This window comes from Terrapene carolina, unplaced genomic scaffold, assembly GCF_002925995.2.
Source record: "Terrapene carolina triunguis isolate 2854851 unplaced genomic scaffold, T_m_triunguis-2.0 Scaffold212, whole genome shotgun sequence".
NCBI classification, from domain to species: Eukaryota; Metazoa; Chordata; order Testudines; family Emydidae; genus Terrapene; species Terrapene triunguis.
Genome location: NW_020664563.1, coordinates 9109502 through 9175614, shown reverse-complemented (window position 1 = coordinate 9175614; position 66113 = coordinate 9109502). Strand labels below are relative to the sequence as shown.

At 44.4% G+C, this 66113-nt stretch overlaps 3 protein-coding genes across 4 annotated transcripts in view; 1 reads left to right on the top strand and 2 right to left on the bottom strand.

Moving 5' to 3' along the window:
- Positions 1-5529: 5529 nt before the first annotated feature.
- On the top strand, positions 5530-11475 carry LOC113407565 (28S ribosomal protein S14, mitochondrial-like). Its single transcript, XM_026656215.1, has 3 exons — positions 5530-5606; positions 7131-7289; positions 10917-11475. The coding sequence occupies exons 1-3, from the start codon at positions 5544-5546 to the stop codon at positions 11097-11099; spliced, it is 405 nt and encodes a 134-aa protein (XP_026512000.1). The 5' UTR covers positions 5530-5543; the 3' UTR covers positions 11100-11475.
- A 3474-nt stretch (positions 11476-14949) lies between these two features.
- On the bottom strand, positions 14950-41771 carry LOC113407537 (calcyclin-binding protein-like). Of its 2 annotated transcripts, XM_026656154.1 has the most exons (7): positions 41670-41740; positions 39370-39458; positions 28548-28743; positions 25779-25875; positions 21335-21434; positions 18686-18780; positions 14950-15283 (listed from the first exon to the last, which is right to left on the bottom strand). In XM_026656154.1, the coding sequence occupies exons 2-7, from the start codon at positions 39433-39435 to the stop codon at positions 15124-15126; spliced, it is 714 nt and encodes a 237-aa protein (XP_026511939.1). In that variant the 5' UTR covers positions 39436-39458; positions 41670-41740; the 3' UTR covers positions 14950-15123. The 2 variants fall into 2 exon arrangements, with proteins under 2 accessions (XP_026511939.1, XP_026511940.1); XM_026656155.1 differs by lacking the exon at positions 39370-39458 and having other exon boundaries at positions 41670-41771.
- Positions 41772-51726: 9955 nt separating this feature from the next.
- The window catches only part of LOC113407525 (rab GTPase-activating protein 1-like), a 536766-nt gene continuing 522379 nt past the window's right edge, over positions 51727-66113 (bottom strand). Inside the window, 6 exon segments of the mRNA XM_026656123.1 lie at positions 51727-51996; positions 54500-54697; positions 56851-56922; positions 57693-57776; positions 59098-59202; positions 62028-62138. Coding sequence (XP_026511908.1) covers positions 51841-51996; positions 54500-54697; positions 56851-56922; positions 57693-57776; positions 59098-59202; positions 62028-62138 — 726 coding nt within the window. The 3' untranslated portion in view covers positions 51727-51840.

Below are 66113 nucleotides of genomic sequence, written 5' to 3'. Positions count from 1 at the left end.
TTTTTTTGCTGCTTGGGGCAGCAAAAAAGCTAGAGCCGGCCCTGTACCAATGTAAAATTTCTAAAGATAGCCACAACACTTGACCCAAGGTTTAAGAATTTGAAGTGCCTTCCAAAATCTGACAGGGATGAGGTTTTCAGAAGTCTTAAAAGAGCAACACTGATGTGGAAACTACAGAACCTGAACCACCAAAAAAAATTTTAAAAAAATCAACCTTCTGCTGGTGGTATCTGACTCAGCGTCGGTCACACTGCTTTGGATCATTATCAAGCAGAACTGGTCATCAGCACGGACGCATGTCCTCTGGAATGGTGGTTAAGCATCAAGGGATATATGCAGTAATGAGCTCCCAAAATCCTAAGAACTGGTTCCCTACCGGGTCCTTGGCAGCACTTCGGCGGCAGTGGGGCCTTCACTCGCTCCGGGTTTTCGGCGGCAGGTCCTTCACCCGGAGCGAGTGAAGGACCTGCCGCCGAAGACCCGGTAGGGAACTGTGCGGTGAGTACAAGCCCCACATGCCTGTCTGCCCCCGCCACCCACCCATCCGACCCCACCCACGTCCTGCCCCCGACTGCCCCCTTCAGAACCCGCAACCTATCAACCCCCCCTCGTCCCCTGACCACCCCCTCCCAAGAACCCCCACCCTAACTGCCCCCCAGGACCCCACCCCCTACACAACTCGCTCCATTCCCTGTCCCCTGACTGCACCAACCCCATCCACCACCACCCTGACAGACCTCCGGGACTCCCACACCTACCCAACCCACCGTTTCCTGTCCCTTGACCGCCCCTCCATAACCTCCGCCCCCTCCAACCATTCTCTACCCCTTATCCAACCCCTCCTCCCAGCCCTGGCTGGCCCCCTTACCGTGCTGCTGTGTAAGGATGCCGCGCAGCCGCTGCAGCCCCACCCCCTTACCCAGAGGTGAAAATAAGCTGGTATGCCCCCGTACGGCGTACCGGCAAGAGCCAGTGCACCGTATGGGGTGACCTGGCTTCCCCAGGGGGCAATTTAAAGGGTCTGGGGCTCCCAGCAAGGGCTGGAGCCCCAGGCCCTTTAAATTGCCACCAGAGCCCCACTGCTGGAGCCCTGGGGTAGCGGCAGCGGGGCTCTGGGGGCTATTTACAAAGTCTGGGGCTCCTGCATCTTCTACCACCCCAGCCCTTTAAATAGCTGCTGGAGCCCTGCCGCCACTACTCCAGGGCTCCGGTGGCTATTTAAAGGGCCGGGGCGGTAGAAGCAGGGGAGCCCCAGCCCTTTAAATAGCCCCCAGAGCCCTGAGGTAGCGGGGGCTGCAGGGGCTATTTAAAGGGCCGGAGCTCCAGCTGCCTTTGCCGCCCCGGTCCTTTAAATAGCTGCGGGAGCCCCGCTGCTTCCCCAGGGCTCCCGCGGCTATTTAAAGGACCGGGGCGGTAGAATCAGGGGAGCCCCGGGCCCTTTAAATAGCCCCCAGAGCCTGGGGTAGCGGGGCTCTCCAGGGGCTATTTAAAGGGCTCCAGCTGCCTCTGCTGCCCCGGTCCTTTAAATAGCCGCTGGAGCCCCACCGCTTCCCCCAGGGCTCCGGCGGCTCTGTGAGAGGGAGGGGGTGAAGCGGGGGAGGGGCCGGGGGAGCCTTGGCCTCCCCCGCTGGGAGCTCAGGCGGTCTGGATGTGGCCTGCAGACTGGAGTTTGCCCACCCACCGGCCTCTTTAGGAACCGGTTCTACACCGGCTTCTAAATTTAGCAACTGGTTCTTGCGAACCGGTGCGAACCAGCTCCAGCTCACCACTGGATATATGAATCTTTAGCTCATCTGGCATGTAAATATCTTGCAACACCAGGTACAACAGTGCCATGCAAACGCCTGTTCTCACTTTCAGGTGACATTGTAAACAAGAAGCAGGCAGCATTATCTTCTGCAAATGTAAACAAATTTGTTTGAGCGATTGGCTGAACAAGAAGTAGGACTGAGTGGACTTGTAGGCTCTAAAGTTTTACATTGTTTTATTTTTGAATGCAGGGTTTTTTTTGTACATAATTCTACATTTGTAAGTTCAACTTTCATGATAAAGAGATTGCACTACAGTACTTGTATTAAGTGAACTGACAAATACTATTTCTTTTGTTTTTTACAGTGCAAATATTCGTAATAAAAATAAATATAAAGTGAGCACTGTACACTTTGTATTCTATGTTGTAATAGAAATCAATATATTTGAAAATGTAGAAAACATCCCAAAATATTTAAATAAATGGTATTCTATGATTGTTTAAAAAAATTTTTAATCGCTTGACAGCCCTACTTTATACCTTTAATGTGGAATCAATCTCCTTATATATCCCCCTCCCCAGGATCATACTCATCATACACAGCACCTCCCACACTCACCTCTGTCCATTTTCCATCTGGACTCATTAGCTCCCCCTGCAGCTGCTCAAGGATAAAAGCAGGTCAAAGAACGAAAAACAATGCACAATTATTGATTTTTTTTTAAACAAAATCTCTTTGGCTATGTCTGTGTCCCTTTTTGCATTTGCATTTCATAAATATTCTAGCAAATGAGCTCACTGGCCAGCAGGTTTTCAGAAACAGAATTCAAGCAAATACTCGAATATCTATGAAAAGCAAATTTTTCATTCTTTCTGCAAGCACCAGAAACTTAATTTTAAGCATTCCACTCAGCCAGTCAGGGACCAGAAACACACCACATAACTTAGGTGCTCAGATGCACATAGCTTGAGTTTTTAGTATCAGATACTCACAACAAACTGCTAATAAATGAGTTACAGACCAAGAGCCTGGCGATCCTGTATTTTCAGAGCTTTGTGCTCCTCAGGTACTGGGGGATTCCCTCAGTGTAGGGGAATCTTCATTTGATGTAAGAACAGCTGTAGTGTCTCCTATACCAGACCTCAAATACTCTCTTAGGTCAGCTTTCTCACTGCTTTGTTCTGCAAGCAGTGCAAAGGGACCAGCGCCTGGGCCAGGATTTAGCCCAGAGTCTTACATCTCTGGGTTGCTGGTCCTAAGCCATCTCAGGTGAGTAGTGACTGAAAATTGCTACCATATTATGGCACTTTGGTAGCCTATGTGATGCGAGTTAGTGGTCTCAGTCCAGTGACTAGAGGACAGACGTCCACATGACAGAAACCATCCACCACAAGTAGCACTGAGGTTGGCAGGGAGACCAAGGATATAATAGGCTGTGGAGACTGAACTACCCTCTCGACTATAAAATCAGTCCCTTCAGGACATGGACAAGGTTGATGTTCTTTGGCAGTGGTCAGAGTTCATTGTGCTACTGATTCTGCTGTGCATAAAGAGACTTCAATCCCCAGGACTCAAACTGCAAGAAACTGTGCTTCCGTTGTAACACGTTAGAACCCCTCTGCCTCTGCTCAGACTGTCACATGGACAAAAGGCAGCACGTCAGGCCTGTGAAAGGAGATAATTTCAAAGGCAAGACTTTTTGGATGCTCCAGCCAGTAGATATGAATTGTTAATTTCATCAAGAGGTTGAGTTCAAAGTGAAGAGCCCGACATAAATTCCACCTGAAGTCACAACTCTGTTTACTGCAGCAAAAGTTATTTTAACGCACCTTGATTGAGATTCCACACAGTGCAAAAGGGCAGTTACTCTTTTGAGGCAATATCGTACAGGAAGAAACACACCGCACATGCAGAATTTCCCAGTCATTTTTCATTGGTGAGAGGATCATGATTGTTCTTTTGTCTGTAAACCACATGTACTTAATCAAAATTTGTAAGTTGAGGTGGTGTGAAATCTTGCCACTGTAAATTAGCTACTAAAAACCAAGAACAAGACCTATGAATAGCCAGGCACATGAAGACGCAGCTTGAGAGACAGAGAGAGATGAGAAAAAGGGACTGATAGATAAACCAAATGTGTAGTAATTATGGACATGCAGCACAGACATACTTAAATGGAAAGTGACCACGTTGTGTGGTGTATTGCTGAATCACATTGCATCATATTTTCCTGTTGGAACTCCATCCCCATCATTTTTACAAGCTCTTCCCTCCCAACATCAGATCCTTGTGGTCTGCACAAAGGCTTAGCCTGAGGTTTTGCAAAGGCTACCAGTTTAATCTAATGAGGGAGGTATTTATTCAGACTGACATCAGCACGGGGATGAAGTTCCTACACAGTGTAACCATTGAAAATGATTTGGGTTTCCCCCCTTTCTCCCCCCCACAAAAGCACTTTAAAGTGGAGTTTCACTATAAAAGGAAAGGCATATACAGCAAAAGATCCACCCCCTTTACTCCAAGAGTGGTGGCAAGAGTTCTCATCAGCCCTGCAGTGGTGGGGGGTTGCCAGCAGCCTCAGTAATGATGGACTCTGAAAGTAGTATCTTCACTCACATTGGGAAGTAGCTATAGCAAGTCTAACCCAGCTGTTCTTTGCTCCCTGTGTATAGAAGCAGCTGCAACAAGATCAGGAACTAGGGATTCCTCTCCCTTCCCCAGCACAGTGCCGACTTTCCTCCACTTTGGCCTTGTCTATATTGGAATTTGCCCCAATTCCAGATGCACAACCTTGTGTGCATCTTTATGTTCTCTACAAAGAGCCAAGGAACATCAGGCCATCCGTGTCTAAAAGCTTGTGTATGGTGTACATGGCAATACTGCTGCCCATGGGTGTGGGGAAGTCTCAGCATATGGAGGAGGTAAAGCAGGAGTGACCCCATAATGATGCAGTGGAGGTCTGAGCAGAGCATGGGGGAGCCTGGCATGCTATATAGCTAGCTAGATTAGCCAGAGGAGCCCAGCTGCTCACATAGGTCTAATGGTTAATTTTTCACAGACACCTCCGGGCCTCATCTCTTTAGTTGAGCCCATTGTGTGGGGCGTCACCGACGGGGCAGGGCCTGTTTCCCCCTTTGTTCATAACAGCACAGAGCATGGTGGCAGAGACTGACACACTCGAAGGGTGCCACTTGGGGCTGTGAACTCCAGGCTTCATGGGGAGTCAGTTCAGGATCTCCCACTCCTGGCCAGGAGCTTTCACCTCCTGTGGATTTCACTCTGTCACACAGGTCACCAGCTTCATCCTGGGGGCCTGAAATAGGAGCAGTGCCAGGAGTTGGGCTGCAGAAGGGAAATGAACAATGTGTCCTATCATCCAAACCCATGGCTCTGCCTGGTTCCACCAAACCTCTCGCTCCCCACAAACTCCCTTAAATCCCCCTCCCCCAAGCCCATCCTCCCTCCAAAGCCTCCTCCATCCCTCATCCCTAAACCTCCCTTCCTCCACCAACCCTCCCAAAGCCTTTCCTTCCCCAAACCATCCCTCCCCCAAATTCCTCTTCCTCCCCCAAATCCCCCTTCCTCCCCCAACAACCCATCCCCCCAAACTCTCCTTTGTCCCCCAAAGCCTTTCCTTCCCCAAACCATCCCTCCCCCAAACTCCTCTTCCTCCCCCAACCACCCCTCCTACAAACCCCGCCCCCCCCCCCCTCCCCCCCCCCCCCCCCCCCGCCCGCCCCGGCCCCTCCCAGCTCCCCCGCCCCCCTCCGCCCGGCGGGTGGCTGTAAGCGCATGCGCCACGCGGGGAAGATGGCGGCCTCCATGCTGGGCTGGGCGCTGCGGGCTGCTCGGCAGGTCAGGCCCGTCGGGCGGCAGCGCCCGGCTCGGGGACTCCCCGGGGCTCGCGCTGGGGCTGGTAACTTCCCTGGGCCGGGCCCCCGGTCACTGTCCCGCCACCGACTGGCCGCTGAGCCTGGGCCGCCGGCGCCCCCGAGCCCAGCCTCTGTGCCCGCCCCTGGCCCCGATCCGTGCTCCTGGGTGCCCCCTGCCCATCCCCCATTGGCCCCCTCAGTCCCTACCCAGTGCCCCCGCTCCCTGCCGCCCTCCCCAGGCAGCCTTTGTACCCTTGCCTGGTGCCCTCTCTCTGCGGCGCTGCCTAGCGGCCCATGCCCCTGCCCTGGGTCGGTCTATGTCTAATGTCCAGCTATCAGTGTAGCGCGCCGGGAGTCCCGCTGGGTTCGCCCTTAGGTGAATTGCGGATTCCTGTATTCAGGTTGGTTAATTTAGGCGGGAAGGATTGGTGGCTTGTCTGGAGAAGCATTTTACCGAGTGTGCCACTTGGCTTTAGAGAGCGGCAGTGTTGTCTAGGACAGTGGCTCTCGACCTTTCCAGACTACTGCAGGTGAAGTACCAGCAGCAGGAGAAGAGATTCAGCTGCAGAAAAAATCCTGTTTTCATGGATAGATCCCTAGTGATATTAAAAAAAAAAAAAAAAAAAAACAAACCAGGAAAAAAAAAAAAAAAAAAAAAAAAAAAAAAAAAAAACCACAAGGGAAGAGAGTTTAGCAGCTAGAACTAGAAAAGGCCCTTTAGGATATTTGATATGTGTGTCTCACTCACATGATATATCCTCTATTGAGACTTTATAGGCCATTCAACTGATATCACACTTGATCCTAGCACCAAAAAAAAAAAAAACCCTGAAAAAAACCAACTAGATGTTGTTCTGCGGGTTCTAGGAAGTGCTAACAGCCCTTTTATTTATGATGATGATTTGTATTCCAGTAATGTCTACAGGCCTTAACCAAGATCAAAGTCCCCTTGGGCTATGTGCTAGTAGGGCATTTTATTAAGACTAGGGACTGTGCAGGGATGTATGATCCTTTTAAATCTTGACAGTCTTAAAAGACTCCATTGTATGCTGTGTAAGAAACACACCTGTGCAGGGATGTATGATCCTGCAGGCCTTGTCTATGCTACAGAATTGTGTGTCTGAACATAGCTGTCAACAACCATGTTAACACTTGAAACTACATACAGTTTGCCCTGGTCTACGCTGACTGTTAAACATGACAGATTGCAGTTGTCAACAATTGTGTCCTTAGACATGATAGAATTTCATGACCTAGGCCAGGCCAACAAGAGAGCTAGCTGGTGTGATTAATCCTGTAGCTAAGCAAAATTCTCTGGATGGGTGAAGAGGGTGACTGTGCCAGTATTGTCAGGCCTGAAGACCAGAGGAGTCAGAGAAGGCAGTGATTGAATCCAAATGAGGTAGAGGCTAGAAAGAGTAAATTGGAATAAGCAATATTTGGAATTGGGTGAGTGATAAAATACTGGAAGCTGCAGATTTAACCTTTATATTTTCCCCTTTTTCAGATATTCCCCTTGCCCTGTAGAGGGCAAGTGCGGGGTTACTACGTGGACTGGAGGATGCTGCGTGATGTAAAGAGACGGAAGATGGCTTATGAATATGCAGATGAGAGGTTGCGAATCAACGCTCTCCGAAAAAACAACATCCTGCCTAAAGAGCTGCAGGTAAAGTAAAGTCCATCTGTACTTTCCTGCAGGACCATAACTCTTTAGGGAGAAGGTATGTGCACCCACATTGCTGCAGCAGCAGCAGCAGCATTCTCGGAGCATCACAAGCTACTTTGTATGAATCTAACAATGTCAGGCTTCAGATTCTGGGGGGGTCAGTCTAGAATACCTGCATCCATTTTGTTCACAAGCTCACTTCACATCATGTAGCTATCTACTTAGTATTGATATTCAGCTCCAGAGCCTTGTCCCTTTTGGGTCATTCTCAACAGGAATAAAATCTCTTGGGTGGAACTCCTTTGCCACTGCTAAAATCAGAAGTCAGAGGGTATTAGAACAGGAAATGGTTATGTCCTGCAGGGGTACAGTGAACAGCTTTATTGTTCCTATGGATGTTCCTGCAGTCTTGTTTTTCCTTCTGTAACTGTCACTAATGGATGAGTTTGAAGGCAATTTCCCTTTTAGGTATGGGAGGTTCACTATCTAGTTCAGTGGTGCAGATACTTTTCCAGTCACGCCCCCACTTACCATTAATGGAATCTGTCCCTGCCTCCCTCCTCCATTACTGCACAGCCAAGGCTTCCTCAGCTGTAGGCTGCTTATACCTTGCAGACATGCTGCACTGCTAGGGCAGGGCCAATACCTGCCCCCTCGGGTTTTCAACCTGGGGGTGGAGCCAGCACTCTGTGCAGAGGATGCCGGGAGCAGAAATTGGCACGGCACAGCACACTGACCCACAGGCTAGGTGGCCCACTGAGGGTGACTTGGGGGTGGAGGTGCTCCCTCCCTGCCCCCAAGGGGGCTGGCACAAGCTGTCTGGCATTGTCACTCAGTCCTGCACATTCCTCCATGCCCCCCCTGGGGGGGGGGGGTGTGCCCCACAGTTTTGCTCACCAGAGGTCTAGTTCCTAAAGAAACCCTGTACATCCAGGCTGATTTCTGCTCCCACACTACTTTAAAATCTTGGGGCATGATCCTGCAAAGACTTACCCATATGCTTAATCTCAAATATGTAAGTAGTCCTATTGATTTCAACACTATTGTGCACTATTAAAATTAGACTTTTACAAGTTTTTCCAGGATCAGGACCTTTAGATATAATTTCTGGATTTTTATTGTCTGGTTACCACTATCTCAACCAACCCATCTGAAAACCCTAATACAGCCAGCAGGTGTCACCAGGGCTATAGAAATTGCTAGGGGGGGATGGAAGGAGAAAGGCAAGTGCTGCTGATCTGACTCTTAAGTTAAAACATTCTGCTGGAAGTAGCTTTTTCCCCTAGCTGAGCCATCAGTTTCCTTATTTCCCAGTGCCAGTATTTACAACTGGAGATGCTAACTCAAACGAATGAGGGACTGAGAGAACAAGAAGCAAGACTTCCCCTCAGAACTCTGTCTTCAGCAGTTGTTTGTCTGGAAGCTTTACTTATATTCTAAAATAAAGCTAGCAATTTTCTTTATAGACTTACCAGGGAATAATGCACCCGAGCTGCTGCTGTGAGGGGTGATCACGGGAATAAGTTAGGATTCTGCTCTGACTGGCTTGTTAAAGGGGTGCAGAAAGGGTTGATTTGTAGTAGAGAACCTTCTGACCTCTCTGGATGAGTGAGTGCTCTAGTATTTTCTGGGTGGTTGCTCACAACTAGCATATAAACTCATTTCCTCATAGAAATTATTCAGACCAAAGGAACAATTGATACCTCATGGGGAACAGTCTCATTGTGTCCTGTTTTCAGTCTCTCTCCATTTTCTGTGGCGTTTCCTTCACAGGGATAGCTTTATTTACCCTTTTGAGTGAGATATAGCATGAATGGTACTAACTGCTATGAGCTTGGCCTTAACACGCCATATTCACCTACCAACATTAAGGTAGCATCAGCCTGCGGTGGACATTTTGTATAAAAACAAGGATTGCTGTTGGTTTATTTGCTTATGCTATTCCCCAGCTGGTGGTGGTGGTGGTGATCTTTCAGAGTCACAGCTAGCTCCTGTAGTAGTGAATGTGACTTCAGATGGGGAAATGAACTGTTCAGTATAAAATCACCTTGTCATTCTAGTGCCCCTACTAGTCTTCAGAAGTAGGGAAGAAGAGCATGGAAAACAAAATCTATGCTGTTGCTTTCCACAGCGTGATACTTGGGCTCTAAAGAAACACTTAAGCAACAGACTCCAGATACGTGCCTTTCAGAAACTGTTCCTCTTTGAGTAGCATCAGAAAGGCATCAGTTAATTCTGAGCAACTCCACTGTACAAATCAGACTTGTCTATCTGTTGTAGCTGTGATATGGAAAATATAACAACTTCTTACAGCCTCCAAAAGCTGGTGCTACAAACTCCCTATTGAAAAATGGCAGTTTACATTTAAGTTGCTAATTTAAAGGACACCATTTTCTAAAATAGTGCAAAAAAAAAAATTATCTATGACAAATTGTGGCTTGAAATGTATTTCCTTAAAGACTTGTTTCCCTCCCTACCTACCTTCACTCCCCAATGTGGTTGCACTAGCTTGCTCTTCTAGGGTTGTTTGAAAGTATTAGGCTTTGTACATAAAGCCATGAAGCATCTGGTTGGAAGATAAAACATACAGTTACACTGACTTCACAAAGGTAAGAAACAAGTAGGTCATCTGTGCAGTTTCTTGACCTTTTGAGATCACATGACCTTTTTAGCAGAAGGAAGTTTTGCAGGGGTACTGCAAGCCTCAGGGAAACAGTAATTGAATGCAACACCATTTACCTGGTCCAACATTAGATCCTGCCACTGCCTCAGTTTCCCTGTTTTGGGTTTCCCAATGTGACTATACCCAGATTCTTCTGAATCAAACACATCTTCTTGGAGTTTGGGATATAAAAACATTACAGTTCAATTGTCAACTTACTTCAAAACAAGCCTCTCCCTGACTACCAGTTTCCCAGCCCCTTGCTGGGCTCAACAGTTCTTTGTCAAAACCCAACTCCTGCTGCTTTTTTCAAGCCTCTTCTTCTTACAGCTTCCTGCCTCTCCAGGCAGGCTGTTCTAGCCAGGTCCTTCCTTCTGGCTGGAGTTGAGACATCTTCCCCAGTCTCTTCTGACACTAGGTGTCGTCCCCCCCCCCCGAATTATCCTGCTCACAGTAGGTCTCTCTCCCCCAACTGAGCAGACTCCTTTATCTGCCTGGAAGCCTCTCAGCTGGGGAGGTAGCTAACATGAAACAGGTGGGGCTGAGCCCAACTCCCTTAAAGGGCCATCTCACCCTCTAACAGAGACACTATTGACAAGTTGTAATTGTCCAACTGGACTGTTCAGTGACTTGTGTGAAATGCATGAGGACACTTTTCAGTTCCTAATGGAGCAGGGTCCTCATCCAGCAAGTAGAACCATTAAATCCCATGGGAAGTCTGAAGAGAGAGAACCTAGAAGAGCCTGGAGAGCAAACTGCCCTCTCATTAGTGGAGAGGTGATGGCTCCAGGGTAGGAAGGAGGCATATGCTGGTACCTCTGCTGTGGGTAAGGGAGCCTTCAGGCCTATCCATCACTACCTCCTTCACTAAACTGCCTTAGAAAACCTAACCCTGGGCAAAATACAGCAGAGCAACTTCAGTGTGTGTGTGTTTGTGTGTGTAATTGCCCTTCCTTTGGCTCCAGGAAATAGCTGATAAAGAGATTGCTGCCCTGCCACGTGACAGCTGCCCTGTGAGGATCCGGAATAGATGTGTCCTTACATCCCGTCCACGAGGCGTGAAGCGGCGCTGGAGGCTTAGTCGAATTGTTTTCCGCCACCTGGCTGACCACAGTCAGATGTCTGGGATACAGAGAGCTATGTGGTAAATCACCACCAGGACTTGTTTTCTCAGTCAAAAAGAGGCAGACTGGGCCCAGTTCATGCACTCCTGTAACTGAAAAAGCAAGACTGTCCTTTTGTTTAAAGTCCAGCATAAACGTACGAGAAACAAATAGGGGGAGGGGATAGGGAGGTATGCAAACAGCAGTCATTGCAGTTCTGTCACTGGGATACCACTGTGAGGGGACTATTGCAAATCTGATGGCAAAGAGATATGGGTAGGGGCGAGTAGGAATGCACCAAGCCAGGCTGTGCTAGAGGCAGTTTTATTTTGCCATGAAGAGTTGCTACCCTGTTATAAAACCAAGCTGGGATTTGTAATTAAAAGGAACTTCTAAATTAAAAACACATTACAGTACAAGACTTGTTCAGTGATTCCTGTTCACTCTTTACATTCAGTGACCTCTTTTGCACAGTTATCTGGTCAAAAGTGTCACTAAAAACAAGGAATCACACAATGTAGCAGGGAAGTATGCTGCAGTGAATATGAAGACAAGCTCCAACTACTGCGGCCAAATAGCTGAAAGTATGCCCACCCTCAGTTTAGGTATTTAGACACTATACCTGTTCAGTTTATCTATATTTTATGGGCAGTTCAGGCATGGCAGTGGACAAACATCCCATCCAGCTGAAGGGTACTGAGGTTCCTCTCCTTCGTGCACAGGGAGCCTGGTGCAGTAGTTCAAGAGTAGGCCAGGGTAGATGACCTGGATCCTAGACCTTGCTCTCCTACCGACCCCCTGAATCATGTCACTGAACTAACATCTCCGGGCATTAGTTTTTCCTTCATCTGCAAAATAGGAACAAGAGCATCATGTCCCCTGGGAGTTAGGTGAGCTAACACCAAATGCTACCTCTGCTTTGGGGCACAGGGGTGGAAGAGCAGAGAGCTGCCTCCTGCAATCAGAGCTATAATGCTGCAATGTGTACTCAACCTCCCTCTCCTGCTGCAGTAGCCTGTGGGAAAGGAATGTGGCACTGGGAGCGCTGCACTAGGGAGCTAGTCACAGACTGTGGCTTCCCTCTCTTCACACTGCAAAGGAATATCCTGCTGTAGGCAGTGTGTGCAGAGGCCGTCCTCACTGCTATGGTGAAGCAGCACAGGTATTGAATTTGGCAATAGCCTGTTACCAGATTTGCCCGTTACTTTGGGGTATGCTCATTTATTAGGGTTACTCTTCAGGGTTGGGAAGGGGTTTGTACTTCTATCAATGTAATGCTTGTGTCACTTGTGTTCTTATATGGAGCTCTACTTCTCCCTTCTACAAATTCTCTCCCAATGGAGCTATCCTGCAGGACCTAGGTTCCCCAGGGCTGGGTTCTTCCAACCCCAGAATCAGACGAACACACACACACATTAACAGAGCGTGTCTGAGAGGACCAGGTTAATCAGCACTCCCAAGCTGACCCCTTATATGTCCCTGGACTCAGTAGGCTGGTCGAGCAACATTTCCAACCTGTCACCCTCATAGGCCCTTGGACTCAGCGGGCTGGGTCGAATAGCACCTCCAAGCTGTCACCCGCATATGCCATGGGCACTGCACTGGAATGGAGTGTGCCTGAGCAGGCTGGGTCGAGCAGCACGTTCAATCTGCCACCCTTATATGCCCCTGGACTCAGCAAACTTGGTTGAGCAGCATTTCCAAGCTGCCACCCTCGTATGTCCCAGGTTCAGCATGTCCCTAGCCCCACTTCCATGTTACAGTTGTTCTGGTAGTAACCCACTTGATGAGCAGACCCCACAGGATTTTTGGGCGCTGCAGGGCTCTTTAGCTTAGGTATGAGTAGCGTTGCTGCAGGGCAAATGAGGAAGCCAACAGCTTAACCATGAAAGTTATTTATTGCCAGGTAATAACCATAGGGGAGCCAAACAAATAAAACAGTTATATTAAATCTAACTTAAATTTGATTATAAACATCAGGTTTAGAAAACTGTAACTGATCACCCAGGTCAGGGTCAGAAGGATATACCGAGAGAGCTGGGTTCTCACCACTCTGTGAATTTTGAATCAATTGGGGGTTCCAGGTGGTGGTGGTAGCTGCGTGTCCTGCTGGAGACAGGCAGAGCCCCCAGCACACACAGTCAAGAGAAGATGAAGTCCCAATGGAACTGATGCTGATTTTGGATCCAGGCATCAGAACACTTACTTGAGCATGGGTAGGGGTTTTGTAGGGAAACAACACACTAGATTTGTTTATGGTGAACTGATGGCTCAAGGGAATATACCAAAGTTGTTTTGTTCAGGCTAGATAATAGGAACTGAACATTCCTGGCTATGGGCGGTGTTCCTTGGAGGGAGCGCTCAATGCAGTTAGGGAGCGTTACTATTTTGGATCCCAATAAAGGATTTATTACTAGAATTGGTCTGATAACTACTGAGCTGGGTGTGCAGGTGTGGGTTCATTAACATCTAGAGCAGCAATCCCCCATCATGCAGTGCTTCCCTGCTTTTCTGGTCCCAGAGTTCCATGCGGTTCTTGCCTTGGAATCTCTGTTCTCCATTCTGTATGCTAACAGAGATGCCTCCCTATCCCATCTTTGATGCAAATGAGGCTAGGGGAGTTTCCTTAATCCTGGCACCCTTGTCCCGGGGTTTAGGTGCATCTCCTACTGCCTTTTCATTGCTTTTTGTAAGTCTTTCTTCTGATCGGCTTTGGTTCAAGCAAAGGCTGGGGGGGGGGGGAGGTCTTCCGTGAGTCAGACAGGTTGGGTACTGCACGCTGGTTCCCCAAGAACATAGAGCTGACAGGTAACCCCCACATTCAAGGAGATGTGCACAGGATGCCTGCCCCCTTCCTATTCTGTGATGCCTTCCCCATCCCTCACATTGCTGGGAGGAGTGTGTGTTCGATCCTACCTTTTACCCATATTCTGCCAGTTGCCAGGCCTGCAGAGGCTCCTTTTCTATAGCAGCAATGGTTGAGCAGCTTCCTGCTGCTAATACGGGAAGCTACAATGAATTCCACATTAACCAACACGGGGGCTAAGGCTTAGTTCTGTTGACGTGTAGGCTCCTAACCATTTCAAAGTAGGGTGGGAGGAAGTCAACAGTTGTACTGTATGCTAGTAGACAGCACCACCTTTTTTAAAGAAAGGGAGTCATGCTTATAGCAACTTATTAATTCATTAGTTTGGTACAGAACCTTCCTATCAATGATCAAGAACTTTACAAAGGGTAGAGAGTAGTTACGCTTCTGCCTTGTGCTAGTCCAAACACTGTTCTTGCATATTTCCTTTCTATGGCTACTAACTGCACTGCTGTTACTCAGCCGTGGCTCCTGCATTTTGGGGAGGTGGTTGGAAAAATTGGTGGATTGCCTGCTGCAGGCAGATGCTGGGTAAGCCTGTCACATTCAGCTTCTCCTAGGTGCACTTAAGCAAGTCTCTTGACTAGCAACAGGTATCTGCTCAGCATGCTTTCTACAGGATTCTTGCCATTGCCCTTTTGTAAAGAACGGCAGGTAAGAGCTACTTTTCAGCTCAGTGAGCTAGTAACTAGAGTTGAAGATGCAGATTTCACTCCTATAATGAAGCTGTCTTCAGCAATTTAGACGTCTGTCCTTTTGAGGTTTGTTTGACAGTTTCTCCTGCTTCCTGCATATAGAAAGTCGCTTGAGCTGGGTTAATACATTAAGGCTAGGAACCAAATAGCCAAAGGCAGCTAAGTGACATGTTGACTAACACACAATAGCTTAGGATTTTTCTTCTTTTTACAATGTTTGCATAATTATCAGTTTCACAGATGTTTCAGATGAGCAGAACAATAAAAAGCTTTTAGAGGGAAGAGACATACTTCCTACTCATCAGGGAAGAGGAGGAAACCACTTGACGGAAAGAAATGTTTATAAGTGTATTTTATTTAAATATTTTCTCCAACCTGAAACGGAAAACAGGTAAGTGTCTTTGCTTGGAAGAAGATTGTGTAAACAATGCACTTGTAGAACTGATCTCTGCAGCACAGCAAAAGTCCCATATGGAAGGTCCATGTCAAGGCAGCCTTTGGAGTAGTTTCAAATATCTAACGGCATATCCCTTTTGCCTTGTTTCTCTCGGCTTTCAACCCAGGCCTTGTTAATGGTTCTTTTCATTTCATCATCTCCCTCTGCATACATCTTTTTCAGAAGGTTCATCAGCCCCTCACCAGGGTCTGAGGTGTCATAGGAGGCTTTCCTGTAAGACAGGTGGATATGCATGAAACAAGCTTATCACTGTATTATCATAATGCCTAGGAGCCTCAGTCATTTGTAACAATTCTCTGCCAAACTTTAAATGCTTTAACGATTCTTATGCAAAAAATTGGTATTATGTAGAATTTTGCCTTGGGTTTTGTGAAAGGGTGTTACTAAGTTCATGGAGATGGTAACTAAATATAGCACTGGATCCAGGAAGTAACAAAAATCAGTCTCTGCTGTTACCATGAAATCAGTGCAAGAGCTTACTACTTAATCAGCCTCCTACCAAGGTGACAATCCTAAAGTATCACCCGCCTATACTAGATCACATCTGTTAAACCACCGATGGACTGGTCCCTTAAGACATGTTTCACTGAGTTTTTCACTGCTAAAGAAGCCAAAGGATAAAATGGCACCTATTTTGATTTATTTGGTACCCAATGTTACCACCTGCATATCACCACAAATATAAACCGTAAGCACATACATTGCCCTTACTGGCTAGCATAGGGAAACCTGACCCATAGCTTCTCCCCTCATCTTGCCTTTGAAACTCCTTGGCTACAGTACTAATCAGCTGAAGGGCTAACTAAAAAGCAAAGGGCTGAACCAAGCTATGTTAGACCAGCAGGGGAAGCAGGTTCCCCAGTTACAGGACTCTATGCTGAGAGCCAGTCTCCAAAAGTGGACCCCTAGAGCAGGAGTTCTCAACCTTTTTTCTTTCTGAGGCCCCCTACAACATGCTATAAAAACTCCAGTGCTCAGCGAGGGAGGGGGGAGGCTCTGGACGAGGGGGGAAGCTCGGGCATAGGTGTACAGTAACTCCTCACTTAAAGTCATCCCAGTCAACGTTGTTTCATTGTTATGTTGCTGATCAATTATGGAACATGCTCGTTTAAAGTTGTGCAATGCTCTCTTATAACGTTTCGCACCCGCCTGCTTTGTCCACTGCTTGCAGAAAGAGCAGCCTGTTGCAGCTAGCTGGTGGGGGCTTGGAACCAGGGCGGACCGGCAGCCCCCTTATCAGCTACCTGCTCCCCTAAGTTCCCTGTGCCGCAGCTGCTCAGCAGGCTATCAATTGCTGGCAGTTCAGCTGTCCCTCCCCCCACTGCCATGTGCTGCTCCTGCCCTCTGCCTTGGAGCTGCCCCCGGAGCCTCCTGCTTGCTGTGCGGGGTGGGGGGGGAGAAAGAGGGGGGCTAATGTCAGGGTGTCCCTCCCCCGCTTACCCCTTCTCCATATAGAGCAGGGGTAAGGACACAGATACTGGCCGCAGCTACTGTCTCAACTTCCTGAGAGTGGTGTCAGCGTACTTAAAGGGGCAATGCACATCTCTCTCTCTCCCACACACAGGGTGTCTCTCTCTCTCTGCCATGCTGTCTCCCCTCCCTCCATTCCTGCTACCTTGTAGAGTGTGAGGCTACATTAACAACAATGTGGTAACCCTTGAGGGCTCAGCCGAATGCTAGTTCATCATTTAGCAGTAAGGCATTCCCTGGGAAATATCCTACCCTCTGACTCCTCCACCTCAACCAAGCTTCACAATCATCATTGCTATGTACAGTATTAAATTGTTTGTTTAAAACTTTTACTGTGTGTATGTATTTTTTTTATATATATGTTTTTTGTCTGGTGAAAATTTTTCCCTGGAACCTAACCCCCCCCCCCCCCCATTTACATTATTCTTATGGGGAAACTGGATTTGCTTAACATTGTTTCACTTAAAATCGCATTTTTCAGGAACATAACTACAACGTTAAACTGTAGTTTGACTTCTATTTTGGGTGGGCAGCGGCCAGTGGGGCTGGAGCCACCTCTGCACAGGGAGGTCCGGGGAGGGATTGCCACCTTCATCCCCTGACTCACCTCAGCAGGTCACCCGCCTGTCTGGGTTGGCAGGAGAGTGGGCGCAACCAAAAATTATAACTCAAAAGTAGGGGGCTCAGCTCAAAAAGTTTGAAAACAGCTCAGGGTGCAGGGAGAGGGGTAGCTAGGGGCTGTGTGCGGGCAGGGGGATAGCTCAGGGTGCAGGGAGGGGGGTAGCTAGGGGCTGTGTACTGGGAGGGCTCCCCTGCACCAGCAGGAGACAAGGGAATGCCGCAGCTGCATGCTCCATGGCACCAGCCAGAGAGCAGCAGCTGTCCTGCACTGCCTGGCTTTGGTTTCCTGCCTCCAACCTGACCAGTGGGTGGCGAGTGGAGGGGAGTGCATGGAGCTGTCCTGGGACTGCCCTGTTCTTGCACTGTAGCAACGGGGCGGGGGGGGGGACATCTCCATGTCCCTCCAACTCTGCTAATGGGCTCAGGGCTTCTGCTCCATGGGGAGCGCCGGGGCTTGGGGCGCTAACCCTGAAGCTCCCTGCTTCAGCCCTCTAGAGGTGCTGGGGCTCTGGGTTTTAGCCACAGGGCCCCATGGTCCCCCGAAAGGGTTCGTGGACCACCTGTTGAGAACTGCTGCCCTAGAGTGTGACAGCAAGATTGTCCCAGCTGATCTACAAAGTGGCTGGGTCCTGCAACTTTAAGGGATTTATAGATTGTGACTAACACCTTGAATAGGGAGTCAGTGCAGACCTTTGTAGGGCTGGCTTAGTGGTAAAATACTGCATAGCAGGAGACATAGGTTCAATGACCAGTACCCAGTCCCTTGTACTGCATGCACCAGAAGGAAGCAACAAACTGCTAATGAATTATGAGATATGGATGCAGAAAGAAGGTAGTTTTGATCAGAATTCAAACTTTTCAGCTAGCCCAATCTCTACCCGTGAGCCCTCAGAGGATTTTCTGGCAATGCTGACAGGCTCCTATTTTATTCCTCCTTAAAAGACTGCAGGGCCAAGCTACAAAGGAGGGACATAAAGAGCCTCAGGCCATCAACAGAGATGTGGAAAACACTCCATTACCACCTGCAGGGAAAAAGCCTCTAAGAGCATTTAGTCCCAATTAGAGCAGCTCCTACTCAGGAATACAGCCTCCAAGATAGGAACATGTGGCTTGATGAACAGTTAACTTTAAGCCTCTCATTGCTGGTCTTCCCCACAGTTCTCTAAACTTCCTGTGCTGCACCATTCGCCAATATCTATTAAAACCATTTAAGGATGTACCAGGTGTATCCCACCTGAAGCATTCAAGCAGTAGAAGGTAGAAGGATTTTAGCAACTCAGTGCAAATTCCTTCCCAGTGCACTAATCTTTAGTGCCAAAGGAATCCCCAGATCAGTTGATTACTAAGATCAGGGAAACAGCTATGAAATAATTCTCAGGCTGTAAAACAGCTTAAATACTAGGCCCTTGGACCAACAATTCTCATTTTGTAGATTAGAGATGTTAAAGTCACAGTACACATCTGCTTTCTTTGGTGACTAATGCAATTTTGTTAGGGGTGGAGTGAAGGGAGGGACACTCACTCTTTCTCCTTGCTCTCTTTTTCCACCTGAGTCAGGCAATCCCATTTTTCCTCCCGTTTCTTCCTACATAATATAAGGATCATATCCGTCTTGATCTGTAAAGGGAGGCAAAGGAAAAAAAAAAATCTGACGGTAAGATGTGAATTAAGGATACTTATTGTAGGAGATACTCATTGCATCCACAATAATTAAAGTAGCAGAACAGCTTCTGGTATTATTCTATTGCTGGATGCTCATAACTTTCTCAGAGAGTTGCTGTCTGGGCTAGTTTTTTCTTATATGGGACATATTTTTAAATCAATATCAAGTATTTGGCTCTGGGGCACTAAGGGTTACTTTGTTTTGAACACTCTAATACTAACTGCTCTTAGACATGACTGTGTTCCTTTTAAAGGGAGATGGAAAATACTCTATGAATTCCAAAACACCCCCCCACTGCAGGAGCAGACTGGCCCACAATACTTGAGATCCTGAAAACATTGTGGTCTGTCTGGTCAACGGCCTTTTTACCTGGTCAGAGGGACTAGAGACCAATCAATGTTAAAGATCCTATGCCTAGTTTCTTTCTGTGGTGGTTCATAAATATTACACCCCAGTGGAAAACTGGGGGAAAGGATTAGTATGAGCTTTTCTAAGGACTGTCTCAGAATCAATGATCAGATACAAACTTTTTGATCCCTGAAACTCAGGCACACCACCCACCTAACCTCTAGCATTACTTAGCACCACCTGGAATTAGAAGAAGTTATCTGCTGTGGTCTGTGCTAATAGCACAGCATCCCAGCTTATGACTCCAGCCAGTCCACCTCTGCACTTTTTACTCAAACACAAGGACTCAGCTTATATTTTCAAGAGTCTGTGGATTTTGGCTTAAGGACTCAAAAAAAACCTACAGAGGCACACAATGCACCTCAGTCTAGACTCTCAACAGCCTCTGCTTTTCCACTTCAGACCCACAACCCACTTCTAATCTGATCTGCAACTCCCTCTGCTATTCCAGTATTTTGTGATGAGGATAAATGGCCTAAGAGTCCAGTAACGATAACATTTAAATCAGGGGTAACTCTATTTGAACCCATATCTCCAGGGATAAAAACCTAGTCTGAAGACATCACCAAGCCTCAGTGCAGCACCCCAGTGAATTACAAGCAAGATCCTGTGTACTCAGCTGTAACTTTGACCTAAATTCTGTAATCAGACCCCTGCATTCTGCTTCAGATCAATAAAAACCTCACTGTTTTTTAATTCAATATAATATGAAAAATGAATATCTCTAGAGTATCCCCTCATTATTTAAGCTGATGTTAAATTCAATTTATTTTACACTGCCCTACAGAATTGTGGACCACAACCCACATTTTTAAGTTATATATGTCTAGGAGTGTTCTCAACCTGCGGGCCGCTTGGGGCCCAATCAGCACAGATCTGCGACCATGTGACATCCTTAGGGCCATAGAGGTAGTATTGGATACGGCCCACAATGGTAAATAGATTGAGAATCTATAGGTTTAGGCTGACCAGGTGTCCTGATTTTAAAGGGACAGTCTCGATATTTGGGGGGTTGTCTTATATGGGTGTCTATTACCTCCCAGCCCCTGTCCCGATTTTTCACACTTGCTATCTGGTCACCCTATATATGTCATTGAGGGAAGCTGTAAATGTTGGCAGTTGAGTATGGGGCATATGTGGCTTTTGGCACATAGGAATGGGAGGTAATTTGGGTTTACAGATAGGCACATTAGCTGGAAGTTAACTATTCCAGCGTTGATTATCTTAATGACATTTTCGATCATTCAACTTCAAAGCCAACATCCCACTGAGATAAATGGGATAGCTCAGCTCTTGTTTCAGGCTGTGTACAGATTCAGGCATCTATTTACTTTCTGGGCTTGTCTACCTAAATATTTTGTTTGTGGCAAGGAAAGCTGGGGCGTGAATCCACTCCGCACTAACCTGCAGCGCACTAGGTGTCCATTTGGACCCTGCTGCGTCACATTAAGAGTTTGTTCAGGAGATATCAAAGCACACTAAACAAACTCTTAGTGCACCTCAGCAGGGTCCATATGGACAGGTAGTGCATAGCAAGCGAGCATGGGGTAAATTCACACTCTGGCTTGCCACGAACTAGACAAGCCCTTTGTGTAAACAAGCCCTCTCTTCATGTTTGGAAAAATTTTCTTTGCAACCATAAGGGCTAGATACGGGGATATTTAGGAGCCTAAAGATGCAGAGACACTTAATAGGATTTTCAAAAGCACCTAAGCAGGTTGGGTGCTTAACTTCTATTGATTTCAGTGGAAGTTAGGGCCCAGACCGTCAAAGGTGTTTAGGCGCTTTTGAAAATCTCACTAAGCATCTGTCTGCATCTTTAGGAACCTCTATACCTATGAAAATCAGTCCCTTGATGTTTTAAAATAAAAGCATGGATTCTGGCACACAATTCTGCAGCAAGGAGTTGATTTTGCAGCCACAGAATACGTGAAAGTCATCATTACAATTTCCCTTTAGAGGCTGAAGAGAGCAAGAGAGAAGGTTTGAGGTTAGAACAATCCTATAAGGCTAAATTGGAGGATTCTACTGAATCGGGCTAAGATGACTCAGATGGTGAGGGGGTCTATATAAGTACCTACAAAGATAAGATACACAGACCTTCCTTGAGCTGCCTTCCACAGAGATGGGTTTCAGAAGGTTATTGAATGTCATGGAGTAATTCTTCCCATTCAGATTCTTCACTAGCAGATCAAATGACCTAGAATGGAGAAAGAAAGGAGGTGTGTAACGAATGCACACACTTTACTTCCCTATCATATACGATATGCAAACTGACCCTTAACAAGAGAGGGATACAGTCCCACTCCTTGGGAAACTGGACCCACGAACTTTTGTTGTTTGTCCAGGACTTTCTAATTCCCTACTTGTTGCAATATTGGAAGATTCCTTGAAAGGGCTATTGTCTAAAGGTTACAAGGAACTACAAGTCAGAAGTCCTGCTCAGATTTCTTTTTATGGCTCTACCACAGACTTGCTGTGGGACCTTGGGCAAATCACTTAACTTCTCAGTGTTTCAGTTTTGTCACTCATAAAATGGGGCTAATGACACATCCCTTACAACAGTGTTTTATGGCTTAATTAGCATTAGTAAAATGCTTTGAGATCCTCTGAATACAGCTACATATGCATGTGCCAAAGTATTGATCCTCTGAATACTGAATTGATCCTCTGGTTGCGCAGAGGGGACTGAGGGATGGTGAAGAAAATTGGCAGTATGTGACCTCCAGAAGAAGAAAGAGGAGCGTCCATGTACCAGCAATGGAGATACAGGTGAGTAACCGTTTTCATGTTCTCTCCACAGTTACTAATGCGGAGAGTGGAGTAGATGATACATCTGAGAGAAGGGAGCAGAAGGAGACTCCACCGATTGGAAGGCATGAGATGCACTGTCCTGGGAATGGGGGTTCCACGACCACCGCTCCCAAGAGAAGGAGGAGGGTGGTAGTGCTCGGGGACTCCCTCCTCAGGGGGACTGAGTCATCTATCTGCCGCCACGACCGAGAAAACCGAGAGGTCTGCTGCTTGCCAGGAGCTAGGATTCACGATGTGACGGAGAGACTGCCGAGACTCATCAAGCCCTCGGATCGCTACCCCTTCCTGCTTCTCCACCTGGGCACCAATGATACTGCCAAGAATGACCTTGAGCGGATCACTGCAGACTACGTGGCTCTGTGAAGAAGGATAAAGGAGTATGAGGCGCAAGTGGTGTTCTCGTCCATCCTCCCTGTGCAGGGAAAAGGCCTGGGCAGAGAACATCGAATTGTGGAAGTCAACGAATGGCTACGCAGGTGGTGTCGGAGAGAAGGCTTTGGATTCTTTGACCATGGGATGGTGTTCCAAGAAGGAGGAGTGCTAGGCAGAGACGGGCTCCACCTAACGAAGAGAGGGAAGAACATCTTCGCAAGCAGGCTGGCTAACCTAGTGAGGAGGGCTTTAAACTAGGTTCACCGGGGGAAGGAGACCAAAGCCCTGAGGTAAGTGGGGAAATGGGATACTGGGAGGAAGCACGAGCAGGAGAGTGCAAGAGGGGAGGACTCCTGTCTCAGACTGAGAAAGCGGGACAATCAGCGAGTTATCTTAAGTGCCTATACACAAATGCAAGAAGCCTGGGAAACAAGCAGGGAGAACTGGAAGTCCTGGCACAGTCAGGGAACTATGATGCGATTGGAATAACAGAGACTTGGTGGGATAACTCACATGACTGGAGTACTGTCATGGATGGATATAAACTGTTCAGGAAGGACAGGCAGGGCAGAAAAGGTGGAGGAGTTGCATTGTATGTAAGAGAGGAGTATGACTGCTCAGAGCTCCGGTATGAAACTGCAGAAAAACCTGAGAGTCTCTGGATTAAGTTTAGAGGTGTGAGTAACAAGGGTGATGTCGTGGTGGGAGTCTGCTATAGACCACCAGACCAGGGGGATGAGGTGGACTAGGCTTTCTTCCGGCAACTAGCAGAAGTTACTAGATCGCAGGCTCTGGTTCTCATGGGAGACTTTAATCACCCTGATATCTGCTGGGAGAGCAATACAGCGGTGCACAGACAATCCAGGAAGTTTTTGGAAAGTGTAGGGGACAATTTCCTGGTGCAAGTGCTGGAGGAACCAAGTAGGGGCAGAGCTTTTCTTGACCTGCTGCTCACAAACAGGGAAGAATTAGTAGGGGAAGCAAAAGTGGATGGGAACCTGGGAGGCAGTGACCATGAGATGGTCGAGTTCAGGATCCTGACACAAGGAAGAAAGGAGAGCAGCAGAATACGGACCCTGGACTTCAGAAAAGCAGACTTTGACTCCCTCAGGGAACTGATGGGCAGGATCCCCTGGGAGAATAACATGAAGGGCAAAGGGGTCCAGGAGAACTGGCTGTATTTTAAAGAATCCTTATTGCGGTTGCAGGAACAAACCATTCCGATGTGTAGAAAGAATAGTAAATATGGCAGGCGACCAGCTTGGCTTAATAGTGAAATCCTTGCTGATCTTAAACGCAAAAAAGAAGCTTACAAGAAGTGGGAGATTGGACAAATGACCAGGGAGGAGTATAAAAATATTGCTCAGGCATGCAAGAGTAAAATCAGGAAGGCCAAATCGCACTTGGAGTTGCAGCTAGCAAGAGATGTTAAGAGTAACAAGAAGGGTTTCTTCAGGTATGTTAACAACAAGACGAAAGTCAAGGAAAGTGTGGGCCCCTTACTGAATGAGGGAGGCAACCTAGTGACAGAGGATGTGGAAAAAGCTAATGTACTCAATGCTTTTTTTGCCTCTGTCTTCACAAACAAGGTCAGCTCCCAGACTGCTGGACTGGGCAGCACACTACGGGGAGGAGGTGACCAGCCCTCCGTGGAGAAAGAAGTGGTTCGGGACTATTTAGAAAAACTGGATGAGCACAAATCCATGGGGCCGGATGCGCTGCATCCGAGGGTGCTAAAGGAATTGGCGGATGTGATTGCGGAGCCATTGGCCATCATCTTTAAAAACTCATGGCGATCAGGGGAGGTCCCGGATGACTGGAAAAAGGCTAATGTAGTGCCCATCTTTAAAAAAGGGAAGAAGGAGGATCCGGGGAACTACAGGCCAGTCAGCCTCACCTCAGTCCCTGGAAAAATCATGGAGCAGGTCCTCAAGGAATCAATTCTGAAGCACTTAGAGGAGAGGAAAGTGATCAGGAACAGTCAGCATGGATTCACCAAGGGCAAGTCATGCCTGACTAACCTAATTGCCTTCTATGATGAGATAACTGGCTCTGTGGATGAGGGGAAAGCAGTGGATATGTTATTCCTTGACTTTAGCAAAGCTTTTGATACGGTCTCCCACAGTATTCTTGCCAGCAAGTTAAAGTAGTATGGGCTGGATGAATGGACTAGAAGGTGGATAAAAAGCGGGCTAGAGTGTCGGGCTCAACGGGTAGTGATCAACAGCTCCATGTCTAGTTGGCAGCCGGTTTCAAGCGGAGTGCCCCAAGGGTCGGTCCTGGGGCCGGTTTTGTTCAATATCTTCATTAATGATCTGGAGGATGGCGTGGACTGCACTCTCAGCAAGTCTGCAGATGACACTAAACTGGAAGAGTGGTAGATACGCTGAAGGGTAGGGATAGGATACAGAGGGACCTAGACAAATTAGAGGATTGGGCCAAAAGAAACCTGATGAGGTTCAACAAGGACAAGTGCAGAGTCCTGCACTTAGGACGGAAGAATCCCATGCACTGCTACAGACTAGGGACCGAGTGGCTAGGTAGCAGTTCTGCAGAAAAGGACCTAGGGGTTACAGTGGATGAGAAGCTGGATATGAGTCAAAAGTGTGCCCTTGTTGCCAAGAAGGCTAACGGCATTTTGGGCTGTATAAGTAGGGGCATTGCCAGCAGATCGAGGGATGTGATTGTTCCCCTCTATTTGACATTGGTGAGGCCTCACCTGGAGTACTGTGTCCAGTTTTTTGCCCCGCACTATAAGAAGGATGTGGAAAAATTGGAAAGAGTCCAGCGGAGGGCAACAAAAATGACTAGGGGGCTGGAGCACATGAGTTATGAGGAGAGGCTGAGGGAACTGGGATTGTTTAGTCTGCAGAAGAGAAGAATGAGGGGGGATTTGATAGCTGCTTTCACCTACCTAAAAGGGGGTTCCGGAGAGGATGGATCTAGACCGTTCTCAGTGGTGACAGATGAAAGAACAAGGAGCAATGGTCTCAAGTTGCAGTGGGGGAGGTCTAGGTTGGATATTAGGAAAAACTTTTTCACTAGAAGGGTGGTGAAGCACTGGAATGGGTTACCTAGGGAGGTGGTGGAATCTCCTTCCTTAGAGGTTTTTAAGGTCAGGCTTAACAAAGCCCTGGCTGGGATGATTTAGTTGGGATTAGGTCCTGCTTTGAGCAGGGGGTTGGAAGGGACCTCAGGAGGTCATCTAGTCCAACCCTGATATCCTATGATTCTATGATTGATGGACAATTTAAGATTTTAACCCAGAAGGGGACTCAATACAACAGGCCTCTGAATCTCAGGTACAGCTCTTCCAATATGCTCTTCCTGGTACAGCATAGCAACAGTCTGGACTCACCTCTCTGTAAAGTGGACCTGCACATTCTCAGCTGGAAGCTGCTGCACTCCATTTAAAGTGATGTAAATCTTCACAAACTTATCCGACTGATCCCAACCTGAAAGAGAGAAAATCAGATAGGTTTCTTCCAGCCTTCCTCTGCCTGCTCATGAGTGGTGTTCCTCTGAAACAACCATAGCTACCCAAAAAGAGAGCATGCCTTCCACTATAGGCCATACAATACTGAAACTGCCTTCAGAGGGCAGAGGGAAGCCATTAGCTGCTCAAAGAAGGGTGGAATGGAAGAGGGGAGGCCAGGCATGCCCTTTGGGGCTCTGCTCCCCTGGTCCCCATAGTGCATCAAAGAGCAACTCTACCACAGCAGGGAGAAGCAAGGCACCTCTGCCTGACAGCGGAAAGGGGTGGGCAGGATCAGAGCTGAGTGACAGGTTTGGCTGCATCTCTCCTGGCCTCCTCCTTTGATGCCCACTTTCACCCAGTAGTCTATTCAATTGGGGCAGGGTACTGGACTGTGGGCACTATCTCCACAGATCAGCATGTTGGACACTCCCTGCACCTTTTGCTTGGATTGAAACTGAAGAGCACCTGCTCTTTCCCTCATATCTGCCAAGTATTGGGAGGGGTTAGGGGTGTGCAGGACAGGGACCAGTAATCCCCTCCCCATTAATGCTGGAAGATTTGGGACTGCTTAAACCTGCCACCCTCCCCACCCACTGCAATTAAACCTGAAGAGGCTCTCAATGCCCCACAGTGGCAGCTACTGGGCTACCTAGCCTGCCGGATTTCCTGCTGGTGCCAGGAAAGGGGCTCCTCCTCAGATAAAGCAGGGATGGAGGCTTATTTTTGCTTTGGAGCCAAAGCTCTTGGGATCCCTTAACCCCTCTCACCTTTAAAACACAATGCCCATGTTGGACAATTATCATCCCTGTAATTTAAACACACACACACACACACACACACACACACACACACACACACACACACAAGGTGAGTACAAGTGACAAACTGAGTTAACCAGTTAACCACCAGCTGGCACTAATGCTCTGTCCCATTTACATCATTGATCTTAGTGTGATGTTATATGATTAAAATATGACCATGTGAATCATTGTTGCTACCACTGTTATATAATTGCAACAAATCTTGTACAAAGTATGTCATGTAAGGGGTCTATGGAAAAGTTATGATTTGCTTAATATGATTATCCTATTTGTATGCATGCATCATTTTTATATCTAAAGTTATGAATATTGGCTCTATACCTGTATTTCAAATGTGTTTGCTTCTGGGTACTACCCATAAGGTATTTAGCCAGCACATTGTGAAGGGACTATTCAAGTTGAATGGCCCATCAAGGAACACTTAACTCACAATGGACCATGGAAGAAGCCTATCCACACCTAGGGTTGCCAACTTTCTTATTGCAGAAAACAGAAAATTCTTGTCCTGCCCCCCTGCCCCGCCCTTGCTCACTCCCTCCCCTTCTCTCCCCCCCCTTGCTCATTTTCACCAGGCTAGGGCAGGGGTTGGGTTTTGGGAGGGGATACAGGCTCTGGGCTGGGAGTGTGGGCCAGAAATGAGGGGTTCAGAGTATGAGAGGGGGCTCTGGGCTGGGGCAGAGGGTTGGGGTGCAGGCTCTGGGAGGGAGTTTGGGTGCTAGAAGCGGCTCAGGGCTGGGGCAGGGGGCTCTGGGAGCTCCAATGGGAGCTGCGGAGCCAGCGCTCAGGGCAGTGCCTGTGCCAAGGAGTCGGAGGGACATGCCAGCAGTTTCCAGGAGCTGCACGGCGCTGGCCGCTGCAGCCAACTGGACTTTTAGTGGCCCTGTCAGCTGTGCTGACCGGAGTTGCCAGGTCCCATTTTGACCAGGCGTTCTGGTTGAAAACCAGATGCCTTGCAACCCTATCCTCACCTGATGGACTTTCATATGAACGTTCTAACTAGAGTATGGGTAATGGCCTCTGCTGTAACTCAGCAAAGCATGCAAGGGCATGTGACTAAATCATGACCCTAAATTTCATCTTGTTACCTGTATTTTTCCACAAACTGTGCAGAGGGCTTTGTTTGAAACAATGGCTTTTCCTCCACATGGCAGAAACTACCAAAGGCCCTGGAAACATCTCCATTTTGCCTCTTTCCTGCTCTGATCTCTGGACTATGGACTTATACTAATGGGATCATTCTAACCAAGGGACTGAGGACCTTCCAATGATTTGGGAGCAACCAGAGACTTAACCAGTTAGCAGTTTATGCCATCACTGCTTCAAGCCTTATCCAAGAACTCTTTGCAACACTGAAAGCTCACTATCTCTACTATGACACTGATCTCAGAACTGTACTCATGTCTGTATGTATAATGATCTTTTAACCAATACTCTCTTTTCTTTTTCAATAAATTTTAGTTTAGTTAATAAGAATTGGCTGTAAGCATGTATTTGGGTAAGATCTGAAATATTCATTAACCTGAGAGGTAATGTGTCCAATCCTTTGGGATTGGTAGAACTTTCATATTTGACTTGGCAGTCTGGGTGAAAGCCCAAGGCTGGGTTGCTTTAAGGGAACTGTGTTTTGGCTTCTAGGTAACCAGTAAGGTATTATAGAAGCTGTTTTGTGGCTAGCTTGGTGGATCCAAGTATTGGAATGACCACCAGCTTTGGGGATTGTCTGCCCCATTCTGCAGTTTGCCCTAATTAAGTAACCTCAGTGTGGCTCCCCTGAGACTCCGGTCACACACAGCTCTGCAGGAAGTGGGGGGTGGAAGAGCAATCCTACCATAACTGTTGATTTTCACTGTGTATCCCCCAGCTGGTGGTTTCTCTTCCTCTGTAGTGTCTTCTTTTAGCTTGGGTGGTGGCTGGTTCTTGATTTCCATCTCTAGCTTGTACTTTTCTGCCATCAAGACATCATGAGTTCTTTTTCTTGTGGCTTTTTTCAGGAGCTCTTTCACCTCTTCCAAATCTTTCTCTAGCTGGGTTTAAGAACAGAAGATCATATATGTAAATTAAACACATGCCTCTTTATCTGAGGTTTACTGCTGAGCCCATTCACTCATCTCAGCCACAGAAACTGGAGATGGACTATATGACTGAACAGGTCTTGTCCATCCCAACCCCACACCCTGGGGCCAATGTAGGACTGCTACATTGTGCTTTGTGCTATAGTGCTTTGCCCAGTCTAATATTAAATATTGCAAAGCAACAAGAATATTGCCACTTCCCTATTCAACAGTCTGCACATTTCTCCCAACGTTTAGCTTGCATTTTCCTCTCTAAAAACTCCAGATGTTTTAAGTTGTTTTTACTCATTGAGGCAGAGACTTTTTCTTCTGTGTTTGTACTAGCATAACGGGATCCTGGTCCAGGACTTGGACTCCTAGGTGCTATGATACAAATAATAAATAAGAAGAAAATATGAGCTCCCACACTGGATCAGACCAATGGTTCATCAAGCCTAATATCCGGTCTCTGACAGTGGCCAATACCAGAGTGTACAGGATAGGGCAATTTGGAGAGACCCACCCATGTCTTCTCGTTTAGGGTCCCCCCCCCCCCCCCCCAAGCATGGGATTACATCCCTGACCATCTTGTAATAGATGGAGCTATCCTCCATGAACTTATCTAATTATTTTTTTAACCCAGTTATACTGTTGGCCATCACAAAATCCATGGCAACCAGTTCCACAGGTTGTTTGTTACATGAAGAAGTATTTCCTCTTGTTTGTATTAAACAGGCTGCCTATTAATTTCATTGGGTGATCCCTGGTTTTTGTATTGGGTGAAAGAGTAAATAATACTCCTCTATTCACTTTTCCACATCATTCATGATTTTATAGATCTCTATCATATCCCCGCTTAATCATCTCTTTTTTAAGCTGAAGAGCCCTAATCCTCTTAGTCTGTCATTGTATGGAAGATGTTCCATATCCTTGATCATTTTTGTTGTCCTTCTCCCGTTCTGAACTGGACACAGTATTCAAGATATGAGTGCACCATGGGTTTATATAGTGGTTTATATAGTGGCATAATGATATTTTCTATCAGTTAATAGTTCCTGACATCCTGTTAGCATTTTTAACCGCTGCTGGGCATTGAGCTGAAGTTTTCAGAGAAATATCCACAATGACTCCAAGATCTCTTTCTTGAGTAGTAACAGCCAATTTAGACCCCATAATTTTGTATGTACAGTTCATCTGCCATTTTGTTGCCTAGTCACTCAGTTTTGTGAGATTCCCCTGTAATCAGGGCCAGCTCCAGGGTTTTGGCCGCCCCAAGCAGCCCAAAAAAACCCCCCAAAAAATCGCGATCTGTGGCAGCAATTCGGTGGAAGGTCCTTCGCTCCGAGCGGGAGTGAGGGACCGTCTGCTGAATTGCCGTCGAATAGCTGGACCTGCCACCCCTCTCCGGAGCGGCCGCCCCAAGCACCTGCTTGCCAGGCTGGTGCCTGGAGCCGGCCCTGCCTATAATTCTTTGCAATCAGCTTTGGACTTTACTATCTTGAATAATTTTGTATCATTTGCAAACTTTGCCATTTCATTGTTCACTCCATTTTCCATATCATTAACGAATATGTTGAACAGCACAGGTTCCAGAACAGATCTTTAGGGGACCATGCTGTTAATCTCTCTTCATTATGAAAAGTGACCGTTTATTAGTATGCTTTGTTTCCTGTCTTTTAACCAGTTACTGATCAATGAGGGGACCTCTTATTCCATGACTACTTACTTTACTTAAGTCTTTGGTGAGGGACCTTGTCAAAGGCTTTCTGAAAATCCCAGTATATTGATTAATCACCCTTGTCCACACACGCTTTCTTGACACCCTCAAAGAATTCTAATAGACTGATGAAGTCATGACTTCCTTTTACAAAAGCCATGTTGACTCTTGCCCAACAAATCGCATTCATCTATGTGACTGATAATTCTGTTCTTTAGTGTCTACCAATTTGCCCAGTACTGAAGTTAGGCTGACTGGCCTGTAATTGCCAGGATCACCTCTGGAGCCTTTTTTAAAAATTGGAGTTACATTAGCTACCTTCCAGTCATGTGGTACAGAGGCTTGTGTGAATGGTAGGTTACAGATGACTGTTAGTAGTTCTGCAATTTCATATTTGATCTCCTTCAGAACTCTCGGGAGAATACCACCCGGTCCTGGTGACTTGTTACTGCTGAATTTATCAATTTGTTCTAAAACCTTTTCCATTGGCACATCAATGTGGGACACTACTCCACATTTGTCACCCAAAAAGAATAGCTTTGATGTGGGTATCTCCCCCACATCCTCTGCAGTGAAGACCCATGCAAATAATGACTTTAGCACCTTTGTCATTTCGTGTCCCCACTGCCTATTTGGCAGGCTTCCTTCCTCCGACGTGCATAAAAAAATTCTTACTGTTAGTTTTTGTGTCTTTAACAAGTTGCTTTTCAAACTCTTTCTTGGCCTCCCTTATTATATTTAACCTGCCAGAGTTTGTGCTCCTTCCTATTATCCTCAGTAGGTTTTGACTTCCAAATTTTAAAGGATGCCTTTTTGGTGGCAATTCTTTTGGTCCTTTTATTGTTTTCTCTGATTTGGGGTATACATTTAGGATGAGCGTCTTTTATGGTGTTTTTAAAAATAGTCCCCTTGCTGCTTGCAGGCATTTATCTCTTGTGACAGCACCTTTTAATTTCCATCTAACAAGAGTTCTCATTTTTGTGTAGTTTCCCTTTTAGAAGTTAAACGTTACTATGGTGGTAGTTTTGGTATTACCCCCCCCTCCCCCAAACAAGGATGTTAAATGTAATTACATTATGGTCACTATTACCAACTGCTTTAACTATAATTACCTCTTGGACCAGATCCTGTGCTTCACTTAGGACTAAATCTAGAATTGTCTCTCTCCCTGTGGGTTCCAGGAGTAGCTGCTCCTCTAGGCAGTCATTTATGGTGCCTAGAAATGTTATCTCTGCATCACTCCCTGAAATGATATTTACCCAGTCAAATGAGGATAGCTGAAATCACCCACTGTTATTGAGCTTTCTGCTTGTGTAGCATCTTCAACCTTCCTTAGCATTTCACAGTCACCATCCTGGTCAGGTGGTCAGTAGTATAGTCCTACTAACCATGGAATTTCTATCCAGAGAGATTCTTGTGGCACAGTTTGTTTCATTTAAGATTTTTACCTTATTTAACTACTTAATTTATTAAAGAAAAAAAATGAATACACACAGAGAGATGATAGTGATATCCCCATGATAAATTTCAGAAACATACGGTAACTATTTATCCTGCATTTCTGGCCATCTCACCTGCACTCTGCCCACTAAATGTTTCTTAGGACACTTTCATTTAACCACCTGAGCACTTTCAAACAGCAGCCTTAAAAATCAACCTACTGGAGAAGTCTTTCCTCAGTTCTAACCACTTCTCAGATGTTAAATTCCCCTGCAAAAGTTACACTACTTTAAGATACAAGACAGACAGACAGTATTCAGTCTTGGACCAGCAACATAGTAGTCCAATACCATACAACCTTTCCAAGGTAGAAACTGGAACTTTGTGCCAATAGAAGGGGGAAAACTGACAGCTTTTTCCAGTTGGACACACAGCAACTGTTCTATTACTGGTAGGTTCTGAAGGATCAGATCTTAAAATGCAGACAAGTAGTTTTTCTCCATGACAACTAAGATTGCAACTAATCACCCCAAAGCATATTCCAAAATTTTAGCTTCCACTTAAAGCTAAAGACAATAGAAATCAATATACCCATCCAATATATGGGACATTTGCCCGAGGACCATCAATTAAGCTGAAATACACATTCCCTTGGAAAGGAGTCTTCCAGCTACTCAAAGCAGTGACTCCTACCTCTTTTGGTCGAGCTAAGGAGAGAGAGACAAGAATAACTCATGTCCTGTTCAAAGTGCTCTATCATCTCCTCCTATCTGTTAATCAAGAACCATTGATGAGTATAGAAACTATATAGGAGGTAAGCTGACTATAAATAACTTGTTAGTCGACCCCAGTACAAACCAAAGATCAATTGTGACAAACTGCCTGTTATGCCAAGAAATCCAAACCAACTAGCCTTCACCCCAAATTAAAAGTTGTATATTTGTCTGCTTTATGACTCAAAGGCACTCACTCTCTGTATGATGTTTCTTTTCCTAGCGTAAGCCCTGAAAGATGTGAAATGAAAGGTATTAAATATAATCAAAGAATGTATGGACTGTGTCCACTAAATTTAGAGAAACCGTGATGGGGTGTGTACCCCTTACAGGCTTTGAAAGAGTTAACGTGGGCCTGAGAAGTCAACTTATATACCAGCCTCCACCTGGAGAGTGGGCTAGGCTTAACTGAGGATGAAGCCCAGCTGGGGAGGAGCAATTATAAAGGCAGGAAGTTGAGAGCAGAAAGGAGTTGTTTGTATAAAGTGAAGAACTCTGGGAGTATAGAGGTTATGAGGGGAAAGCCGAGAGAGCATGTGCCCTGGAATCCTTTCCTATGTGGGGAAGTCGGACAAGAGGCCAGGAGAGGGACTAACTAGCAGGCTCTGGGAGTGCAGCAGACTCCAGTGGTAAGCTCTGATAAAAGGACAGGATTTGGACTACCAGGGGAGAGCCCAGGAAGGTACTCAGTTGAGGAACAGAGCAGCAGGGATGAGAGGTCAAACCCAAAGAGGGCAGAAAGTGGTTTTAATTTGTATATTTTTTAATATGGGATTTTTTATGGGGATTCTAAGGGAGAGACCCCTGAGAAAGAGAGAAACAGTGGAAAGCCCAGAGAGAAGAGTGTGAAAACCATGGGACCCAGAGTGGGGTAGATGATCCTTTTGTGAGGGCATTAGACTGTTTTCTGTTGGACTTTGTTTCCCTGGAAGGAGTGGACTAAATCATGACCTGGCTGGAGGACCAAGTCACAGAAAGAGACTGACCATTACAGCAGCTGTCAGCAGAGGGTGCCAGATGTGGAAAGAGACGTAACACCATGCACTCCAGCAGTGAGTGACAGAAATTATATGGAATTTTGTTTCTCTAAGTGATAGTGACACTATAGAAGGGGTATGAATTGTATGGCACAAGAAGAAAAAAAATACTGAAATATAAGCACCTGTATATAGCCTTGAAATATTAAAATACATTGCTTAAAGGGGAAATTCCAAACAGTCTGGATAATACAGAAAATTACTGAAATATAGAACTTGAAATGAATGAAAAAAGCCTCCATTAAGGGTATGTCTACACTACCGCGGTAGTTCGACGGCTGGCAATCGAACTTCCGGGTTCGATTTATCGCGTCTGGTCTGGACGCGATAATTCGAACCAGGAAGTGCTCGCCGTCGACTGCGGTACTCCACCTCAGCGAGAGGAGTACCGCGGAGTCGACGGGGGAGCCTGCCTGCCGCGTGTGGACCGCGGTAAATTCGAACTAAGGTATGTCGACTTCAGCTACGTTATTCACGTAGCTGAAGTTGCGTACCTTAGATCGAATTGGGGTGTTAGTGTAGACCAGGCCTAAGAAAAGTAAAGTATCAAAGAAATGTTATACACTGATGCCATCTACTGGATATCAATGGCAACAGCAGAGAAACTGAAATACAAGAGTCTATCTGGCAAATGGACAACAAAAATAAGAATTGCATGTGCATAAGCCCTGCCCGGCCTCCAATGAACCCTGAAACAGCATATATAGACTGAGGTCACCATGTGGGACCCCACAGTTTTGCTGAATTCACAAAAGAAGCTGCAAAATTCAGAAGCGCTACTGACGCTTGGACTAACCCCATGAAGAGACTCCCCTATCCCAGTTAACAAAACTGAGAAGTGGTGAGACTCACTCCAGAGATAGTTTTGCTTTGTTTTTAATGTAAGTAACTGAAAGTTCTCCTGTTGAGTCTACACTTTCTAGTGAGACCTCAAATAACCATATTTTGGATTTTAACTAAGCAATACTAGATGTATGTTTCTCCTTTGTAAGTCCAAGCATATTGGCCTAACAGAACCTCAATAACTTTTAGCAATTCCTTTTGATGTTTTAAACTTGTCCAATTCAAACCAAACATTGGAAAGAACAGGAACCATATTCATAAGAGCGCCTTAAGACAAGGGTATCCCTTTTGGAAAATTAAAGTGCAATAAATGCACTAGAGATACTAAAGAACTGACGATGCCTAGTGGGAAGTGTAATAAGAAATCTTAGTGATACCTGTTGTTCAGTAGTATAAGTGCTTGGCCTCAATGCTGTTCTATATCAACTACTTGCAAGACAGTATGTTGTATTCAGTACATGCCTAGAATATTCTATATCCAAACTCAATAACACTGTAGATTACAAACCTACGTGGTTCTTCAGGAATAGTTATTCTTAACTAGTCAAGAAGTTTAAGGCTATGTCTACACTGCACTTTCGTCATTAAAACTTTTGTCACAACAAAAAGCGCCGCTGTGGACGGCGCTTCGTCAGCGGGAGGGGTGGTTTTATTTTGTTGTCAGGAGAGCTCTCTCCTGGCGACAAAGAATGGCTACGCTGCGTACTTTACAATGGGGTGGCTGTGGCAGCACAGCCACGCCGTTGGAAGGTGAGCAGTGTAGACATAGCTTAAGTATCCTGATCTGAAGAGTAGCATTCAAGATAAAAAACCCTGAAAAGAACATGGCATTGAAGTTAGTAAGCTAGCATTCCCCAGACTCAATAAAGAAGGGGTTATCCTAATTAAATTCCATTCCAATATTGATTAACATTTATCAAATTAGCAAATCTATTGTCTTAGATTTTAGCTTTGAAACCTGACATCTCAACTAACTAATTAAAAAACAAAAACAAAAAACTAGGGCTGTCAATTAATCGTGGATAACTCAAAAAAATTAATCGTGATTAATCACAGTTTATCACACTTAATAAAATACCAATTGAAATTTATTAAATATTTTGGATGTTTTCTACATTTTCAAATATATTGATTTCTATTGCAACACAGAATACAAAGTGTACTGTGCTCACTTTATATTATATTTATTACAAATATTTGCACTGTAAAAATGAAACAAAAAATAGTATTTGTTAATTCACCTCATACAAGTACCGTAGTGCAATCTCTTTATCATGAAAGTGCACCTTAAAAATGTAGATTTTTGTTGTTGTTCTATAACTGCACTCAAAAACAAAACAATGTAAAACTTTAGCACCTACAAGTCCACTCAGTCCTACTTCTTGTTCAGCCAATCGCTAAAAGAAACAAATTTGTTTACATTTACAGGAGATAATGCTGCCAGCTTCTTATTTACAATGTCACCTGAAAGTGAGAACAGGCGTTCGCATGGCACTTTTGTAGCCGGCATTGCAAGGTAAAATTTACGTGTCAGATATGCTAAACATTCGTATGCCCTTTCATGCTTTGACCACCATTCCAGAGGACATGCTTCCATGCTGATGCTAGTTTAAAAAACAAAACAAAAACATGTGTTAATTAAAATTTGATTGAACTTCTTGGGGGAGAATAGTATGTCTTCTGCTCTGTTTCACCTGCATTTTGCCACGTATTTCATGTTATAGCAGTCTCAGATGATGACCCAGCACATGTTGTGCGTTTTAAGAACACTTTCACTGCAGATTTGACAAAATGCAAAGAAGGTACCAATGTGAGCTTTCTAAAGATAGCTACAGCACTCAACCCAACGTTTAAGAATCTGATGTGCCTTCCAAAATCTGATCAGGACAGCATGTGGAGCATGCTTTTAGATGTCTTAAAAGAGCAACACTCCGATGCGGGAATTACAGCACCCAAACCATCAAAAAAGAAAATCAGCCTTCTGCTGGTGGCATCGGACTCAGATGATGAAAGTGAACATACGTCGGTCTGCACTGCTTTGGATCATTATCGAGCAGAACCCATCATCAGCATGGATGCATGTCCTCTGGAATGGTAGTTGAAGATGGAAGGACATATGAAACTTTACCGCATCTGGCACGTAAATATCTTGCAACACTGGCTACAACAGTGCCATGCGAATGTCTGTTCTCACTTTCAGGTGACATTTTAAACAAGAAGTGGGCAGCATTATCTCCTGCAAATGTAAACAAATGTTTGTCTGAGCGATTGGCTGAGTGGACTTGTAGGCTCTAAAGTTTTACATTGTTTGTTTTTAATGCAGTTATTTTTTGTACATAATTCTACATTTGTAAGTTCAACTTTCATGATAGAGATTGCACTACAGTACTTGTATTAGGTGAACTGAAAAATACTATTTCTTGTTTAATAGCACAAATATTTGTAATCAAAGTGAGCACTATGCACTTTGTATTTTGTGTTGTAACTGAAATCAATATATTTGAAAATGTAGAAAAGATCAAAATATTTAAATAAATGGTATTCTATTGTTTAACAGTGTGATTAATCGCATGATTAATTTTTAATTGCTTGACAGCCCTAAAAAAGGATCCCTAGTCACACTTACGTAGCTCTGGCTCTTCAGCACATCCTGGCTATGACTGCTCCAGTTACTTCTTTGCCTTCTAGTCAGATTATGTTCAGCCCTTTTTATTTTGGTGATCCCATAGCCTTTGGGCCACTACAGGCCCAGCAGTTCCAAAAGCAGGGTGGATAAAAATCCATGATTTAAAAAAACAACAACACACAACTAGGTTTTTTCCTCAAAAAGCATCTTATAAAAAAAATCCAATTTAAATAAAAAAATCCATCTAAAGAGGGATTATTAATTCTATAGTATGAGACAATATATTCATGTAATGTTTAAGAAAATGTTTTGTAAATGAGTTCCAATAGTTCATGGATTAGGGTCCCGATCTTATGGGGTTCCAGGGGCTTCTGTATAGATTATTTAGGTTAAACTTTCTATCTACCCAATGGGACTCAGTGCTAAGTCTAGAAGATACCATCAGAGATGCTTAGTTTTGCAGTTCTCAAACTGTGGATGTGTCTCCAGAGATAACTTGCTTGCTAACAGCAAAAATGTTTTAAAATAAATAATAATATATAGAGGTGAGAAATAACAGACGTGAAGCCTATTGTCCCTCTGCAAATTTGTGTACACAGAGTCAATCCCTTACCTCTCTAAAAGTGCAAAGTTTCAAAACGTTCAATGAATAGATTGTTGGGGGCTGAATAGATCTGGACAAGGAGAAGAAGTCTGGAGATAAATGTGAGCAGGGAGGGACAGACAGTAGAATCAAAAGTGAAACTGTTTGAGCAGCATATTCCAGAAGTCTTGAGGTCTTTCGGAGCGTAGCCTTCATTGATTTGAGATCTACCATATCATTCTCTCACTGGAAGGGTAAACCTATAATGGCAGCAGGTTGTAAAAGAGACCCAGTTTGGGAATATTTTAATGAAGTTCCTCTACTTGTGGGTAGGACAGGCATGCGTGCAAAAATGCAAACAGTGCAACAAAGAAATGCAAGGCCTGGTTGCCCAGATGAAACAACATCATGAGAAGTGTTCCTTCTCAGGAGGAAGCTGCGCTGAAGATGATGAAAGGAACATCACTTTAAAAATGTATAGTGTGTACCTTCTAAAAATGAAACCTATATCTATCTCTGAGTTGTGAAGAATATGTATTAAGTTTATAACAACCATCACGAATGCACTTTTATGTAGAAATCCATAATTCAATCGAGTCTCAAGTCTTCCTGACTAGTGATTTAAATCCTGATTAAATCACTTCCACCCTATCCAAAAGGATGCTGGGCCTTAAAGAATGTTGGTGCCATAGTCTGGTCCTTTATTTTGGGCACATGCAGAAGGCATCACACCAACCTTCAGCTCAAGGTGTTTTGAGTTCAAACCCAAAACTATGTGCTTTCTGTCTTCATCTTCTTAGCATATTGTTCAGTCTTGCCCACGCCTGCTCAACTGGGTGGAAAGGGGAAGACCATTCGGTGTCTTCAAGAAGTGTCTGTGCAGCAAAAAGATACTGACCATAGCTAAGCCACTGGACATTGTTTTGATATCAATTCCTTACACAACCTCATCATTAGGAGCACCATGTCTAAATGGCTGACTGCATTTCAGGTAGGCATGGCCTGGCTGGCCTAAAACTTAACAATCTCCAGGTTCATTCTGTCTGAGACAAAGAAAAGCAGGGCTACTGGTTGCTTCAAGGACATTTCTGTTGTAGACTTATGCAAAACAGCCTTTCCTGCTTACTCTTCGCTCCATACATTTACAAAGAACTATTGCTTGGATTCTGCCTCTAGGGAGGAATCCTGCTTTGTTCTCTGTCTGGCAGATCCTCCTTCCAAAGTAGGGGAGCCCAGTAGTATTCTTACCTCCTAGAGTCACCCCCATCCCATCCCATCATTCAGTTTTGGACCATCAACAGGGTAAGTATAACTGGACCAGTATAGTTATGCCAGTAAGTTTCCCTGTGTAGACAGACCCCAAGTCAGGAACTGAATGGAAAGGTTTAAGTGCAATGGTTAAGCTCCATACTAGCACAAGACCCCACATTCCTACCTGCTACAACTATCCCATGGGCCTAGAAAAAACATCTTTAGAGTAGGGAATTCCACTTGTTTGATGCCAGGAAGCAGAGGCCAGAAGTGAGACGTGTGCAGGACAATACTGTCACAGAAACTGAATTACAGATAAGTAATTACACCTTTTGTTCCTCCATTCTTTTTGCAGCACTCAGAGGAGAGGAGGATGGGGTGAGGACCCTTCCCATGGAGGTGCTGAGCTGCTAAGTATCTATGGGAAGCTGGACAGGAGGAGGGTTAAAAGGCAATGGGTTAATACAACTTAGTAAAGCACTAATACAATGCCTTTTGTCTTCAGAGCAGTTACAACCATTACATTCCACTGTGTCCTCCACGGGAAAAAGCTGAAAATTTCCCCCTTCTAATAGCACACAGTTCCAGTTTCTAGCTTTGAAAGGTTCTAAGGTATTGGACTTACCTTAATGCGTGTAGAGCAGGGGTGGGCAAACCACGGCCCGGGGGCCACATCCGGCCCACCAGATGTTTTAATCCGGCCCTCGAGCTCCAGCCGGGGAGCAGGGTCGGAGGCTTGCCCTGCTCCATTCAGCTCCCAGAAGCAGTGGCATGTCCCTCCTCCGGCTCCTATGCGTAGGGGCAGCCAAGGGGTTCCGCACACTGCCCCCGTCCCAAGTGCCACTCATGCAGCTCCAAGTGGCTGGGAACTGCAGCCAATAGGAGCTTCAGGGGTGGTACCTGTGGACAGGGCAGCGCAGAGCCACCTGGCTGCCCCACCATGTAGGAGCCGGAGGGAGAACATGCTGCTGCTTCTGGGAGCTGCTTGAGGTAAGCGCTGTCCAGAGCCTGCATCCCTGTCCCCCCCTGCCCCCCAACCTCCTGCCCCAGCCCTGATCCCCCTCCCGCCCTCTGAACCCCTCAGTCCCAGCCCAAAGCCCCCTCCTGTACCCCCAACCCCTCATCCACAGCACCACCCCCGAGACTGCACCCCTAGCTGTAGCCTGCTATACAATTTCCATACCCGGATGTGGCTCTCAGGGCAAAAAGTTTGCCAACCCCTGGTGTAGAGTCAGCATAGCCAGTCCTATGCTTCCTTCTTCACACCCCAGTGCAGGTGCCATGAAGGAGTGGCTGGAATCACAGTGTACCCCAGCTATCCCCAACTGGTTATGTACCATGTGGACCACAGGCAGCTGGAACAAGCTAATGTGTACCCTGGCTGGAGCAGATTCAGGGAGCTTCTCCTCTATTTCCTCTGTGGGAGAGGAGAGCCATCCTTTCCAAAGCACTCCCCTTGGAGGCAGAGCTCCTAGCTGATCTCTGTGGGTCTCCCACGGACAGGCAGGGAAGAAGGGCAGGCACTGGGAGCAGTTGCAGCCAGAGGTACTTTCTTCTCCTCCCCCCGTGATGGAGCAGGCAGCCTGAGTAGCTGCAGCAGGGAAGGACTAGCAGCTGCAGGGGCAGTAAGGGGATGGGCAGGGCTGGCTCTAGGATTTTTGCCGCCCAAAGCAAAAACAATTTTGGCCGCCCTCCCCCACCCCCGTTTTTTAATTACCCCACCCCCGGCCCCGCCTCAACTCCGCCCCTTCCCCAAATCCCCAGCCCTGCCTCCTCCCCCCAGGCTCTCAAGCCGAGGAGGGAGGGAGGGGGAGAAGCGGCACCCGTGCTGCGGCCACTCGGGATCTCCCCCTCCCTCCCAGGTTTGAGAGCCTGGGAGGGAGGGCAAGTAGCGGTGCGCGAATCAGCTGTTTCGCGCACCCTGGCAGCAGCAGCGGAGGTGAGCTAGGGCGGCTGGGGCACATTTTTAGGGGCGGCATTCTGGCGGCGGCCATGCCGCCCCTAAAAATGTGCCGCCCCAAGCACCAGCTTGTTTTGCTAGTGCCTAGAGCCGGCCCTGGGGAAGGTGGGAAGAACACTGACTCCCGTGGGGACAGGGCCAGACCCAGACCCAAACCCTTCCATTTAAAACGGCAGCTCAGGGAGCACATGGTAACACCTAATCACACAGGAAGTAGCTCAGCCAGGCAGGCTGCAGGGCCACCAATTCAGGCTGGAGGGCCAGCAGGGCTGAGTGGCCAGCAGCTCACAGGGCAGGGAGGGGGCCACTCATTTACCATATTGTGCTCGCAGGAGAGAACTATGGCGTGTGGCCCTCCCAGAACTCGCGTGTGCGCGCCCGGCTGGGCGCAAGAAGCTACCCGCGCACCTGGAGCAGGGGCAGGGCATGCTGGGGCACAGGGGGACATGCTTCCAGCAAGGGGTAACAGAGCCCAACCAGCTGGCCCGAAGGCAGGCGCAAGACCTGCCCCTACCAGCCCTCCACTGGGCTGTGGCCCCACATTCCCTGCAACTCCCCCCCCGGGCTCTGTGCCCTCTGCCAGCCCCTCTGTGCACTTTGCCCCCGCCCTACAAGACCCTCCCCCAAGACCCACTCCCTGCCAGCCCCCCGTCCCCAGGCGCCCCTCACCTCCTCCCGCGCAGACGCCATGTCAGGGATGCTGTGCCGCGGCGCCCCTTCCGTACTGCACCCGATCTGGGGGGAGGGACCGCCTGACACTGACACAGCCGCAGCGGCGGCTGTTCCCGCCCCGCCCCTCTGGAACTTTCCGGAGCCCCCGTCCGCCACGCCCCCTAGTAACGATCCCAGGCTTCAGCTTCGGAGCAGGAGCCGGGACCACGCCCCTTAGCGACCAGAGCCGCATAAACCACGCCCCTTCTCACTCCCCGCAGGAAGATGCATAGAGTTCGCGGGATCCAGAGCGTCCTAGAAGGTCCCACTGCGCAGCTGGTATAGGCGCTCGGCGGCCATTTTATCGCCGTGCGCGCTGCGAGTGGGAACGGAGTGGGCGGGGCTGTCAAAGGCGCGACGTTTCCAGGGAGACAGCCTAGCTGAGGCGCCACTCGGGTTGTGTTAAGGGGTGTTCGCCGCGGGGAGGCGGGCACCTCTGGTCAGGGGGCTCCGGCTCCATCGTTGCCCGGCGGGGGGCTTTGTCCCAGTTTCGCTCCCCCGCAGCTGGTGGCCATCACCCCTGCGGTAGCGAGTCTCTTCTGGCCGGAGCACTGGGGGTCGGGTCGCTCTTGGTTGGCCAGTGGCCGCCCAGGGGAAAGGGCCGAGGAGTCCCCCACTCGCCGCGGGGGACGCGGGAGCCGGCGCTATGCGGCAGAGGGGCTGCGCCGTGCGAGGAGAGCCGCGGAGGACGGTGCTGGTCAGGTACTGGCTCAGCTCGGCTGGCAGCATCCTTACACCCGGCTAAGCGCCGTCGTAGTCCCGCTCGCTGCCCCCTTCCTGTGGGGCTCTTCCTCCGCCCTCAACAGCTACCTGCTGGTTCGCCCCTGCAGAGTGGGCGCTGGTGACTGCAGCAGTCATGGACCAGTAGCCCGAGGAAGGTATGTGAGCACCTTTAGCCCTAGAGACAATTTAGTCCTAGACAGGTTTCAGAGTAGCAGCCGTGTTAGTCTGTACCCGCAAAAAGAACAGGAGTACTTGTGGCACCTTAGAGACTAACAAATTTATTTGAGCATTAGTCCTAGACAGTTTTTTGAAGTGCTTATATACAAATGGTAGAAGTCTAAATAATAAGATGTGTGAACTTGAGTGCCTGGTATTAAATGATGTAATAGGCATTGCAGAAACTTGGTGGAATGAGGATAATCAATGGGACACAGGAATACCAGGGTACAAAATATATCAGAAGGACAGAACAAGGCGGGCGGGAGGGTGGCGCTGTATGTGTAAGAAAGAGTAGAGTCAAGTGAAAATCTTAGCTGAACCAAGCTCCACCATAGAATCTCTATGGATAGTATTTCCATGCTCGACTAAGAAGAATATAGCAGTAGGGATATAGTACCGACTACCTGGCTAGGATGGTGATAGACTGCAAAATGCTCAGAAAGATTGGAGAGGCTGTAAAAGTAAACTCAATAATAGTGAGGGGGATTTCAACTGTCCCCATATTGACTGGGTACATATCACCTCAGGATGAGATACAGAGATACAGTTTCTTGACATCTTAAACGACTGTTTCTTGGAGCAGCTAGTCCTGGAACCCACAAGAGGAGAGGCAATTCTTGATTTAGTCCTAATTGGAGCTACAGGATCTGGACCAAGAGGTGAATGTAGCTGAACCACTTGGTAATAGTGACCATAATATAATTAAATTTAACATCCCTGTGGGCATGATGACACCACAGCAGTCCAGCATGGTAGCATTTAATTTCAGAAAGGGGAACTATACAAAAATGAGGAAGTTAGTTAAACAGAAATTAAAAAGTACAGTGCCGAAAGTGAAATAACTGCAAGTTGCAAGGAAACTTTTGGAAGACCGCATAATAGAGGCCCAGATGTGCCTACCTTTAAGATGCAATACAGGCACAGTATGGTACTTGCTTTTTTTATATTTTTGGTCTCTGCTCCTGCCTTATTGATTACTTTCAGTTTCACATGTCCGGTTGACCGGTCAGTCCGTAACTCTGGTGTTTGTATCTTTGAGGTCCTACTGTATTTAGATTTTTCAGAAAGCCTTTGATAAGGTCCTTCACCAAAGGTTCTTAAGCAAAGTACGAAGTTAGTGGGATAAGAAGGAAGGTCCTCTCATGGATCAGTAGTAACTGGTTAAAAGATAGGAAACAGGGTAGAAATAATGGCCAGTTTTTAGAATAGAGAGAGGTGAATAGTGGTGTGCACTCCAAGGGTCTGTACTGGGACCAGTACTGTTCAACATATTCATAAATGATTTGGAAAAGGGGATAAACAGTGAGGTGGCAAAATTTGCAGTTGAAACAAAACTACTCAAGATAGTTAAGCCCAAACCAGACTGAAGAATTACAAAGGGATCTCACAAAACTGGGTGACTGGTCAACAAAATGGCAGATGAAATTAAATGTTGCTAAATGCAAAGTAATGCACATTGGAAAGCATAATCCCAACTATACATATAAAATGATGGGGTCTAAATTAGCTGATGCTATTCAAGAAAGAGATCTTTTTCTGAAAACATCCACGCAATGTGCAGTGGCAGTCAAAAAAGCAAACAGAATGTTGGGAATCGTTAGGAAAGGGATAGATAATAAGACAGAAAATATATTCCCCTCTATATAAATCCATGGTACTCCCACATCTTGACTACTATGTGCAGATGTGGTCGCCCCATCTCAAAAAAGATATATTGGAATTGGAAAAAGTACAGAAAAGGAAAACAAAAATGATTAGGGTTATGGAACAGCTTCCCTATAAATAGAGATTAGTAAAACAGACTTTTCAGCTTGGAAAAGAGACTACTAAGGGGAGTTCTATGAAATCATGACTGGTGTGGAGAAAGTAAACAAGGAACTGTTATTTACTCCTCATAACACAAGAACTAAGGGTCATCAAATGAAATTAATAGGCAGCAGGTTTAAAACAAACAAAAGGAAGTATTTGTTCACACAGTGCACAGTTAACCTTTGGAACTCTTTGCCGAAGGATGGTGTGAAAGCAAAGGCAATAATGGGGTTCAAAAAAGAACAAGATAAATTCATGGAGGATACATCAGTGGCTATTAGCCAGGATGGGCAGGGATAGTGTGCTTAGTCTCTGTTTCCCAGAAGCTGGGAATGGGTGACAGGGGATGGATCACTTGATGATCAGTTGATAACAGTTTATTCCCTCTGAAGAACCTGGTATTAGCCACTGTCGGAAGACAGGATATTGGGATAAATGGACTTGTGGTCTGACCCAGTATAGCCATTCTTATGTTAGAGAAGGCTGTTCCTTGCTTTTTCCTTTGGAAAAATGTAATCTTACTTTTATTCTGTGTCTTCCCACCCCCATTGCGTCCCAGCTGTCTGGCCCTCTTCTTCTCTGCTCCTCTCCCCCAGCACAAGCTTCTGTCCCTTTTCTAGTTTGCTCCCCTGGCCTTACTGCACAGCCACCTTCTCCTTCTCTTCTTGGGTGTAGTGCTTGGCTGCCCCATTGCCTGCTTCCACTGTGTATTCTGCTCGGGAGATACGCAAGACCCTGTATCCTCACTCCTTGTGTAGCATCAGCCTCTAGGAGTGGTGTATACTGTATATAGACAGACTGGCACCTTTCCTTCCAGCAGCTTTCGTAAACTTGCAGGATCTGAAGACCCCAGGCATCTCTAGAAACAATTGGAAAAGAGGAGCTGTGTGATGTAGCAGTTCTCCAGACTGCCAGCAATTGAGCTGTGGACCACAGGTGCAGTACTGCATTACCCCATCCAGGGGTAGTCCATTATTTTTTGCCAAGGTCCAAATTTCTTGGTCAACGTATAGTCAAGGTCTAGACTCCAGAGAAAATAATAAAAAACAACAATAATAATGATAATACTAAGTAAATAAAAAGCTCTTGTGGTCCATTGAAAAGTGTCTGGTGGTCTGAATTTGGCCCACAAGTCTGCCTATTGGCTACCCCTGCCCCAGACCCTTGAAATTAGTTGGTTGTGAATTCAGTGATAGGTAAGGATATGATTTAGTCACAGAGGTCATGGATTCTGTGACTTTTTAACAAACCTCTGAGACTTCTTTGGCTTCCATCCCCCACTTATTGGGCTGTCAGTGCCTCCCCCCCCACCCCCGCTCCTTCCAAGACTTGCGCTTCAGTCCCCCCTGGTGGTCAGCACCCCTTCCCCCTCTTTCCCAGTTATTTTTAGTAAAAGTCAGGGACAGGCGTCCATGAATTTTTGTTTATTGCCCGTGACCTGTCCCTGACTTTTACTAAAAATAACTGACAAAATCTTAATCTTTGTGATAAGACTTGATACACTAATGCTGCATGCCTGAGAGTGACCAAATTGAGTTGCTATAAGCATATCAAAAGTGCCAGTGTTAAATCAGATTTATTGTAAATGGAGGTCAAACCATTTCTTGAGCAGACATTGAGGGTATCAGTAATGTGAGCAGTTTATGAAAACAAGCATCTCATTCCCATCTTGTTTGCATTTCTGTTTATTTTACAACATATCATTCACACAAAGAAAACAAGATACTGATCTAAACATGTCTAACAATTAAAAAAGTAAACATTTCTTGTGATGATGTACATTAAATTACACTTTTAATAACAAGCGTTACATTTATATTTTTATATAATACATGGATTGGTTATACAGCGACTGATTGGCAATATAAAAATGTTCCCAAATCATACGTCTAACACAACAAAGCTCCTGTATCTCCTTAGTCCACTAGCACTGTATTTCTCTTTATAATTAGGGATGGACCCAAATCAAGACTGTGCAACTGAATAACCCCAACAGGTGGGGAACCCTCACTCTGGATCCAAGCTTTGCAGCTGGTGCCTGTTTCAAGAGGCTGAATAAAACTCCTGGAACTGAACCCCCTTTAAACTTTGGAAAACTATGGATCTGGATAGGGCCCATCTCTGCTTGCACTTGACATCATTGTATTTTCTACTTAAACTATAAAGAAGATTCTCTCCAGAGTTCCAAGAGAAGGTGATGGTTCTAAGTGATATGGCTCCCAATACAATTCTTGAAAACCTCATCCACATTAGTTTCCTCCAGGGAATTGTTGAAAGGAGAGAATCAGGCAGAGGCCAATAACATTTTCTCTTGTTTATATGAATTGGTAGTAGGATCCATGTATTATATAAAATACAAAAATAAGAGAAACTGAAAGGAAATTAGTACAGCCCAAGATTCTGGTGATTATCAAATCACATGAGTGAAATTTGTGACACTAGACCCTTCTGATGTATTATCTCCTAATTCAGTTTCCTATATATTATTCTATATATAATATATAGTTTCCAAAGATGCATATATGCTCCTTTACAGGTTAAATAAAAACAAGTCTCACTGAATAAGAAAATAAGGGAAGGAAGTAAAGTTCTTATTTTTGAGCCTTATTTTTTCCAGGTAAAAATAGGCATGAAATACATTCAATAGCAAACCACTGGGAGTCTGGAAGAAATTGATAGCTCTGTATTCCTGAAGGGCAAACCTGTAAATAGTGAGTAATGGTCGTGAACTGATGTTTTGCAGGCCTCTGAACTAGGAAAGGTAGGGTTGTAATTAGTTCTTGTGTGTAGTGCCCTTAAAAGGTCCATTTTCTAGTTCTCATTATGAATCTCTTTAAAACTGGATGCTTTCTATGTATCATAGCCCAGTTTCAGACGGTGCATTGGTGGGTGTTCAGAAGTCAACTTGCGACATTTTCTACATTGTGTAGTTCAAAGTGAAAGGGATGTAGTGTGTGAGCATTTAGCACTATTTGGATGGAAATGCCTCTTTTTAGTGGGACAGCTCTCTATGGGATGGTTAGTGTAATAAGCAGAAAGGAAATTTAGAACAAGGCTATATTTTTAAGAGGAAAATGTACGGTACTACATTACATCTATGGGCATAAAAAATGCTATATGTCTAGTAAAGCCTGCTATTGAACAACCGACTACTTTACAAGGCATCATCCACTGATGGCTGCTGTGGGTTCAAGAGAACTGTCATTCAGCTCTTAGTTAAAACCACTGCCTAGATCTTCAAAATGTAAAACATGTACTAAAAGCTTCTCTAGGAGATGAAAAATAACATACCATTATATGACAAAGTTCACATGTTCAGTAAGATATTACTCAGTACAGGGATGTCAGAATTCAGCCCTACACACTTCCTAGCGAGAGGTTGTGGCATTAGGAAAGCAAGATTTTTCATACTTAATTTGTAAATCATGATACTGTAGCGGCCAGTACAGGCAGTTTTTCTACTCTATTAAAGAACACTATCACCAAGGCTAGTCAGCATATCACAAACTCAACTTCATGGGTGAAATCCTGGCCCCACTGAAGTCAATGGGAGTTTGGCCGTTGTCTTACTGGGGCCAGGATTTCACTCCAGGTGTTTGCCACAAAACCTAAATCTGTAATGTATTTGTCTCTACTTAGACTATAAGAGTCTGCTATGACTAATATACTTTGGTATCAAGGGATGAGTGTCTGCTCTGCCTGACTCTCCTTTCTTGTTCTAATGAACAGAGATACCCCACACCTGCTTTTTGCTTCAAAATAGCTTTTTAATGAAATAAGAGAATAAAACAAAATATGCTAGCATAAAACAGGAAATTCAATGGCTAAACAAAAAGTCCCGCCATACAACTTATAATACAAAAAGATTTTTCTGGTTATCTAAAGATAATTTCGCTATAGCAAATGGGAAGATATACAATCTAATGAGCAGGGCAGAGGCTGGGATGTGTGTGTCAGCTGGCTATACTGAGTACATGGTTCAGTGCTTTCCTTCTACTGAGGACTGAAGCATATGAACCTTGAGCAGTTTACCTGAATGCAGGCAAGTCGTTAACTTTTCAGATTTTTTTTTTAAGTGATATGAAGTATGCACTACGGTTTTACATAAATTCAACTTTGATCCACAAAGGTATGATTAGTGAATTGATGTACAATGTAATTAATCCAACCTGATTTATCCTATGAAGTGTTTCACCCAAATAAAAAACTTCTGCATAAAGTGAAAAAAATTTACTTGTTCTTTCTGCATTGTGCACCTCAGTGAGGCACTAGTATCCACAAGATTAATAACGGCACCATAATATATGTTTTACAGAGATTTGTTTCTTTGTGAAATTAAGGCCATATTTCAGAATTACTTGTTCTGAATCTAAGTAAAAATAAAAATCCCCAATAATGCTTGCTCCTTACATATGGATGGACACAAGTTACCTTTAGAACAACTGTTGGAACTGGGCATGCATTTTGATATTGAATTTAAAAAAAATAAATACTTCCACACTTTGAGTTATGTTAACTGTTTCAGTGCTGTTTGAACAGATACATATTCGCTTCAGTGAGACTTTTAATTCAGGAAGTTTCCCATTTGAAAAAAAAATCTATGCAAACATCAGCCTTTGCCACTTACAGTATATCAGCCAACGCTGAAGGTGCACATTTCCATCATGTACCCGGTTCTGTCTTTTACCACTGAAAGGGCCAACTAAAACCCATTTTTTTTTAATCCTTATGACAATGTTAAGTTATTTGTATATATAGCCAGGAAGTTGGATTTTACCTCCTATCTTGTAACCCTACAATCTTGTTAGCTTTCCATGTTATTGAATGTCACTGTCATTACAATCAGGAAAGTGATTTTATTTGTTCTTTCACTGATTCCAAACAAGATTTATAGTTTTTAAAGTCAAATGTTATTCATTCTTCTACTTAGAGGTGATAGACACTCAACCTGGGATGGTGGGGGAGGAGGTAGGAAATCAAGCCTCTTGGATCATTACCAGGAGTGAAGATTCTGTCATCAGCACTTGACTGATAATTTTATTGCTATCATGTGAAGGCAAAATAGAATCCAATTTCCTCTCCAATAACTGTAAGGAGCATAGCTTACAGGTAGCAAACATTTTTGTGAGTGGAGACATGCCAAAAAGTGCCATATTAAATTCACTTTTCTGTTTATACTGCATTGAAGACCTTGTTTGGAAAACAGTATGAATCAATCCATAGGCATGATTTAAATTAAAGGATTGGAATTTAAATGAGAAATTTGGACAAAACTGGTGGTTTGATACCAGTGACAATGTTGGCTGTGAGCACAGTACTCCAAGTATTACAATAAATTAATTATCCTAATGTATTTAATTGTATACAATTGTCACCTCCAGTTTATTACATAACTTAGTTCAAGTTTGTTAATTTACTTGCCAGTGACATCTCAATGCTGAAATTAGTAATTCCACTGGATAGGAACACTGGTCTTTATTCAGATAAATATTAATAGCACTAAGCTGATTATGGAAAGTATGCCAAAATTCGGTTTCATTTGAAGAACCCTCTTATTTCGGTTCTACTCCGTAACAACATCTAGACAAAACACTGTTCTTCCAGGTAAGTTTATAAACCATTCTAACAAGAGGAACTTAACTCTTTATTCAGCTCTGTTCTTAGAAAAAAGAACCTACATCACCAAATTGCAGGCCTTTTGCTGCCTAAGGATAGTGACTACATTTTGATCTCTATTTCAAACAGCTGACTGCTCTTCAAAATGTCTCATTTGGCACAGGGTAAATGTTAAACTTGTACTACATGTAAAAATCTTCTGAAAATATGCTTGAAAATGAAGCAGGATGTGAGTATCAAACTTTATTGTACAGAGCTAAGATATTACATTACTTAAAGTTAAAATCAAAACAGGGCTAATGTCCCTGGAACATTTTATAACATGGGGAAACTTAATGCACAACTAACCTCTTGTCCAGCAACAATATTTATCTGTGAGACCTTCTTATAGACATGTTAAATATAATTTAAAAATATTTCCATCAGTTTAAGCAATAGTTTAATTTTTCATGAAATAAGTATTTCTATAAACATTTATGTTCAATCAAAAAAATGTCACAACTGCTTTTGCACTTCTTTAACTTAGAGATATAAAACAAGACAATCCTATTTCCAGATAGACTCAGGAATAATCATCAGAAAAGTTTACCTCATGAGTAAAGTCTATTAACTTGCATTTCTAATATTTTGTCCTTTAAAAAAAAGATACAGCAACTTAGGGTTCCCTAATAAAGTGTCAAAAGCAAATAAACTTTTCCATGGTGTTTGTTTCTCCTGTGCAAAGAGAGTTTTTTGATTTGATGCTTCCAGTTTTGTGCCAAGTCCAATGCTTAAACCTTGGCCCAATGTTTCATGTGAAAATATTTCTACCAACTTTACACTGAAAACAAAACAAAACATGCTTTTATTGCACAGGGGTAGTAGAATGTCAAAACTAAGCAAGGTTTCAAAACTACTTATTTCCCCTCCCTCCCCCCCCCCCCCCCCCCCCCCCCCCAAAAAAAGTAATATAGCGTTCCCTTTGTTCTAATGGAGGGAATCATTTCTCCAGTTCTGAAAATAAAACAGAATAAGAAGGGAACTAGAAGATTTCACTTTAAATTCCAGTTCAGGTGCGACACACAAGAATTAAACAGTGCTGCCACTCAGCACCTGGAAGACCTGCGCTCCTTGAATTTGTGCAGGAAACTAATTGCCAAAATCAAACAAACAGAATATTTGCAGGGAAGATTATAAACACTTGTGCTATGCCAGAGAGAGCACAAGACTATTTTGGCTATGACTTAAGACTTACAATGAATGGGAAATGCTTCTCTGCAGGATGCAAACACCACTGTAAACTTGAGATGATCCCATGGCATGAGTATAAAGCCTGGCATTATACTGTGCTTTCTTTGACAAGATTTATGCTTCAGTACTTTATGCTACCCTCCTTCTTTCCCAAAAAGAAAACATCTGTTTTATGCAAGATAAAAATAATTGTAGTTATAATTAGTTCACATACTGAACACTTAGTTCTGAATTATTATTATCCATCTTAACATCTAAGCATATAAAATAAAGTGTAAAAGGATGAAGGTATTAGAACATGGCTTTCAGGAAGGCAGGTGGGAAATAAGTATTCAACATAAAATTGGATTCTTTAAATAACTTCCCTTTGGAAAGGGTCACACCAGAATGAGTAAAGACACTGAAAGATTTCACTTCAACGCCTGCACTCCTGTCTTTTGTCCTTTCCCCAAGAGGAGACCCCCCTGGGGAAATCCTCCAGGGTTTCAGTTGCTTTGTTCTTTGTGCTCTTGTGCCTGGGGTCTGGCTGGAACTATGTACTGCTCTCTTTGGGTGGCTGGGATGGTGGAGGCTGCTGTGGTGGCTGTGTGCTCGTGGCCGTTTTGATAGAGTTCAGGGTTTTGCTAAACCAAGAGTTTTTAGCAGCTTGGATTTCATTCATAAGGGTTCCTCTCTGGTGCTCCAGCTCCTAAGGAAGTAGAATAGTCGGAGTTGATCAGAAAATCATTGATTACAGAGAGGCATCTTCAAATTCAATCCCTGTAACTCAGTTCTTTCCTTCTACAGTCATGGGGGTGGGGATTGAAGGGGAGAGGCAGTAGAACTACAGACGATAGTACTACAAATTAGAGCCCTTTTTCTTTGAAGATGGAAGGGAAGAGTGAAAAGGAACATCCCAGTTTCCTGGGAATTCACAAAATCAGCTAAGTCCAATTAGATTGGAATAAAATAAACCCTCAGAGGTGATGTGTGGGTGTAGCAATGGTACAGACAAGCATATGCACACAAGATTTAATCTATATGGTGCTTTGATGGCTTGGCAGCTGTGTGTAGAGATGTCTAGAAGTAGAACAATGGTATGAAAGTAAGGGTGTATCTTGAGCTGCCACTGAACCAATAGAGGAATGGTAGTGTCTGAGGAGTGGGGGGCTGCCTTGCTTGGATGAAACTCCTTGCCAGAGGTACTGATGGATGCCGCAAGGGATACTACTATCCATGATGGAGGTTGTGACTTGTGGTGAGAGCAACTCCACAAGCTTAGCAGAAGAGGAGAGGGTATGTCAAGAACAAAAGGGTAGACAACAGACAATCATATGCCAGACAGGGCTGGGGTAAGTTAGGGCCACAAATGAGAGCTATTTTTTTGGACATAGCACTATGTTACTAAAAGGCTGGATTGTGTTTTATAGTTTCTACCATGGATTGGGAATGGTGTACAGTTACATTTCCCCCCAGCAGATCTACAGGAGGCACTGAGTTTCATACCCTTTCCAGAGCTCCCTACCATGTAGGTTAAACGCGGCCATTGTGCCACCCTTTAAGAGGGTGCAGTATGCATTCTTCTGCAGTTGTCTTAGCCCCCTTTGGCTTGGCTAGCCTTTTAGGGAGTGCAAGGATGACTGTATTCAGCAGGAATTGTAGAACTGATGAATTAAATTGTTTTTAATTGTTCACTTTATTAATGTAACTTCATAAGTAAAGTTTTATGAATGAAACAATATTCATTCATAAAACCGGTTACCCCAATAACTGGCTAATTAACAATTAAGATGCTTTTTAAGAGCCATAGCTGTTCAGTCAGCTGCCTTTGTAAGTTTCACTATCAATCCAATTCCTGCTTAAATCACTGAGACTTGCACTGTTTCAGTATTGTAACTTCTGTTCACCATTTATTACACTTGCCTACAGTGTAACTTCTGTTCACTGTTTGCCATCCATCATACTTGTCTATATTGTAACTTCTGTTCACTGTTTGCCATATTGTAATTCAAACCCCATTTTAAAATGCTTACTCCATTTTGTAAGGACTTGCTGCAACCTTCATTTTTGCAAACCCTGCTGTAATCTTATTAGTTTAGTTTAGATGTGTAAATGAGGTATGTATGGATGATGGAATCAACCTCCAGCCCTAGCCTGTCCTGATTAAATAGAGTTCAAACACCAATGGCTGAAGATGCAGACAAGAGCCCTAACAAAGTAAGAAGAATCCGCCCTAAAAAGAAAAGGTACAATAAAAGGAAGATCAAAGCCCGGTCCGAGTCTGAAAGTCATGTCTGCAATTGACGGGTGATCAATCACCAAACCTGGAGGCAGCGTAACACAGCAAGACCTATAGACTCTGGATTCAAACTAAAGCCTACAAAAAGGATGGGTGAGATGGAAAACTTTGGAGGAGGGTAACATTCTGCTTCCAACATGGAAGGGCATCGGTGCATGCTCAACAGAGACCCAGCTTGTCCTTGTGCCCGGCTTTCCTGGCCAGTTAGCCGCCACAAGCTATGAACCCAAGCTGCAAACTCAAGCCACAGACTCAAGCAGGACTGGTAACTATGCAGCAGCTGCAGAACATCTAATGGATGTGTGTGTGTGTGTGTGTGTGTGTAGGTATTAGGTATAATGTGTGTGTATAAGGATTAAGATATTAGTTATTGGTCATAAATCAAATTGTTATCATAATAAATGTGGCATCTTTATCTTGTCCCCTTTAATAAGATCCTGCTAGTTTTTATTGGTATAAGAGAATGAAAGGAAGAGGAGACGCCTTACAATTTGGCTATGTCTACACAGCATACCTTACAGTGGCACAGCTGTGCCGCTACAGTTATGCCTCTGTAAGGTCTCCTGTGTAGCCACTCCTTGCCGTCAGGACAGAGCTCTCCTGCCGGCAAAATAAAACCACCACCAATGAGCAGCGGTAGCTTTGTCCACACTGACACTTTTTGTTATTAAAACTTTTGTCGGAGTGTGTGTGTGTTTTTTCACACCCCTGACCGACAGAAGTTTTACCAACGGAAGTACCAGTGTAGACGTAGCTCTTAGTGTCGCTGCATAAAAGCACAGTAGCATTCTAGCACCATCTACACTACAGAACCAAAGTCAAGGAGACAGTCACATTGCAACTAAATTCCCCATAAGGTAGATAGGGCTTAATACAATCAGTCTTTTCTATAGTAGGATACCTGTACATATACCTGAATTTTGCACTTTGCTTCCACAAGCTGCAATTTGGTCTGTGCCAGTTCCAGCTCCATCTCCCTCAGCTGCTTCTTGAGTGCATCCTTCTCATCATCTCTTTCTGTTCCCTGGGTCTCTCTGCTTATAGCAGGCAGCTTCAATGCTCCTTCCTTACTGAAAATCTCACTGCAGTGTTTGCAAGCCATCACTTTACCCTGGGAACAGCCAGAGAATCCATTTTTAGCCATGTTACAGATGTCCTGTTTCCTGGAAGAGCCGCTCTTATGTTAGATTTGCTTTTTGGTGGTAATGGTAGAGCCACTAAGTGTGTGAGATTGTCACATGCAGTCTTACCTCAAATGATTTTAGAAATTCATGAACAACAGATATAGGCGCATGCACCAGGATAAGAATTCCTAATACTTCAAGCATTTTTTCAACACATCTAGACTTTGAAAGTCACATTTACCCTCTTGTAGTCAAGACTTGTGATATTTTTGCAGTACTGCATTAATGTTAGCATATTTGTTGATAAAGTAGATTGCAGGATTTTTTCCTCTGGCTAAACCTGCTGCTTTGAAAAAAGAATACCTGTGATCAGATATTAAGGTTAATATGGCTGTTGGCTAAAGGAAATATTACAGCCATGTGATATTGCTTAGAAACCCGCTCCCACCCGGGTTTTCCTTACTCGTCACGAGCAAGCTCTCCATGCTGGATGCAATGGCTGCTACTTTTCTATTAATACCGGCATGTAATAGTGATATTATCTGATAGGATGCTCCTAGTGTCAAGAACACTTGACAACAGCAAGTTCCACACTGGGTTGGCTTCAAGAGGTGCTTACAAATTGACTAACAATTTGTTCCAGTAACTTTTCAGGTATCGAAGTTAAGCTGGCTGGTCTAGAATTCCCTGAGTCCTTTTTGTTCCCCTAGTTAAAGATCAGTATTATGTTTGCCTTTCTCCAATCTTCGGGGGACGGTTGCTTCAGCTATTTCCTTAACTACTCTAGAATGAATTTCATCACCTGCTGACTTGAACACATCTAATTTATCTAAATATTCTTTAAACTTTTCTTTCCCTATTTTGGCTTGCATTCCTTCCTTCTTGTTGTTAATATTGGGTTGAATATCTGGTCACCATTAACAATAGCCAGTGTCTGCTAATGTAATCCTGCTGACATGGCTCTCAGACCACTTAGCAGGAGTAAACAAGCAAAAAAATTTACTGAAATACTTTAAGAAACTAGATGAATGTCAATCAGTCTTTATTTTTGTGAAACCGTAATTTTAGAACAGTAAGTAGAGTGTCTGGCATTCTCAGTTCAGAAATGTCTTTTTTTGTCTAAGAGGGAAGATATGTACACCTCTACCTCGATATAAAGCTGTCCTTGGGAGCCAAAAAATCTTACCGCGTTATAGGTGAAACCACGTTATATTGAACTTGCTTTGATCCACCGGAGTGCACAGCCCCGCCCTCTCGGGGCACTGCTTTACTGCATTATATCCGAATTTGTGTTATATCGGGTAGCATTATATCGAGGCAGCGGTGTATGTTGCTAAACTGCCAACTACTTGTAAAGCATGTGTAAACCCTTGGTTTAATGTTTCAGAAATAGTAGGCAGTAAGATTTATAATCCTAGCAAAAGGCAGACATTTGCCACTGGATAGCAACAGATTATATACTTCAGAAAGTTTGAGAACTACAGAAACAGAAGGAGGGATTCCTTGTATGTTGCTGTGGCAGGATACAGGTGCTGTGAAGTCCCTTATTGGAGAAAATTCCCCTTGTGAGGAGACTATGTAGGACAACCAGAGACAGCTCTATGCAGATCTCACAAGGCCTTGGTGTTCAGGACAGGAGGGGGATGGAAAATCTGGGGCAGACCAGGCCAGCCCACCATAATTAAGAGCACCTCCCTGGCCTGCCCAGAATCCATCAGGTCCAAAGCAACCTTTGCTCTCTCTGTCCCGGGCTGTGCCTGCGTGCACTGTGCAAAATAGAGATGCAGTTCTAAAGCTCCCCCAAAGGGCTCCCTTTCTCATCTTATTAGAACTTATAAAGGCTTATCCCTCCATGCTTCCTGCCAAATTGATACATTTCTGTGGGGAAAAATATAGGGACTCTGTGCACTCCAGTTTGGAAGCTCCAGCATACCTGATATCCAAAACAGCATGGTGAAGGGACATGTATTCTACAATTGTTTCCATCCTGTGAAACATCTGAGAGGGTATTTTAGACCATCTTCCTGGCTCACAAGGCTGCTACTATATGGCTGCAGTTCAATTCCTTTCAGTATCTTACTGCCAGCATCTATGAATATTTGAGTTAATGACACTTCACATTCAGAGGCCTCATTCTCACCTTCACAACCTCCAGTTCCTCCTTACTTGCTGTCTGTTGTTTCTCGAGCCTGGTACTCAGCTGGGAACAAATCTGGAAGAGAGAAAACAACCCCTTTGATAAAGTTTATAAAAAAATAATAATCTTGTGGTACATTTCAGCAGTATTTTATTACAGCTTCACCGAAGTCATACACAGTTATTTCCTCAGAATGAATCTATTAGTGGTAGCAAGGCTGACAAAAAAGGTCTAAATGGTAGTATTCAAGATGCAACTTTAACACTGAGATTGATTTGACTAATTTAATGGGGATCTGGCCTACATCCTTAGCCAGGAGCAGGGCAAAAGAGGCAGTTGCACTTAGTGGGTTGGGAATGGCTTGATAAGGAGGTATTCTTCTCTACAGCAGTGGTCTCCAAACTTTTTTGATTGCGCACCCCTATCAGTAAAAAATTTTTGAGCATGCACCCCCTGCTGCGCCGGCTCTACCCATTTTTGCCGAAGCAAAAAAAAAAAGGGGGGGCCCGGACTCCCACCCGAACTGACGAAGCACACAAAAAAAGAAAAGCGCCCCCCCTGCCGCGCACCCCCAAGGATCCTCTTGCGCACCCCCTGATGTGCGTGCACCCCAGTTTGAAGACCACTGCTCTACAGAAAGTGGCAGATTCCACTTGGACAACTCCAGAAAAAATATAACTGTCTACAATTCATGCTCTCAGAAAGCCTGAAATGAGACATGCCCTGGTCAAAAGTACTGGGACTAGAATGCTGAACAGTCAGCTTGCCTGAGATGGGGAGTAGGAAGATGTTAAAAACGGTTTACAAATAACTATATGAAACAGGAGTTTCTCTATAAATGTTACTTGTTTATATTCTGCAATAATGGCAGTGGTTTTCTTTATTTCAGATTCCGCCTTCTCTAGTTGTTTCCTGAAGATTTCCTTCAGCTGGAAAGTTCAAGGAGAGAAATCATATTAGTGGGTGGGCTTTGAGGAATTTTCCAACATGTGAGTGATGACATCACTCTTGAACATACTTTGCATCTATAACAACGGTATAGCTCTTCATTACTAATTCCCACTACTTGATAAAGCCTGGCATTCAAAAGCCTTGTTATAGCCTCTGTTTTACTCAATGTGCAGTTACCTTTTAGTAGTATGACTGTATTCTCAGCAATATGAACAGCCATTTAAAAACAGGGACATTTACTGCATATCTTTGGTTGGGAAATTCTCCTCTAGAGTATGGGGAACATCTTTGATTATGACTGAATACAAACAAGCCCACTAGATTGCCAAATATTGTTTAGTGTTTGGGTTCCCCAGATCCATACTCAAATATAATTTTTTCCTGGGTGAAAGGGAAGGAGGAGCATGCCAGGATTATCACAATGACCTCTCCAGCCCAAATGGCTCAGAATTGCAGTACTGACCAGTGCATTAAAATACCATTAAATCCCATCTTGCCATTCAGCACCATAAAGAACACAGACCTTTCAACAGAAGTGAAGGTTTCTCTTGCCAGAGGTGGTAAAGCTCTAGCGACACATGTAGAGAGCCTGGGACTCTCCAGTTTAGAGAAACAGAACTATGAAGGATTTTTTGGGGGGGGAGACTGATAACCTTTTGTTAATGCAATGAAGCAAATAAGTCTCATTGCTCCAGCTTCTGCTTACAGACAGGTAGCAAAGAAATCCTCAAGGATGATGAGGGGTTTTTGCTATTGAAACACACTTATATGTAGGTCATTGTTCAGGATTTAAAATAGCTAAACGTTTAAAAAAAAAATTTGTAAACCAGTATCAGGTGAGACCCAGTTGGGAAAAATATCATTTCCATTCTGTCCTTGGGCTTAGGGCCTGGAAGCACTTAACAGCTCATAGCTTTAAATTGCTGATCCAGTATGGCAAATTCTATGTAACAGCCATGCCTCCAGCTACTTTTGTAGGTTCTGAAGAGGGTCTGATTAGGCCTCCTTGGCTGTGGGTGTTTTACATAGTGGCAGTAAAAAGGATGTTGGGAGACGGGATTAAATGTTGGGAGACAGGATTAAAGTTGGAAAATGGGACCCTCAGAGCTCCAGTAAGAACACAAAAGATGCTCAGAAATAGAGAATATTAATTTTTTTCTCTTTATGTGGATTTTTTATTTTCACTCTGACTTAAAGAATGAATGTTTTGAGGGGCACTAACAAATGTTTGATACTCCCTCAAATTCTTGTGGTGTGTGTGTGTGTTTGGTTAGGTGGAAACGCTTAAACAAGTCTTACCTGGGCAGTTTCTTCTTCTTGCTTCCGCTTTTCTTCCTCAGTCTCCACTAGTTTCTGTTTAGTCAGGAGAAGCTCCTTGTTCAGAACATCTGCCTTATCTTCAGCCTGACAATCAGAAGGGATGAGCTAAAAAAACTTGATGCAACTCTTCCTCCTATGTTCTCCCACGCTCACTTTTTGCAGGAGAAGCATGTTTTTTTTTCTAGTAACTACTTGCTTGGTTATTGCATTATGTTTCAGCTGCTGTGCAAAGGCCACATGACTATTTGATACTCTAACAGAGAATGTGCTGGGCCATATTAAGAGCAATTAAGGATCCTGGATCACGTGTGAGACTCCTGGCTTATATTAGGAGATGTGTAACTCTGATGTAAATAGAAGGAAGACTATGTATCAGAAGGGAGGCAGCATGGTATAGTGGGCTAGGTTCTCAACCAAGGTCCTGTGTGACCTGAGGCAAGTGGCTTGATCTTTCTGTGCTTTGGTTACCACATCTGTAAAATGGGGAAGATACCTATATCACAGGAGAGTTGAGAGTTTGTGTGGCACTTTACACTTTTCAATACTTAGTGTGCAGGCCAATATAAGAGGCAGAGGAGCATTATCTACCATTGTAAAAACACTGCAAAAATATTTTCTGGAGAAGCCAGATAATACATGTTGGTCAGGATGTGTGAATTTGCTCCCCCATTTGAAGAGGTAGGCATGACTATGAGATGTTCAAGAGTACCAGAAGTGTCTTGGTATGGTGGGGGTACCTTGCTGGCCTAGCTGATTACAATGAAAAAGAGGTTTTGTCAGTGTTAAGTATACTCACTGGCTAGCTAACTTCCCCATTTCATGGATAAATATTGCATCACAGCACTCACTCTGTTTGATAAGCAGGTTGATGGAACAGGCAATGGTTGTAGCCAGAAAATAACTCACTGGCTGCAAAATCATGGGAAAAAGCACTGCAAAATGAGTGATTACCTAATGCAGACGTACGTGTGACCTGCACCATGTTTTCCCACCATCACTGGCACTATGGCTTGCTTCTTTGCCATGCTGCCATTGGTTATTAATAGAGGATGGGTGAAATCCTGGCTCCACTGAAGTCAATGGGAGTTTTGCCCGTGACTTCAGTGGGGCCAGGATGTTACTCAAGCTGCTTTGAGACAGGAAGAATATCCCTACCTTTAGGCTTTACATCTAGAAGAATAACCAAGATGCAGTGGGGAACCCCCAGGATTTCCCCACACCCCCTGAACACTAACTCATCTCACTGTGTTTGGGTGTGTGTGGGGGGGGAGATGAAGCAAGTCTTTTAGCAAGGATATGAATAAGAGGAAGGTGGGAGGATCGGTAGGTCATTCCACACATAGTGGCAGTATGAAAGAGGGCACAAAGAAGAGAATAGTGAAAGGAAGGGGATAGTGATGCTAGCAACTGATGGAGCAAAGGAGGTAAGGGGACCTGCCAACTTTAAAAAGAAAAAAAAAAAAAAAAAAACCTCTTTTAGATCCTAGACCAGTAACATAATACATGGTTCAACATAACCATTAAAAACCCCTGGAAGAACTATCTGAATATCAGTTCCTCTTTGTGTTTGCTCAGTCCCAGGTGCTCATCTGCCTAGCACCATCATAAGTGTCATTAACTCTTGTGGGGAAGGAAGACAGCAGTTGCACATAGAGAGGCAAAGCTATTGCCCCAGCAGGGGTGAACTGCACGTAAAAGAGCCACTTCAATCTCCTACATAGAAGACAGCTAAAACATGAGAGCAGGAATGGGCAGAAAATAAGTAGCTGTGGAGCTAGCAAGTGTTACAATTTGGCATGTATTTCAACTGCTGCTGGGGAGGATACATCTCCTAGCATCCCACAAGGTTTTATCGTTTACTCGTGACCTCCAGAGACATTGCCCTTATCCTTTGCCTCTTGTGCATCTCCCCCACCAGCATGGCTCAGTCTCTTAGTCATAACTGAGCCCAAAACAGCAGACACTGACTTTCAAGAGGTAGAGTAACTGCAGGGTTGTGGCATGGACTGTATTTCTTTATGTAAGTTGGGAATCATAAACAGTCAAAGCACAGTCATGCACAGCTGGATTCAGATACTCTTACACATATTGAGGAGCACCTTAGCCCACAACAGCACCTACTGGCTTCAGTTTGAGTAAGATGCTACTCACTGAAATAAGAGTGCAGAATCTGTCCTGTTTATTATTTAATACAGTAATAATTACTAACAGTTCACCTCTAAAGAATGTAGCAGAATACATTGTGAAGCTCTGAAGTGCACTGCATTATTGCAAAGAGATAGACAACACCCCAGTTGTGTGTATAACCTTCCCAAAGTCAACCTAATCATGTGAACAGCTCCCCCAGCACTTGTCCTCTGTGCCAAAGCTTAGGTTTTGTAGGAAGCAGATTACTGATGGAAATACTAAACATCTGAACATTTGCTGCTAGCACCCCTCAGCTTTCTTGGGAGTGCTGTCTGCTACCTTGGTAACTGGAGCTAGGATTAGATGGTTTTGGAAGAGTAGAGGAATGTGTGAGGTGAGAGACATACTGGATGACATTATAGCAAATTAAAGTTTTGGAGAGTATGGCATACATTTTTCAAGTTAGTAGCCATATTCTGATATTTGCATGAGAGATTATGGCCTACATTTTCCAAAACAGACTGCAATAGCACAGGTAATTTGGTGTCCACTGGTGCCAATATTTGTGCCTACAACTGCATCCATTAGATACTTAACTTCTTGACTGCAGTTACAATTCAGGTAGTTAGGCATCTCAATGGGAGCAGATAAAGGCACTAATAATAATGCCTTCAATTTTGCACTCATACAATTGTGAATGCAAAATGCTGCAATTGCCCTCCCTACCACCTAACGTTAGGAGTTCCGTCTCAGGCCTGGCTACAAATCAGTGCCTGTGTTACCTGGTCCAAGTCATTTCGGAGGGCTATTTTGCTCGTTACAAGTTCATGGGCAAGGTCATCATTCTCCTGTTCCAGCCGCATGCTGGCTTCCTGGAGCCTGCGGTTCTCCCTCTGCAGAAAGAGAGGAACAAATAGGAGAATAAGTTAATTCTTATCAATTTTAAAATGAAAGAACAAAGAGACAAGTGAATATTTTGTGGGTATGTATGAGAATGAGAAACAGTGTAAAAACCAAGAAGGCATGAGTGCACAGTTAAGGCAGGATTGCTGCTGTGGGAAACAACATTGAATTAAGCCAGCAGATGCAGTATCCCATCTGACAGGGCCTGTTTAGAAAAACTGAAACAGTGCTATGGAAATGTAACTTGAAGGGCAGTGATTCCAATTCCATCCCTGTGGTGCTCTTTACAAACATATTTATGTTCAGGCCCAAATGACACACTGATTGTAGGTTTCCCTGAGTTCAAAAGCACCCTTCTTACAACAAAAATACTCTGCTTCTACATGGTGATCATTAAGGAAAATTGGTTAGATAATAAAATCCCACACAAAACACAGTGGTAATGAACAAGAGCCATTTTTAAGAGATGCTCTTAATAGTCTATTCAAGTCCAAAATAGAATCTGTCCTGCCCCAATTTACCAAATATTGATTTCAAATCTTCCATAGGAATATTATGTTCTGAAAATGATGTAGAATCAACTGTCCTTCCTCTGCTGGGTCTCAAAACAGGGCAGCCTAGTAATGAACCTTTCTACAGCTCTGTTGAACTGTTTTCTCCAAAATCTGTGCCAGTGGATTCTAGTGTGTATTCAAATGACATCTGCCAAGAAAGAGTGCAAATGGGGAGATGGCCTCTCTTTTTGAAATGTATATAGATTCCAGAACAGTGATGCAGATCAACTCAGAAATGAAAAAAATATTCAGTGTATAGAAGACTATGGCCTGATTCTCCCCTGCCTTGCACCTTGTGTAGTCACCTATCCCTGTGCAAAGTGGTTGTAAAACACTACCAAACCAGTGTACGTAAATTAGGGGAGAAGGGAGAGAGGAATAACTAATGCATTTTTTATCATTGGAATGATGTTTCTTGTCCAAGGGCTGTAAGACAGAAACATTTGTTAAAGATGTCTCAGGGTGAGCAGACAGGCTGCCAAACATGCTCTGAGAGTCCCCATCAAGCAGTTGGATTGAGAAGAATGGGCTAAATATGGGGATCTTAATCAAATGAATTTGCAAAGAGCCGCAGATTTGCTTGCCTGAGCCCTTGCTTAATGGCCACTAGTCTTTCATACCAAAGAAGGGATGGGGGAAATCTATGAGCTATGTAAAATAAAGACAAAATTTCAAGTTTTTATGAGAACTTCCTTATGACTGAAGAATGGAATTCTCCACATGATAACATTTTACAAAGACCATCTCTTCACTTGAGGACAGATGTCAATTTTTTCCTTTGATCAAAAATAAAATGAAATATATTACAGCCTCTAAGATAGCAAGATACTACCTCTGTAATAAACTTTCATGAGTTACTCAACCACTCTATTGCTTCAAAACAAAGAATCCTTGAACCCACTGCATAAACAGACGACTCAGCTTTCTTAATTTTCCTCCTACTCCGCAACTATGTTCCTAACAATCTTAATGGAAGATATGGGTAAGGCATTTCCTCTCTTTAAATCCCAACAGAGAAGGGTTGCCAACTCTCCAGGATTGCCCTGGAGTCTCCAGGAATTGCAGGTTAATCTCTCATTAAAGATTAATGTCATGATGAAACCTACAGAAAAACCTCCAACCAAAACTGGCAACCCTACAACAGAGATACAGTCCTGTTTTTGCTCCAACATCCTTCTGCTGCAAGAATATTTCATATGCTTGCCAAAACAAACAAGGAGAACTACTGCTCAAAAAGGATGTTTAAAAAAGGAAAGAAAAAAAACCTCTCCTGTTGTTAAACAGCTTCCTCTATGCCAGGAAGTGGAGCCTTTGCAAATACCTAGTCTTCAGTGTGACCTTATTGTGCAACAGTGCCTGAAATATTGCACTGCACAGGAAGGTAGATTTGTTTCCTTTTGAAGACATCATACATTAAACAACTGCTACATGATTACTGAAATGAAAGAACCTTATTATGATTTGACACAAGTCAAGTAAACATCTTTTAAAGACAAAAACCTCTGCTGAGTTTTTAGTTAAATTACACTGTACTCTGCTATAAATATAAAATTGTTAAAACTAGTTCTTCAGGTAAGGGTAATATATACTTGGATGTAAAACTAAATTACAATCTTCTATAGAAAGCTATCAAGTGTCTTTACTTCAATACTTTGTTCACACTATCAAAGGATTGCCAATTTCATGAGCAAAGATAGCTGCCTGACAGCAGATATAGCTGAAAAAGAGACCTAATGAACTTAAAACTTCTCACTAGACAGAAATTACTAACATAGCTGCTGTAATGCTGATTATAGGAATACTGTTTAAAGATAAGGAAGAAATCAGCTGGATTCCTTACAGACCTGTGTGAAATAACCCTGAAAGTTGGTTGGCTTTAACATTCTTTGCTATGCTTTTGCCAGAAGCATCAGTGTCTGCAAAGCAAGCAGCATAAGGTGAGGTTTCAAACTCCTGCTCTGCACTCACAGACAAGTGGGAAAGCAAGCAATGTGGTTGGAAATGCACTATCCTCCTCTTAAATAGGAATCTGCATGGCAAGTTTTAAAATGTTAGATGTGTCCTATTCATTATACCAGCCAACAGCTATTTAGTCTCTGGGATTCTACATACATTTATTTTCTAGCTGAGGATAATTTATCAAATTGCCTTTCCTTTCCCTTAGAACAAGGATGCAAAGTATGATTAGCCATGACTAGGCTTCTCCAGCCCCTCCCCACACCCTACCAATGTAGAACTGCATGCTTTCTCAGGAGCAAGTTCTCAACTCTATTTAAATCCAAAGAAACAATTATATTAACAAAAAAGAGGAACATAATAACTAAGCTGTGCCTCTCACAAGAGGAAGTGAGCTACTTTTGCTGACTGTCAAATGTTTTGCAGAGTTTTACATAGCCTCATTTGCAGGGAGAGCAATCTTCAGATTCATTTTAAATGGAGTTTGTTAGCTACAACCAGGCTAAAATCAGAACCAGCATTTTGTAACCTCGCATGAGCTGACTAGTCAGACCTGCTAGATGTTCTACAGGTGTAAACAGAGCCTCCCAATCACTCCCTGCCTTGTCTCTAAATACACAGCATTTATAAAAGTTTACTGACTGTATTAAGTATTCCCTTCTTGTTTGTATCACTGTTTCCACAAGCAGTAAAATAAAAGTTGCAGCTTTCCAAATTAGTCTCCTTCCTTTTGTTACAGGAGACAGCTGGTTACATTTGGTTAGTGTCTGAAAAAGGAGGATACTGCATTTCCAATAGAGACAAACACTTACATTACAAACACACACAAATAAACTTACCTCCTGCAAAGTCACAGACCAACTACTGCTTTCAATCATTGGTGTCAACACCGTGAAAACAGGATATCCAGTGAATTTTAAATACCAAACAAAATCATTAGGAAATTAAAAAACAAACAAAAATTCCTGATTTGCTAATCCTACACTGGGATTTTTTCACTTTGTTTTTTTTAAAGGTATGGTCTACTCCAGCTTCCACTTACTAAAACAAACATTTGATTTAAAGAAGAAAGCTGATTTGAAACTTGCAGGCAAGTCCCAACTCAGGAAGACTAAAAGGCTAATAAACTCCACCCTCTGCTATCAGGCTAGCATGAAGGATGAATATACATGATTACCAATGATGATGCAAATTTTTTTCACTGCTGCTACTAAAGCTGGGTGTGACTTTGTGTCACAAACCTTGCTGAAATCTTAATTTTCACATTTTGTTGTTCCAAAAAGTGGAGAGTTTGTTATTGATGGAAATGAAACGACTGATTGGAATTCACATTCCTGGATGGCAGTAGGTTGAAGGCTTCATGAGTCAATCCAAAAGAGCAGTTAATTAGGTTAATTCCAAGATGGTAAAATTGAGAAATGTAAGATGGCTAAAAAGCCACAAAGCTTTAAAGGA

Excerpts from the sequence above, each read along its gene's own strand:
- LOC113407565 (XM_026656215.1), top strand. The coding sequence starts at position 5,544 with ATGCGCCACGCGGGGAAGATGGCGGCCTCCATGCTGGGCTGGGCGCTG. Across the intron at positions 5,607-7,130 it reads CGCTGCGGGCTGCTCGGCAG|ATATTCCCCTTGCCCTGTAG; the intron begins GTCAGGCCCGTC and ends CCCCTTTTTCAG. Across the intron at positions 7,290-10,916 it reads TCCTGCCTAAAGAGCTGCAG|GAAATAGCTGATAAAGAGAT; the intron begins GTAAAGTAAAGT and ends CTTTGGCTCCAG.
- LOC113407537 (XM_026656154.1), bottom strand. The coding sequence starts at position 39,435 with ATGGGAAGGGTCCTCACCCCATCCTCCTCTCCTCTGAGTGCTGCAAAA. Across the intron at positions 28,744-39,369 it reads AAAGAATGGAGGAACAAAAG|CTAGAGAAAGATTTGGAAGA; the intron begins GTGTAATTACTT and ends TCTTAAACCCAG. Across the intron at positions 15,284-18,685 it reads AAAGAGAGCAAGGAGAAAGA|GAAAGCCTCCTATGACACCT; the intron begins GTGAGTGTCCCT and ends CCTGTCTTACAG.